The 72089-nt window shown below is 28.9% G+C and overlaps 3 protein-coding genes and 1 long non-coding RNA gene across 26 annotated transcripts; all 4 read left to right on the forward strand.

The window, feature by feature from the left end:
* The first annotated feature begins 20156 nt into the window (after nucleotides 1–20156).
* LOC111290919 (glutamate decarboxylase-like) lies at nucleotides 20157–33636 on the forward strand. 2 transcript variants are annotated; one of them, XM_022882435.2, is made up of 6 exons: nucleotides 20157–20269; nucleotides 22737–22941; nucleotides 28024–28224; nucleotides 28643–29111; nucleotides 30518–30570; nucleotides 32943–33636. In XM_022882435.2, the coding sequence occupies exons 1-6, from the start codon at nucleotides 20181–20183 to the stop codon at nucleotides 33435–33437; spliced, it is 1512 nt and encodes a 503-aa protein (XP_022738170.1). In that variant the 5' UTR covers nucleotides 20157–20180; the 3' UTR covers nucleotides 33438–33636. The 2 variants fall into 2 exon arrangements, with proteins under 2 accessions (XP_022738170.1, XP_089624382.1); XM_089768256.1 differs by lacking the exon at nucleotides 22737–22941.
* A 6810-nt stretch (nucleotides 33637–40446) lies between these two features.
* On the forward strand, nucleotides 40447–48742 carry LOC111289496 (Pentatricopeptide repeat (PPR) superfamily protein). Of its 19 annotated transcripts, none has more exons than XM_089768269.1 (5): nucleotides 40447–42552; nucleotides 42661–42816; nucleotides 42971–44119; nucleotides 48121–48189; nucleotides 48372–48742. In XM_089768269.1, exon 1 carries the CDS (start codon nucleotides 40653–40655, stop codon nucleotides 42252–42254), a length of 1602 nt encoding a protein of 533 aa, XP_089624395.1. In that variant the 5' UTR covers nucleotides 40447–40652; the 3' UTR covers nucleotides 42255–42552; nucleotides 42661–42816; nucleotides 42971–44119; nucleotides 48121–48189; nucleotides 48372–48742. The 19 variants fall into 19 exon arrangements, with proteins under 19 accessions (XP_089624395.1, XP_089624387.1, XP_089624383.1 ...); XM_089768261.1 differs by having other exon boundaries at nucleotides 42664–42816; nucleotides 42971–44124; XM_089768257.1 differs by having other exon boundaries at nucleotides 42664–42816.
* Nucleotides 47839–55652, forward strand: LOC111289498 (glutamate decarboxylase 5-like). 4 transcript variants are annotated; one of them, XM_022880599.2, is made up of 7 exons: nucleotides 47839–47855; nucleotides 50614–50697; nucleotides 50840–51044; nucleotides 51784–51984; nucleotides 53180–53648; nucleotides 54149–54201; nucleotides 54602–55652. In XM_022880599.2, exons 2-7 carry the CDS (start codon nucleotides 50615–50617, stop codon nucleotides 55073–55075), a joined length of 1485 nt encoding a protein of 494 aa, XP_022736334.1. In that variant the 5' UTR covers nucleotides 47839–47855; nucleotide 50614; the 3' UTR covers nucleotides 55076–55652. The 4 variants fall into 4 exon arrangements, with proteins under 4 accessions (XP_022736334.1, XP_089624403.1, XP_089624404.1 ...); XM_089768278.1 differs by lacking the exon at nucleotides 47839–47855 and having other exon boundaries at nucleotides 50615–50697; nucleotides 54602–54932; nucleotides 54975–55652; XM_089768277.1 differs by lacking the exon at nucleotides 47839–47855 and having other exon boundaries at nucleotides 50570–50697.
* Nucleotides 55653–60127: 4475 nt separating this feature from the next.
* On the forward strand, nucleotides 60128–64961 carry LOC111291388 (uncharacterized). Its single transcript, XR_002690359.2, has 7 exons — nucleotides 60128–60565; nucleotides 60725–60871; nucleotides 61319–61386; nucleotides 62976–63109; nucleotides 63776–63835; nucleotides 63914–64002; nucleotides 64597–64961. It is a non-coding gene; the product is annotated as an uncharacterized LOC111291388 (long non-coding RNA).
* Nucleotides 64962–72089: the final 7128 nt, after the last annotated feature.

Raw genomic sequence — 72089 nt, forward strand, 5'->3', positions numbered from 1 at the left:
AAAAAAAAAGGAAAAAAATTTGACACATGGCATATCCTTAGTATTAAATTGGTAGACAAAAAAGAATTTAAAATCTAAAAACTATTTATAAAATATATAAAAATGAAAAAATAATAGAAAAAAATAAATACGTAATATACCTTTAATATCAAGTAAGTTCCATAAAAAAATATAAAATCTTGAAAAAAAAGTAAAAAAAAAAAAAGTTATAATATGGGGTCTATCTTTAAAAAATATATATTTAAAAATATAAAAAATAACAAAAAATAGAAAATGTAAAAGAAAAACTAAAAAACTAAAAATCTAAAAGGTAAAAAAAAACTATACCATGTTGCTCACTCATTAATAAATAATGTTCATTTGTACATTAGTAAATTAATGCATGGATTGTAAAAAATTACAAACTCAATCCCACATCTACATGGATTTTTTTTTTTTTTTTTGCCTACCTTTCCACCTTTCACCTAACTCAATCATTCTCTCCACCACAGTCATCATCTATTATCTTTTCTAGTCTTGACTTTCAAGTTTTTCCCTGTAATCCCACATCTTCCATTATTTATTTATTTATTTTGTTTTAAGTTTTTTCTTAAACATCTTTTCTCTATTTGTTTTCCTTTTTGTTTCTTGTTTTCCTTTTATCATCACGAAAGGCAAAGAAAGAAACTAAAAAATAGGATAAAATAATTAATATTTGTATTAATCAAAATCAATTTGTCATAACATGGAAGTCTAAGAACTAATCCATTAAACACAAATTATGAAGTCGATACTAATTTTTTTTATCTAGATATGATTAGTCACTTAAGTGAATTTACCATTTTCCTAAGCTTGACTAAAGCTCTATAAAAAAATAGGTTCTGGTCTTTTAAATAAAATAGTGTTTAGGATTTTAGTTACATATAGGAAAGATTGCAGCATCTTACAATGCCTACAAATTGATACCAATTAATCTTAAATTATCTTTTTAGCCTTAATTAACATGATCATAACTTATTCTCATTATTTATTATTTTTGCTAATATTACGATTTAAATATTACAAATATTTTTAAGTTTTCTCCATCACCTTGATTGATTCCCTAAAAATATTCATCTTCATAAGAGTATTCAAGTAATATACTTGTTTCCTTGAAGAAGTTTCGTTATTAGATTTACTAAGTATTTTATAAAAGAAAATTAATTATATATACATGACCAAATACATGATCAAATACAAATTTTACATTATATAATCACAAATAATTAATCACTAAAAATCACAATTTGTTTTAATTTCAATTTTTATCTCAAAATAGAAATAAATAAAATTCTTATATTGAACCCAATTTCTAAATCCTCCATTGCCTTTATCTAATTGAGAAAAAGTTCTCACTTATAAATTTCCAAGAAAATTACATCTTATAACTTTCTTAGAATTTTATCATGAATCAAATTTTTGCTTACTTTTAATTTTTAATAAAAATTACATGATGAAAACACAAAAGGGAATGTAAGAAAATTTAATTTATCAATTAATATCTAATCTGTATCTTTTTTTTTATGTTAAAATATATCTTAATTTAAGAATTTAAATAAACACGTGAATAAATCAAATAATAAAACGTTAAATTTATCAAACAGAACATTAAAAATTAAAAATATCAAATTGGTTAGCACCTTACTCAAATTGGCTTTCAAGAAAAGAAAACTCTTTATTCAAGCATAGCACCTTATAGAGTTTTAGCACACATTAAGAATTGGGGATTAGGAAGTTGTTTTGAACGCAGCTAAAGTGACATGGATCAGATAATACATTAACTATAATTATGATAGCCTAATAGATTATGAATTGATCTAACAATTATAAATATAAATTAAATTAAATTAAAATAAAATAGTTCTATTTTCTTTACAGCAAGGACATGCCAAATGGTTAAGAATTCCTCCAAGTATGTAAGTTAGCTTCAATGTGGCATATTATGCTAAAGACAATGAAAAATTTGTTTCTCTTGCTTTAAAGAAGCAAGAAAGTGTATGGATAAAAAGAAGTAAGGAATTTGAAATTTAATGAAAATAACGATGACAACAAATAAATTTTAAGAGCTTACCAACATATAGTAAGAACCTTTATGATGATGGGAAATTTGTTCAAATCGATTATAATTAGCAGCCTGTCAAAACCATAAAGATAGCCAACCTGATTTTTTTTTTTTTTTTTGGCTAGCCTAATGTCCTATTGATTATTAATTTTTATCAATTCTTCCTTCCTCTTTATTATGGCTATACATGGTTCTTTAAATAGGGATTTAATCCTAACCTAAATAGAACAAAACTATTAAACCCCAAATCCCACTAAGATTATCTTAGATTTTTAATCCACTTCCTCTTTTATCCTTACAAAAAATACATTTAGTGTTTTAATCCTAACCAAAAGTGTAATTGAAATAACAAAAGTTTTAATCTTAGCACAATTCCAAGAATCCTTTTTCCAATTTGGTTATCCCTTGGTAGTTTCAGTCAAACTCTTATCTTTTTTAATGAAAAATAAAAATAGGAATAAAATTAAAATAATCTTAAACTACATAAAATAAAAATCTCAAAACTTAATCCCAAAATGTGAATTGAATCCTGAAGTAAATAGAGTGTTTATAGTTGCTTTTGTTTATGCATTTTTTGTGAAATAAAAATTATGCAAAGACATAGACGGTCATTACATCCAAGTTTGACTTAAAATAAAAATTCAGAGATTCTTATATGAAGTGTCGAAATTTAAAAATTCACAATTTGAAATTTCAAGATTAGCAATTTGAACTTCAAAGATTCACAATCTTGAAAGTCAAAGGTTTGTAATTGGAATTTAGAGATTTCCATATAGAAATCCAAAGATTCGCATGTGAAAAAAAATTTAGATATTCACATCTAAAATTCAAAGATTCATCTAAATTCAAAAGTTTACATTTGAAAATTTTAAAGACTCACATATAAATTCAAAGATTTTCATTTGAAAATTGTAGAGATTTACACTTAGATTTCAAAATTTTTCATTTAAACAAATTTAAAGATTTACATCTAAAATTCAAATATTCCCATTTGAAAAATTTGAAGACTCACATCTAAAATTAAAAAAATTCTTATTTACAAAGTTTTAGAGATTTACATCTAAAATTTAAATATTAGCTTTTGAATTTTTTTTAAAAGATTCACATTTGAAGCTCAAAAATTCGCATTCAAAATTCAAAGTTTTGCATTTGAAAGGTTCAAAGGTTTTTATCTAAAAAGATTTTCTTAATAGTTTTAAAATCTCATTTTAATAAAACTCCCATAAACAAAGGCTTAACAACTTCAAAATCATTTTCAAAAGATCTTTAAAGATCAACAATCTCATTTTAAAAAATTTTATTCGAGGCTTAAAAATCTCATTTTAACAAATTTACCTCATTTAAATCATAGAAATTTTATCTTAATAAATTTGTCTAAATTTGCCTCATTCAAGGCTTAGAAACATCAAAATTTCTTATTATAAAAAATTCTCAACCTTTTCAAGTCCAAAATCCGATGTCAAAACTTCTTATTTGCAACGTATGTAATGAATGTCATGAATATAATGCATAAGATGCAATGTTATGAAAGCAATGATATGAATGTACCTATAATTATAACTTTAGAATTGACTTTCAAGTTCCTCGAGAATGCAATGCATAAGGTCCTCGAGACTTTTTCCATCTCTTATTTTTTCTTTTCTAGATTTCAGTCATTTTCGTTCACACTTTTAAGCAATTGTAACTTTAGAACTAACTTTCAAGTTTCTAAAAAAGTACCCTTGTCAATTTCATCTTCTGATTGCAACATTTAGAATATTTCAAAATGTTTATTCTTTCATTTAAAAGCCTTTGATAATCAACATCTTCTTAAGCCTTTTCATCATGCTTATTTCATTCACATTTTACCCTTATCACACTTAATTTTCTTTTCAAAATAATGTAAGGATCTTTTATAAAAATTATCATTTATTTATTCATCATCATTTTAATTTCATGACAAATGTAATGCAATCATAAATTTCTTTTATTTAATATGGGAAAGTAAGAGTGGTCAAGAACCAAGTAAATTGAAGAAAAATGGCAATTAATGTAAGAACAAGTTTCGTAAAGAAAAAATAGGCAAATGAACAATTTCAAAACATATCATTGGGATAAATGGAAAGGATATCAACATCCAAAATAATAAATATTTAGATAATTTTTTACACAAATTTAAAATTCTTTTTCAAAAAATCATTCAATTGATAATTTTGATCTCTTTTAAGTTCATCAAACCAAGATTTGCCACTATCAAGGGATTTTCAAATGATATTGGTAACTTTTTATTCCTAAATTGTCTTTTCATATCTTTAGCCTAGATATCCTCCTTTACTTAAATTATCCTTTTGGGTTTTCAATTTAAGTCTCATTTTTCCTTTTTTTTTTTCATTTTTTCACATCCTTTTCATTTTTTATTTTTTATTTTTGCTTTTTTTACCATAGACATTCTCACTGGGCTCCAAATTAACCCCAAAATTAAGAAATGATCATAATCTAATTTTTTTTTACTACACCACAAGCATGCCATAGTTCGATGTATGGTTCATCAATTCAAGTATTAATAGTTAATCAAAATAGGTATAAGAAAAGGTAAGGAGAGATAAAAGCATAGAATGGTGATTTACATGAAAAAGAAAATAATGAAAATGCATCATACTTACCACTTTTAGTAAAATGATAAAGAATAAAATGAAATCCTAATAAATAAAAGATATCCTAACATTACTTTAAAGGGCATTGGTTCATGAAATCTTAGATTTTGAGAGGGTAAATGATCCTCGAGAAAGTGTGAATTCTTAGCAAAGGGTATTTTTTCTGGTATGAGAATGTTAGATTCTTATTTTCGGTTTGAAAGAAACCTAGATTACTTAATAGTCTTTTTACTATAATATAATGTCTTTCATTACATAACAAATGCATCGTTTTTGTTAAATATAAATGTAATTTTTAACCAAAATATTATGAAGTCAAATATAGTCAAAAACTAAATTTATTTATTAAAAAAATAAAAAGTAAAATATATCAAAGACTACATTATTCTTATATAAAACACATTATTTATATCAAACACTAGGTTTACATGACCTTAAACATATTGTTTAATACGTGTAAATGAAGTAGTTTCATTTAAGTAAACAATATTATTTAGTTAAAGATGACGTTTCGTATGATAGAAACATAGTCTTTGACTTGAAAATATACAAATGTAGTATTTAATAAAAAAAATATGTTTATAAATTTACAAACAAAGTCTTTAATATAAAAACGACATTTTCTCATTGAAAAACATCATCTTTGAGATGAAAAAAAAAATCACAAAGAATATGCTTATCATCCTAAAAATTCAGTTTTTAACTTAAAAGTATACAAATGCAATGTTTAATCAAATACAATGTTTAAACATATACAAACGTAGTCTTTGATATAAAGATGACATTTTCTCATTACAAAACATTGTTTTTGAAATGATAAAATTTTTTCTCAAAAACTATGTTTATAATCCTAGAAACATAGGTTTTGTGCTTTATTTATTAACTTCACAGAGCCATTCATAAACCTAAAATTGATTTTAAGGTAGCAAATGATAAACCTTAAACACCAAAACCTTAGGCTAAAGATTCTTGCTGCATTTGTAACCGTCGTTGTAGCCATCATCACCATCATCATTGTCATTATTCCCCTCACCATCATTTGAGATAACAAATGCATCTCCTTTACAAATGTTTTTGTTATGCCTTTTTTCTATTAGACTTGTTATTTCTTTTTAACATTAGTAGATTTAAAATGATATAGCCATTGAATTGTGTATAATCACTTGACAACTAAGATGAGATTTTTTATATAAGTTACCTTACTTTTTTGCATTACAAACCAGTTCATACTTTACAACATAAATATCCACATATGTTAATGTGACATATAGTAGCTCTGCCTTTAGTTTGATCATTTTGACCTTAAACATCCTATTAAACTGTATAACATAGCCATTTTAAGCTATTTAATTATGTTTGGTTGTTCACTTAGACTACTTTGGCTAGCTGTGTATAATATACATACAACATGTGTAATTAATTAAACTCTATATGCAGTAGTGTACAATCACTTGGACTACTTTAGCTAGTTATTCAACTATGTCTGACATTAATAGATGAAAGTCTGTGTCATTCTTCTTCTTTAAAAATTGTTTCTTAATCAATCATAATTAGATCTTCTTATATTTTCATGCATGATAATTAGACTAATTATCCAATTTTATATTTATTTGTATAGATTAGTTGATATAATGACTTTTGAAGATTGCATGTCTACCTCAATGAACATGAAAAAAAACATTTACTCGACACATCATGTTAAAAAAAAAAGCTATGAGACGTTCTAAGTAACTTCATGCAATAAAAAAAAATACATATTGAATTCAATGCTGATAGCCAACCTGTTTTAAGTGATGCATCAAAAATGACTAGTCATATAAGATATCTTACCTAAGAGACAATATCAATTAACTAAAATAGTTAAAAAAATTTTCTAACATATTTAAAAGATCATATATGAGATTTGGTTGTGGTAAATTATATTAATCAAATTGAAACTTATTGATCATTTATGTCTATTGTTTATGAAATACAATTATGTTGCTTTGTTCAAATGTTTTAATCTATTCTTTATAGGAATGCTTTAATATCCTAACTAAGTATAAGAAGATTGTGTTGCAATATGCTGATCTAAAATTCAAAGTCTTTATAGGCTAATTGACACAAAAATATATTTTTCTTAATGCTAACAATGTTAACTGATGGCTCATCCCTTAATCATATATTTAGAAGTATTCAATTATATAAAATAGTTAAAGTTTGTTTTAGCTTGTCTATCAAAATAAATTCAATGTATGCATAGCAATCTTTTTTTGCTTTTGTAATATATTATTAAAGTCGATATGTTTATTTTATGTGTTATTAAAATTGTTTATTCATGTGTTATTGATTTTTTTTTGTAGAAAATAAGAAAAGCCCAACAAAAAATAAAAGCCCGAAAAAAATATAACCAGACTCGATCATGAAAATGGTATATAAATGTCAAGCATGAACTTGTAAATATTTTTGACCAATTACTGTATATATGGTTTAGGAATTTGAAATTCAATTACTTTGAAGTTGCCAACTTATATTTTCATATGATTTTAGGAAACACCCAACTCAAACAACAAAATATCAAAATAAGATATTTCAAAAAAAGCATATACATAAAAAATTGAAGAGTATTATGATAAAATAATTGAACAAATGGCTAAGAAGATTGTAAATTTATATCATATTTATATTTCATTTGCTATTTTATCATTTATGCATGTTAATATATCGTATTTATTTATGTTTGCATGTTATGTTTTAAGACGATATAATTATGATATTCACATTTGATGAATTTAAAACTAGTGATAGTGAAGATATGATGAGTTTAACTTTTTGTTCAAAAGATAAACCTAATCGTGTTAGGGGATTAGAAGTTTTGTTTGTCCAATAAATTATTTCAAAACTCAACCTAAATCTTGCATCTTCAAAACTGCTAAATATTTATCCATAATAGCTCAACAAAATTAATGAATTGATGAATTAGAAGCACAATTGGTAGTAATACAAATTAACATGATGGGTTAATCATTTATTGATAATGTTACAAATGACTTCATGGTTAAAGCTTTTGGCTAATCTTCTTTTTTGGTAATATATGTTTTGAAATTTTGTCATTTGATTATTGGATTTTTATGATTTGATTTTATATGAAAATGGTTAAATTTTGTATATAATAGGTTTTGAGATTGAAATGAACATAAAATCCACCTGCGAAATCTAGTATCATGCGTTATCCAAATTATGTGCGTAAACATTTACTAGGTGGATTGATCATAATTATCAAACTTAAGGATGAACTGTTTGATTATCCTTCGATGACGTTGATTGGTCAAAAAAAGATTCTTAGATTTTGTTCAATGATGGAGGTTTTAGGGACAGAAATATTGACGTACATGACGTTAGCTTATATATACATTTAAATATATATAATGAATATTTATTAATATATTATGTATACCAGTATTATGATTTATTGGTATTTATCATGTAAGCTCTTTTAATAGATTTGAATGAGAGACAAATAACTGATACCCACAAATTTATTAACCTAAATTGTTTATGTAGTGGTATGGGTTTTGTACCTACTCATGCAAATCTTTTAGCCTGTGCAATGGAAAAAGAGTTCCAATAGTTTTAGCACCTTATAATCCTATATATATATATTTATTTTTGCTTTGTTAATTACTTAATTATGTTTAGTATATGGATTTCATAATTATTACAAGCATTACATTCTAACATTAGAATCAATATTATGATTTTCAGAGGTCAATAGTAGCTGTTTGTTTTTAAGTATAAACTTTTATGGTTTACTTTTTTAACTTAAGAAAAAAAGGGTTAAAGTCATCATAAGAACCTGCCAATATAATAATGAGGTATTCATCTTTGTTATGTCAAATAATTTTTGTTCTATTTATGTTTAGGGTTAAGTATAATTTATGTTTATGAGTTTTTTTGTGTTGTTTCATGATAAAAAAAAATTAAAGTGGGTTACATTTCCAATAAATGTATTTATTTTTTTTAATTATTTAGAATTTAAAAGCATTTTGACCTCCCAACAATAATTTGTATGTTTCTTGTCAACTAAGAATGACTGAATATAGGTATTATTTCCTTCATTTCATGAAGGAGATTGTTATTAATTATATTATGAGTATACCAACATAATTTTAACATATAGATACCTGTTTTTATATATTGTAATTATGAAATATATATTGATTGACATTCATTCAAATTTTTTTTTACAATAGGCTCAAAAATAACAATTCACATAAAAAGAAATTGATGCAGTCCGTCATGATTGGTGTGACTACATATCCAAATTTATACAATAAGGACTAAGGACATAGAGTAATTTCCTTATTTTGGTTTATGTAAATTTGTATATTAATGTAAATTCAACATATAATTTGTATAGAACTCCAATTTGTTTGTACTTCATTTGATTCCATATTTTTTTTCATTAATACAAGTCAAAATTGTTTCATTTACACAAGTGAAAATTTGTTTATATATACAAATCCAAAATTTTTTATTTGTACAAGATAAACTTTTGTCATTTATATATGGTTTATATCCAAATTCAATATGTGTTTAATATGAATAGATAACATTTTGTTATTAAAGAAACACAGTTTTTAACAACAAAGACAATGTTTTTTACTAAAAACATAGTTTTTGATAATAAAGACAACATTTTTTGCCTAAAAATTTAGTATTTGACAATTTATTAAAGACAATGTTTTTATATACAAAAATGCAGTCTATAATTGTCAAAGACTTCATTTTTAGGTTACAAATGCAACTTTTGTCATTTATTAGATTTTAAATTAACATTCGTTAGTTTTAATACAAAGTACAAAGACAACATTTTTTATGTTCAAAACACAGTGATTGTTAACAAAGATAAGGTTTTTGCATTAAAAATGCAATCTTTGTTTATATAAAGAATTTCAAATTGAGTAACTCTGTCAATTTTACATTAAATTGACTATCATGAACTATATAATTTATGTAAGTTTAATTATAGAATGCCAATGTAATTATAATATTGAAACAATAGAAAATATTATGAATGTAGTTATAATATTGAAACAATATAAAGCATTATGAATGTAATTACAAAATGCCAATGTAATTATAATTACAAAACTGATATAATCCACTATAATTTGTAATTATAATATTTAAATTGTAAACCATATCCAATATTGAAAAAAATGTAACTCAACAATATAAAACGTTATGAATGTTGTTAAGAATACAAATCAGTTACATGTGTCTTAAAAGGTTGATAAGCATTACATTAATGCAATTGCTTTCAAATATAACCCTTTCTAAATTCAAGTGACAGTGCAAAAAAAAAAAAATCAACTTTGAAAATATCCCTCAAGATGTATTCACTAGTAGAAAGCATTTCATCTTAAAAGAAACTGTTGAGTTGCATGATTTTAGTAAAATACAACATTCGTCTATCAATGCTCTCAACTTCTTTCTTGAAGAAAGATGAACTACTCTTGATTTCTTATGCTATCTCACAATATGTAGCACCAATATTGCCTATTTTCTCAACCAAATCAGCTAATCCATTATCAATTCTAGTACGCTTCTTGCTTGGTAATGTTCTAATTGTGGTCGGAGTTACCGCACAAGCTGAACTTTTATCTTTTTCGTCCTTTAATCTCTCATCCTCATGGTTAGTGTCAGGCTTATTTTCATGACAGCCAAAGTTAGCATCCTCATCAATATTAAATGATTCAACTGCATCAGCTGTTATTTCAGCTTTTTGACTAGTTTTTTTATTGGATCCAAATATTGTGACAAAGTCATCAAAATAGGAAAAATGTTTGTTACTTAACTCTTTAGTCATGAAAATGAGCTTACACAAAGTTAAATTAAATACATATAAATATTTTGATAAGAAATACACATCATTTAATAACTTGAGGCTTTCAAAACTAATTTATAATCTTAAACAATTAAGGATCTTGCTAAATATGTAATTGATTTCGAAGCACATCAGAATTAATATTAATAACAAAAAAGTAAAAACTCACAAGATATCTTGACACTGATGTGACCAAAAAAAGCAACTATCTCCTTCATTTGCCCTTCATAGCATTTACTTGAATCTTCTTGTCAGTGTCACCATTTGCACTTAAATCTTCACACGAGATTAAGGGCTAAATAAAGGTCGACTGTGTCGAGAGAGGTTAACTAATTGATGGCTTAGGCTTGAACTATACTTGATTCATAAGGGAATAAGAGTTGAGATAAGTGGGAGTGGACAATCTATATCCATGTCGAGGGAAATAGGTAGAAGTAGAATGGAATGAAATAAGGTTAGGTAAAGATAAATTTGGGATGTAGGGTAGAAATGAAACAATGTTTTTCACTATATAATATTTCGATTAATTATTTGGTTAATTAGGTTAATTCAATTTTTGAATCGAATTAATTAAAAATTAAAATTATTTCAAAATCATTTTTGGTAATCAACCAAATTAATTTAGTGGCGAATAGATTAACCAAAATAATTTGATTCAATTGATTAATTATGTTTTAACTGAATAATGAACAATCCCATCATCACTGTAGCAAAAAAATTGAATCATACAATAGCCTAAACCAAAAATATGAAAAATCATATTTAAATTCAAATTCAACTAAAAACAACACTCTACAAAAAAAAAAAAAGTTGAAACTTTTGGGGTTTGATTTCTTATATGCTTAAAAAAAAAAAGAACAGAAACTTTGCCAAAATCTCGTTACTTGAACCACCATTGGTCCTCACCACCCTTAACCACCATTATACTCACTTAAAAAATCAATTTAAAATCCAATCACCACAAAAAAAAAAAACCAAAACCTATCACTTAGCCAAAAAAAAATAAAACAAAAAGAAGAAAAAAAACAACCAGCATCATTCCTTCAATAAAGGAAGCCACATAAGTAAGAAAAAAAAAGCAAAAATAACTATAAGTAAAAGAGTTTAAAATGGATAGGGGGAGTTTAGGTTTTATGGATATTTAAAAGGTCTCAAAACTTGAAAATTAAAAGGAAATAAGGTAAAGGAATAGGGATAAACATAATAGGATATGTGGCTATTTGGAACGCAGAGGCATGTGTTTTAAGTTGTGACTTAGATTGCATATCTAAGCTTTTAAGGATTTTAGAAAATTTGAGTTTGCAATGGTGATGAAGAAGTTGAAAAGGGTTTGTGATGAAATTTTTAAGTGGAATGAACTTCAGTGCCAACAACGAATAGTGATTAGTGATCGACATGTTAGTTTTCAACAATAAAAAAATTTTCAAAAAAGAGAAGCTTCTGCTTTAGTGAGAGAAAAGAAGAGGGAAGGTGAAAGTAAAAAAGATTGACTTTTAAAAGAGTACCAAACAATGTGTTTAGGAAGATGGAAAGAAAAAAGAATAAAAAAAAAAAGAAAAAAGGCATAAAAAAAGTTACAAACCCGATTGGTTGACTTATGGTTGACTCGACCTAATGTCATAACATCCAAGATTGAGATCCTGACTATTAGAGATAAAAATATGGAGTCAACAATATTTCTTTTTAATCTAGGTGTGATTGCCACATAAATAAGTATCTTTTTTAAGGTTAACTAAACTTAACTAAAGATTTCTAAAAGAATCAGTTCTGGTCTATATCTTCAGAACTAGGTTTAGAAGTCAATTACATGTAAAAAAGGTTTTAACACCCTTAAAACACTCATAATTTGGTATCAAATTAATCTTATGTTATTTTATTTAAGCTGTAACTAAAATGGTCTTTATTCCTTATTTTTATTAATTTTCATATTTAAATATTATAAAAAGTCTTTTAAGTTTTCACCATAAAGATGTTTTCTTCAGCTCTAAAATATTTATGAAAACATACATCTCCTCAAATAGGCTTTGTATCGAATTTATTAAATATTTTATAGCAAAAAAATTATTTACATTCATTTTTATTTATTTAAAAAATAATCATACAAAAATATTATACAAAAATATTTACAATTAAGATTTTATAATATAATTTTTTCTTTTTCCTTATCTTATTTTTTTTAAAAAAAATAGATCACGTACTAATCAAATAAATAAAATTAAAAACATAATAAAGATAAAAATAAAATAAAAATAGTAAAAAAAAACAAAAAAAAAAAACTTACCAAAAGTCAAACGGGTCAAACAATAAGGTCAAACAGGTCTTAAGTTTTCATTCATATCCTAGTGTAGGTGTCGTAATGTATCAGTTTGGAGACTCGATCACTAGATGTAAGAATTTAAAAGTTATAAACAATACGAAGAGTTGCTACCAATATTTTTTAAGGGTGTGATTAATCACCCAAAAATTTTATCTTTTTAATAAAATAATAAATCAGGTTTAAAGCTTTATTAAAAAGATGATTTTAGTTTACGAAAATAAGATCAAGTTCAGGAGTTGATTATGTGTGGAGAATGATTAGTATCCCTACAACGCCCATAAAATTGGTACCAATTAATTATGTGCTATTTATAATTATAATTCCCTTAGTTTGTAAGAAATAAAATTAGTTAAAAAAATCTTTTATTGAAGAATATTAAGAAAATCTTTAAATTAAAGAAATATCTTCAAAGTCTTCGACATAAAGACAGAATTCGAAGATAGTCTTTCCATTTAAGATTTATTGTAACATTCATTCTTTAAAAATAATAACATTTTTTGTAAATGATAATTATTGATGACTCTCCAACATCTAGACAGAGTACCAATAAATTATATTTCATAGAATGCTATTTTAATTTTATTTGTTCAAAATTAAAATTTTAATAAAACTTTTGTGTGGTAAAAAACAGAACATAATAATAAAATTAATATTAATTAATCATAACTAAAGCAGACATATATATATGTATTATAAATGAAGACATCAATTTTATAAAAAAAAAATGAAACATATGCAAATGATGATTAAATGGATTTAAGAATCAGGTTTAAATATAAAGAGACCACTTGAATTATCCAACATCTAGGTAGAATTTGGGTGCGATTTTTCATATTTAAAAATAATCCTGTTCGATTATTTTTGTTGTATTTTTATAATCAAGATTTTAACAAAACAAATTTATTTTTTTAACCGTGGAAAAATCCTTAGTGAAATAAAATTTCCTAAATACCCCAACATCTAGGTAGCATTCAGGAACAGATTATTTCATAAAAGGTTTTCATGCAAATTCTTATAAATTTAAAAGGAGTTTGGGGTTTTAAGTAAGTTCGAGTTTAAAATTTAAAAACTTACGAGCCTTTTTAAAAGTCTCCAACATCTAAGCAGACTTTCGGAGCAAACTTGTTATCATTAAAAATTAATTAAAACTCTTTATGTAACTAATTATATATTTTAGCATAAAATTATTATTACCATTAGTAAAAACTTCAAAATGCAAATAGTAATCAAGATACATAAAATGTGTTCAAAAAACATAAACAAATCAATTTAAAAGCTAATACATGTACAAAAGAATAAACATTCAAAACCTAACATAATCAAAAAAATAAACATGATTATCAAGCTAAAATAACTATGCAAAAAGATGCTTAAATATTTTATACCCTAATTAAAATTTATTATGTTTTCTCTTTTCCTTCTCACCCACCTTAGCCTTATTACATTTATTATTATATTTCTTAGACCATCTAGTAACCATTATACTAAAAATTGATCCACCTTTACAACCATCGTGCCGAAGAGAATCACAAAAAAGTTAAAGAACAAGATAATGGTGGGACGATGTAGTATGTGTAATATTTTTCTTCATCCATAAATGACTCATACACCAGTTAAGGGGATAAAAGCATACCAAAAAGTCAAGCAAAATAAACATGAAGATGGAGTAACCTAGATCATGTGGGGCTTGCTCTACTTATGGCCTATTTTTAGCTTTCTTTTCTTTATGTAATCTCTAACAATGACAACCAACATAGACTCTATATAAAAGAAACAAGAACTGAAAAAAAAATAAAAAGATTGAAGCTCTAAAACTTATACAAGAACCCCACATAAAGATAAAAAAACTAAACAATAGGAAGGACTCCATTCCACATTGAAAAGTAAAGTTGTGAGTCTACCCAAAGATGTCTTATGTAGCTCAAATAGACCATGCCTAAAAACCACCAACTTCAGACTTTTGGCTTTCTCCATTTTTACTTTTCAAAACAAAACAGCACCATGGCAAAAGAAACTTTCATTATGAGCTCTTTTGACTTTACTAGTACATTTAAGTTTTATATAAGGAAAAGAAACAAAAAGGATGTTAAAATCTCTTAGGTAGCAAATGAAACACATTTAAAATTTGGGTGAAAAAAGTAACCAAACTGTGACTGCCTATGGGGGTACAAGTAACATGATTTTGTTACTCTAAGCTGATTTTCATATCTTTATTTGTCTTAGCTAAGGCAAACAAAAAAACTACTCATGCAGGATAGAAAAGTAAAGGTGGAAGAGTTTGTGGCATGGACCGAACTACTGCTGTAAAAAAAAAAAACAGAAACTGTTTAACAATTCCAACTAGTTCATAGGTCTTCATTTACTTTGAGTATACTGACTAGAAGCTAGCCATAAAAGATGAAAGAGCAAGGATTTTGAAAACTTTGTGGAATGAGGTTGATTGCTGCTACCATTAGAGGGGGTAGAAGTTGATTGACAACACAAAAAAATAAAATAAAATGAAGTTCCAACCATTTTGTAAAAAAACTAAAACCAGAAACATAGAACAAATAGAGCCTTAGACTTCATCAATAATCATGACAAAGCTAAAGCATGCAAGGAGCAAACAAAAACATTGTGTAGAAAAAATCATGGCAAGTGTAAAAATGGTGTAGCGAATAGATAATACAAAGGCCAACATATATCTTTTTTATTCTTAGCTTCTTTTTTTTTTTAAAGCCTTTCTCTTCCTTTTTTTTAGCCAGCCTCTATCTCTATTTTTATCCAATTGGTAGACCTTCCTCTCAAGAGAAAGATCTCAATTTCGATCAATGAGGGCTTTTGGATGAAATTTCATCCAAGGGTCAAAGTTTCTCTTTTTCTATTTTTTCAAGGAGCCACCTTTGGCCATTGGATCAAAAGTCAGCACAAGATCCAATAGCCCACATTAAACACTATAAAAGTTAAATTTTTATACCCCTCAAACCCATAAAAGACTAGTTTGCATCTAGTGTAAAGTTTTGATATTTATGGTCATTTTTTTAGAAATCAATGTTACCATGATCATTTTTTGAATTTTAAAACACAAAAAATCATGAAATATTATGAAATTAAGATCTGAAAAGTTTCCTAAAAATTTGAGTTCGAGAAGGTTAAATTACAAAAATACTCTTATAAAGATATTTTTATAATTTCATACTTTTTAAGGTACTGCTATAATTTTAGATGTATCAAAAATCATGAAATATTATAAAATTAAGATAAAAAAAATTTCATAAAATTTTGAGCTCGAGAAGGTTAAATTATGAAAATATCTCTTAAAAGATATTTTAGTAATTTTACATTTTTTGGGATATTGCTGTTGTTTCAAATGTACCAAAAATTATGAAATATTATAAAATTAAGATTCTAAAAAATTTCATGAAAATTCAAGCTTGAAAAGATCAAATTACAAGAATATCCTTTATAAAAGTATTTTAATAATTTTGCCTTTCTTGGGACATAATAAAAATTTTAGTGTTTGAAAAAATTCAAAATTCGATTTTAAACCACATTAATTTTAATTAAGTTTTGAATTTTTAGAATTGGCCTAGGCTCTTATCTATTTTAATTAAGTTTTATGTAATTTTAATTTTGTTGATCGGATTTGACTCGAGTTGACTTTATATTTCTGAACAAGTAAATCTGAGAACCCTTTATGGATTGTAAACGATCATTCTAAATGATCTCGGCTCATATTCACAAATGAGTTTTGGATAAATCATGTTAAAAAATGCTTTAAATAAAATTTAATGTCTACAATAAGTTACAAGTCCAAATTAAGTAGGTAAGCAACTTAGTTTTTCCTTTCATATCTTTTTTTTTTCGTTTTTCTCAAAACAAGCTTATTCCTTCATTCTTCCATTTTCTTTGTCTATAATTTATCTCTCTAAATCCAATATGTAATATCAAAATAAAACTTGAGATCTACTAACATCGAAAAGATTTCAAACAAAAAGAAGTGTCTACAATTATAACAAAAGATTTAAATATTTTAAATATAAAATTTTAAGTGATTTTGAGGAGATTTAAGGTTTTTTAAATGGATAAAAATCCGACGGAAAAAAATAGAAAAAGAATAGAAGAGGTCTTAGCTCTAAATAGTTTATATTAATGGTGACAACAAATTTTTAAGTTGGAGGTTTGAATTTTAAAATTTAGATCCTGACATTTGGGAGGAGATTTGAAAAAAATGAATCGAGAAAGAGCAAAAGGAGGATAAAAGAATTCGAAAAAAACCCTTTTTTTGGGGTATTTTGACAATATGAACACTGGCGAGCATCGTCATCAGTGACGCAAGTGGTTGTTTTTTCAAAGAGAAAATTGATGGTTGGTGATGAAATTAGGGAAAGAGGAAAAGATGAAAATGGGAAAAAATCTTTAGTATCCAAGGCTTACGAAAAGCTAAATAAAGGAATATGGACCATCAACATTTGGAGTATTCGAAAAGCCAAAAAAAAAAAAAAAAAAGAAATAACCCAGGTGAACTGACCCGTAATTTTGGGCCATTAAATTTTAAAACTTTTTGTTATAAATAGTTTATAAATTTATTTTTAATAAAATATATAATAAAAAATAATTTACATATATATTATTTTATACTATAAAAAAATAAATAAAAGCATAAAGCTAATATGCTTAATTAAGATTAAATAATGCATTTGAAATAAATTTTTTTAATTTTAAACATAATATATTACTGTACAAGAAATTACATAATGCATGAAAATTATATTCATGCTTAAAATTTTTTTAGTTTAATCTTTAAAACATGGAGATTGAAAACTTACTTTTTTGATAGACACATACAACAGTGTAGTCACATGGAGGATAGTAGGGTTAACCGACTCCATTGGCATTTGAAAATTTATATAATATATATTAATATATCATAATCATAAATATGATTCAGCTGAAAATAAAATTAGAAAATAAGTTGACTCCACTAAAAAGAAATTTATCTTCTTGAAAAGAAAATTTGAAGATTAAGGTAGAGTAAAATATAGTAAAAGAATGTGGGGTAAGTATATAATTAGTGAAAAACAGAGTTTACAGATTTAATTTTTTATTCAAAATAATTAGTAAAAAATAAGAGGTAAAACAAGGAATATATTATTATTTACTCACTAATTTTTTAATAATAAAACTATTTTTTATTTTTCCAATTACAATGGTAAGTATGCAAAGAAAAATTTTCAATAATGAACAAAATGAGTATGTAAATAATTATTTGATTATTTGGGTATATTAATGATGAGACAATTGTACAACAATTTTTAAAATATGAAAGCTTTTCATGATAATTGAGAAAGAATATCTCTACATTGAATTTTTTTGGATTATTTTATTTTTTAATCTGTAATATCTATAAAAGAGGTTTTAAATTTTATAAATGAAAAAATTTATATTCATATAGTTTATGTATTTTAAAAAATAATATTCTTTCCATCACTTTTTGTATGCTTCTTTTTGGCTTAAAGGTATAAAAACTATAATTAAAACATCATCAAAGTCTTTATTTTTTTAAGTAATCAATCAATCTTTTACTATTTATTTATATTCAATTAAATTTTTATCTGGAGAAAAGAATTCTACTAACATAAATTTCATATAATATCAATAAAATATATGAAAATTTGCTATATGATGTTATTAATAAATGTGAAAATTAAATAATTAAAATTTTTTTCTTTTTTTTTCTATTTTCTTCCCTCTTTAAGATTTTTCTAAGAGTTCAATTGATTGTAATTTATGGATTGATTAATTAAATTTTATCACATTACTAGATTTCATCCATTTAGGGGTTCGATTTAGTCAAAATAAAAGATTAAATATTTGATTAATTACAATAAAATGTAAAAGATTTGAATGATCATTAAATTGTAATTTAAATGTATTTTTTACCTTTAAGCCTTCCTTTTTTTTACTTCAAATTAAAAAAGTAGTATATTCTAAAATTTTTAACAAAATTGATAGTGTTTCGTAATAGGTTAAAATACTAAAAAAGTCCTTAATCTATTTCACTTCTCTAAATTCCTTAATCTATTTCACTTTTTTTAAGCCGTTATACTTTTGTTATACTTAAATAAATTTTTATTCTTTGATTTGTATTCAAATAAGCATTCAAATAATTAAAAATTAAGAATTTATTTAAATACAACTTAAAATTAAAGAACTTATTTGAATAGAGTAAAAGTATAAAATTTTATATAAATAAAGATGTGAAATTTAAGGATTTTTTTATTATTTTAGCCTCCATAATTTTTAACATAAGAAGTAAATAATAATCTTGAAAAATTAATATTAAATATAGAAAAAAAAGAAGCAAAAAAGATAAAAAAATGTTAGGGTTTAAAAAATGAAAAAAAAATTAAGAGATTTTTCAAAAAAATCAAATAAATAAAGAAAATGTAACTCCATAAATGTAGTGGCATTTTGATCCCACTGAAAAAAATTGTCAACATCATTGGGCATATACATACGTTGATCATTATATAAAATATTTAAATATTTATTTTATTTTTAATTATATTTATTAAAATTTTTTGAAAAATTTAATTAAATATATTAATTAAAATATACAAAATATAAGCATTTTTAAAAATTAAAAATATTTAAATAAAAAATTTATCTACGAAATGTAGACAAAATTCTTAGTATAATTATAAAATCGTTACACGTGTATTGTAAAACATGTTTTAATGAGTAAGAAATTCAAGCTAGCTATGATAAAATAAAAAAATATTCTCAAAACATTAACTTTATTTATTTTATGGGTTAATGTTATAAATAATTTTAAAATTATAATAAAATATTTAATAAAATATTTAAATTTTAAAAAATTTTAATATATTATTTGAATTATGATTATATTAATATAATTAATTTTAAATAATGATATATGATAAATAAATAATTTTAAATATTATATTAATTAATTAATTTTTAATTTAAATATGATGTAAATTTAAAAAAAAATAATATCATATTAAATATTTAATTATAATTTAAAAGTTTTTGATAATAATTTTTTTATTGATAAGGCAAGTGCGGAGAAGGCACGCTACTCTTTTCTTTATGCTAATTTTTTCTGACAGTAGATGATTGAAGTTAAAGTTGAAAGCGATGTGAAGTGCACTATTGCTCCCTATCTTTCTTCTTCTCTCTTCCTCTCTTTGCTGAAAGGCTTATCCTCGATCACATGTTATATATATGTGCTAAAAACCTCAGAAGCATCTCAAAAGGAAATAATATTAAAAGAAAATGGTGATATCGACCACCTATCCCGCGGCGGAGCAGCAGGTTCAATCCAGTACTTTTGCTTCCAGATATGTCCGCGAACCCCTTCCTAGGTATATACTATATGCCTTTCCATCTCATAATTAAACTTATTATCTTATTTCTTTTTCTTTTTTTGTTGCCATCTTCTTCCTTCTGTATGCAGCTAAAACAGTTTTAATGACTGCTAAAACGAAGATAGAAGCTGACAGAATGCTAAAAGAAAAAAAAAAAGATATTATTATAAAAATATACTGAAAATATATTATTGTACATTATTTGCTGAGAAATTTGCAAAGCGGGGATTTTATTTTCTTTTATGAAGGACGAGGGAATTAATGCAAAGGGTAATTGAAAGTAATGACAAATGATTTTATTTGTTGAATTGTGAATAAAGGATCACAATTACTTATTCACCCTTAATTGCAATATTAGATTTTCTTTCTTTCACCAAAAGGAAGAGAGAGACTAGGTAAGGTTGATCTAGCCACGATCCAACCGGATGTACCCAGTAGAGTGGAGGCGTTGTCCGACGGCCTGGCTGGATGGCTTGATTGGGCAGTGGCATGATCAGATCTGGCCCACGAATGCCATTTTCAGCCTCATCTAGCTGGATGCAGTGTCGGGTGATATAGATCCACCGATCCATCATGCTGATCCGGCCCGATAACGGTTGGAATTGTCCTTAGCATGCTATATCTAATGACCAAATACATTGTAGTCCACTGCTGTCGATGATCGTCTCCTTTCTTCCCTTCCTGAAATCCAAGATAGAAAATAGAAGAGGTGGCGATTGGCGGGCCGGGTTTATGTCGGGTCATTTTCTATTGAGTCGTTTTGAGCGGCTTATTGGATTCGAATAATTTCAGTCCAATTTCTTTTTGTTATTTTTTTAAAATTTTGGGTAATCTTTTGTTCAGTTGTTTTGGATTTGGATTGGACAAATTCAAATTATCGACTTTTCTTTATCAGAATTAAGTTGTTTTCAAATTCCAACGGAGCTAATGGATTTTTTTTGGATTTTATCGGCTTGTGAAGTCTAAAAATTATTATAAATTATCAAACATAAGGATAAAATAGTAAATACAATTTCTTAATATCAGGATAAATTAATATAAAATAAAATAAAAGAGTAGTTGGAGCTTTGAAAGACGAGTGATCCCACTTCTGTTTCCCGTTGCCATTTTAGGCTTTTGTTTTCTTTATGCTTCATCTTTCTTCTTTTTTGATTTTTTTTTTTTGATTTTTTCTTTAATGGATGGAGAAGCTTTTTACCTTTTAAATGCTCGCTTCGTCTTTGTTGTTTGGTTTTTGAATGATCCAAAATTATGCAAATTAAATAAAGAAAATGGGTTTGTGATGGAGGAATTTTTTTTAATTTAATTTTTTGCTTTCCGGGGGTGAGGAGGTGGTGGGACACAATCCAAAGCTCCATATTGAAATTAAAAATATTGAATATTTAAATAAAAATCTGAATATGTCAAAATGAATAATATAAGGTTTATAAATGCTTTTCATTGATAATGGACTCACCGCTAAACAACAAAAGGTTTAAAATATTTAAACTGTAAAATGTTTTCTTCAACTCCACATGTCTACTTTCAACACATGAATAACATAATGAAAATGAAGATTTTTCATTTTATAGAATATTGTATGATATATCTGTGTTTTATAGAATATATGAATGAAGATTTTTTTTTTATTTTTTGAAAATGCATGAAATAATTTAATTCTTTGAAGTTCATTGGAAAAATTTTATCTTGCTTGTGGAATTTAAAAACTCCACCTTTGATGTATAAAATAAAAATCTTACGTATAAATTAAGATATCTATATATTTTTATTTTATATAAATGCAATAAATATTGTAGTCATATTAGCATAATAATAGTATAAATTTAATTTTATATAATAAAGATAATTTTGTCTAATAATTAATGTGAAAAGGTGATATAATATAGGTAATGTGATCTCACCTCTTCAAGAAGTGATACCATTTGAAGGGGTGATGGAGGATCATTCCTTGGTATGATCACTTAGACAACCAAACCACATGATCGAATCACCATTAGATGTATCACTCCTATTACTTGCTCATGGAATATGGCCAATGCAATTTATAGAGAGGAGACAAAGCAGTGGCTGCAATGAACTACAATGGTTTGCATATAATTATCCCTAGTTTTGTTTGTTTTATTTTAGTGGGATTGATTAAAATTTTGAACTGAACTAGGCATTAGTCAATATGATTTAGATGGAAGGAGGGAAGGTGTTAGCCAATATGATTTAGATGGAAGGAGAGAAGGAGGGAGAGCAGGAGAGAGATACGAAGTTAAGAGAAAAGATTTTTAAAATTTTAAAAAAATGAAATTCACTTAGAACATCACTCTTGAAATTTACTTAGAACATAACTCTTTTATATTAAAGTTGTTTTATATAATTTTAGATAAAAACAATAATAGTTATTGATGATAAAGGTTTTTTTTTTTTTTTAATCCAAGGTTATGTAGTCTAATTTTGAAGTCATGAATGGATGCAGGTTCAAGATGCCAAAAAATTCAATGCCCAAAGAAGCAGCATATCAAATAATAAATGATGAATTGATGCTTGACGGAAATCCAAGGTTGAACTTGGCATCTTTTGTGACCACATGGATGGAGCCTGAGTGTAATAAACTCATGATGGCTTCAATAAATAAGAACTATGTTGACATGGATGAATACCCTGTTACAACTGAGCTCCAGGTATTTTTCTTATTTGCAAATGAAAAGCAAAATAGGTTACTGTTAAAGCTTAATGTTTTAGAAAATGTATAATAATTGATTTCAATTCATCCTGTTAACTCAAGTGTAAATAACAATCTTAGAGGGGTGAATTGGATTATGTTCAAATTTTTACCAAAAATAAATTTCAAGTAAATGTAAAATGAAAAATTAAAAATATAAGAAAATTATGAAATTAATGTACGAATAAATAACTTGAAAGATTAAAAGAGAAGGGATAAAAAAGATCAAACACAAAGATGTATAGAGGTCTGGTCTTTCTCCAACAAGATGCTTATGTCACGGACCTAAGGAGGAGTCATGAATCTCACATCGGACATAAAAGAAGGGTCACTGGGGTATAAAAAGGTTCACATCATCTTTTTCTTGTGAGGCGCCTTTTGTAAGACAAAACTGTGAGGCCAAGGGGATCAGAGCGGACAATACCTCACAAGGGTGTGAATTGTGACGGTTAGACTGATCTAGGACATCGAATGAGTGGATGTCTGGGTCTTGGAGTCGTGGGGGTTGGAGCTTAAGTCTTGGTCTGTGACAAGTGGTATCAGAGCTAGTCCTAAACCGTTCGATCCACATCAAGTGCCTCGAGGGAGGTAGGTAGGGTGGCCAGCCTCCGTGAGGAGGGCGTCATGAGGTTGGGTGAGGGAGAATGTCACGGACCTAAGGAGGAGTCATGAATCCCACGTCGGACATAAAAGAAGGGTCACTGAGGTATAAAAAGGTTCACATCATCTTTTCCTTATGAGGCGTCTTTTGTAGGACAAAACCGTGAGGCCAAGGGGGCTAGAGCGGATAATACCTTACAAGGGTGTGAACCGTGAGGGTTAGGCTAATCTGGGACGTCAGCTTACAAAGGTGTGAACCATGATGGTTAGGCTAATGGGACGCCAGAGAAGTGGATGCCTGGGTCCTGGAGCCTCGTGGGTCAGAGCTTAAGTCTCAGCCCGTGACACTTACACCTTCTTCCTTAGCTTTCTTAGTCAAGCTCTAAACGCATTAGTAGAAGGTTATTTTACAAATTACAATCTCTAAGGTCAAGATAGTAACCTTTGGTCCTTTACGCTTTGTAGGATTCTATTCAATCCTTATTACAAAGCTCTTAAGAGGATATATCACCTTTTACTCACTAATCCTCTTTGAATGATAAAGGAATTTGCAAACAAAAAAAAGCTCTAATAAGTGGGTGTTTGTAAGTTTTTAGCTCAAAGATGATGAGATGATATAATAAAAAATGAGCGTGAATTAATACAAGAATATGATTTAACACTTGAAATGCTTTAGAAATGAAGAATATTGAGTTTTTATGCTTTTGAGTGTAATCTCTTACTCTCCAATGGATTTGAAGCTTTCTTTTATGTTAGATTATGATTTCTAGTTGTTGTGACTCATTTTGATATACAAAATTTAAGGATAATTTGCTTGATGAAATTCTCCCCTAAATTTATGAACATTTTTGAAAAATAATATTTATGAAAAAGCTCTCCCTCAACTAAAGCATATTTAAATGGTTTTTCAACATTTTCAATTCAATCAACACTACAAATTAATAATTATATCATATAATCTTTTCAAGCACAAATTATCATCCAACATATCATTTAGATTTTTTAAGTGCAACTTATTATCATAATTCCAACTCTTTAAGCATATTTAACCATAAAACACATTTTAACCATATAGCCATCTAGACAAATTTCATTAAAAAATCTCCCTTTTTTTTTGTAATAGCAAAATGAGTACAAGCCATAAGTATAGCAACAACATACAAATGATGCATGAAGCACATAGTTAACAAAACATAAGGGATCGATTGGTTTTTTAACATAAAGCTTTTCCCTTTATTTCAAGCAAAAGGATTGATTCCATTCATAACAAGATTGATCCTTTTGTCTTTAACGGCTATATTTTATTTTCTAAGCATGATGATCAATCCCATATGGTAAAGGATCGGTCCTTTCACACATACAAGTTTGAATAAAGAAAAAATCGAAGGAAGTGATGGTTATTTTTTAAATTCAATGAGTCACAATGGCTAGAAATCATAATCCAACATAAAAGGGAGCTTCAAATATGTTGGAAAGCAAGAGATTACACTCAAAATCATCCAAAGTCAACAATTTTCATTTCTAGCGCATTTCAAGTGTTAAAACCTATTCTTGTATTCATTTAAGCTCATTTTTGTTCGTATCATCACTTCAGCTTTGTACTAAAACCTTTTAAACATCCACCTATTAGAAGTTTTCTTTGGTTTGCAAATTCTTTTGTCATTAACAAGGATTAGTGAATAAAAGATGAGGTATTCTCTTAAGAGCTTTGTAGTGAGTATTAGATAGAATCCTACAAAAGAGGTTGCAATTTTGACCTTGAAAAGATAAGATGTTGTAATTTGTAAAAGAAATTTTTATTAGTAGATTTGGAGCTTGGTTAGGAAGCTAAGGAGAAGATGTAGGCACCATGTTGCAAAAAGGTCAAACCTTTATGCATTGTTCTCCAACAAGGTGCCTACGTTTTTTTCCTTAGTTTTCTTAGTTGAGCTCCAAATCCACTAGTAAAAAGTTGTTTTACAAATTACAATCTCTATCTTTTTTTGGTCAAGATAGCAATCTTTTATCCTTTGTAGGATTTTGCCTGATCCTCTCTCAAGAGGATAATTAATCTCTTGCTCACTAATCCCTTTTGAAAGAAAAAAGAATTTGCAAACCAAAGAAAACCTATAATAGGTGGCTGTTTGCAAGGTTTTAGTAAAAAGGTGAAGAGATGATACAATAAAAAATGAGTTTGAATGAATATAAGAATAGACTTTTAACACTTCAAATGCTCTAGAAATGAAAAAAGTTAACTTTTGATGCTTTTGAGTGTAATCTCTTACTCTCCTTTGTGTTTCTAGCTCCTTTTAATGTTGGATTATGGTTTCTAGTTGTTGTGGTTATTGAATTTGAAAAATAACCATTATTTTCTTCAATTTCTTTTCTTTATTCGGACTTGCTTGTGCGAAGGGATCGATCTTTTACCATATGGGATTGATCCTTATGCCTAGAAAATAAAAAATATAGTCCTTAAAGATAAAGGGATTGATCTTGTTTTGAAGGGGATTGACCCCTTGCTTGAAGAACAAGGGAAAGCTTTCAGTTAAAAAACTGATCGATCCCTTTTCTTGGGCATTGATCCATTATGTGTTCCGAACAAGAATTGATTCTGTTTAAGGCTAGGGAATTTATTGTGTTTCAAAAGAAATCGATCCCGTCCTTGTTTTTCAGTAAAATTCATTTTAGTCATAAAAGAAAGGTTGATTTTGGTTCCAAAACATTTTCTAACAATAGCTATCTTGAAAAATTTATTCTTTTGTGATTAAAGTATATAAAATTAATTTTCCAAGATATTTTTCAAATATTACCAATTATAAACCATTTTTTTATTTAGTACCAAAATGTTTATCAAATTAATAACAATAACTAAATAAATTAAGTTAATTAACCTTAATGTTTCCTTATTTAAAAATAAGGATCAAATCAAGTCAAACACAACCCTTTTTTGTTTATCTAAAAGATAAGAAATTTATTTGATACCACCATATCTAAAAAATGTAAACTCCTATGACAGAGAGATCGTAGCACTCCAGCATAGCAGTTTTACAGCTTTGTGACAGGCTGTTGCAAGATATTGTCTTTGGTAATGAAATTTATGATTATTCTATGAAAATTGTAAAAGTCATCACAACAGCAAAACAAGTGTCTAAGTCCCCAAGCTAGTCAAGGGAAATAGTGAAGAATATACACTTCCAGAAATTGGTGGTTTTAGTTTGGTTTTAGTTGTTTCCATAATGGGTAAAAACAATGAAAGGAAAATAGAACCAAAGAACAATGCTAATTCCATTAGGAGTTATTTTCCCTAAAAATTGTAAATAATAGTGAATTGAGTGACAACTTTTTTGGGTCGTTTGTTTGAATAAAATCAGAAATATATGTTGAAGTTCTATCAAAATTCAAAGGCCTTCACTATTACTCTAGTAGCACATTGTTTGAAACCTAGTCAATTGAGTCCTAAAGTTAAAAACCATTGTAGACTAATGATACTTTCGAAATCTTTAGAAGGGAAAAGAAGCAAATGTAAGGATACAAATGTACAACTGCCATATATAATTGATATCTAAGCTAATGTAATTTTGTATACTAAGTTTTTAAAGTTCTAAACATACTATTGATGAGGACTGCATAATAGGAGGTAGTTCAATCCAAAAACCAGCTGGCAATAGATAAGAGGCACTTGTTATACTCTTTCTATCCCATTTTCTTTATTTATATTTCCTTTTGGGATATCCCAAAAATATGTTTTTTTTTTTTATAGCATATAAAGCTCTTTTTTTTATATTTTAAAATTATTTTTATGAGTTTTTTAAAACTTTTTGACATTAAAATTCATGAAACTTTAATTTTATAAATTTTTTTTTAATTTTAATATTAAATACATTAAAATAGAAGCTTTTTTCTTAAAATCCGTAAAAGTCAATACCACCCAAACAATTTGAGGCGGTTGGAGTATCTAAAAAATGCGCAAGCTATACTAAATTTAATCATTGTGGGATTCATCACCACTTTAATAGAAACCTTTGTTGTTTTTTTGGAGTTATTCGATATATTGAAATCTTATCCATCTCGGTGACAAAATTTCTCTTTTCTTGGTTAATCTCTTTGTAAAAATCTTTATTTTATTTAAGAACCATCTTTTCCATCCTCTCTTCTATAATCTCTTTGTAAAAATCTTTGTGTTCATTTGGGGCTTGCCCTCATGAGAGTTATGATTACTGATTAAATCGTTTCCAAGGTTGAGTAAAGATGTCCGGTAAGAATGAAACAACTTCATTCAAAATTGTAGGTGATATGAATTCCTAGAAGACATTTATTTTTTATCGTTCATTGGTTATATGATCATTTGATATCTAATTGATTTTGTTAGATGAGAAGAATTTCATTGTTTGTTGTACCCTTTAAATTACCTTAACTTGGCTCACTATCTATTATTGAATCAATATTTGCTTTGGTCCTACAGAATCGATGTGTAAACATGATTGCAAACTTATACCATGCTCCAATCGGGGATGGTGAGACAGCAGTTGGAGTTGGGACTGTTGGTTCCTCTGAGGCAATAATGCTGGCAGGATTAGCTTTTAAAAGAAAGTGGCAGCAAAAGAGAAAATCACAGGGCAAACCCTATGACAAGCCCAACATAGTCACAGGAGCAAATGTGCAGGTGCATTTTTGCATATTTACCATTGAAGATACTTGAATTCAGTGTCTTGCACGATTATTTTTACTTCTCTAATGATAGGTATAAAGTACTTTTAACAAAAATAGCAGGAGGATGTGTACAGGGAAATTTGTTTACCGGAAAATGAAAATACAAAATACAAGGTATAGCCTAGAGGTTATGAACAGGTTATATTACATTTATGATCCATTGGGATCGCTGAAGCATGGCTCCAGAATAAGTTGGTGGTTACTTTGGTTCAAAACATCAATAGTGATGTTACTTTTGTCCAAAATAATCAGTTACTAAGCATGCTCTTATCCATAATTTGATGTTTCTATAAGAAGCTCAAAATTTTACCTGAATCACTAATTAGGTAATCGTGAAATGGTGTGAAATGTTCTTGTTATATGCTACACAGGTTTGCTGGGAGAAGTTTGCTAGGTACTTTGAGGTTGAGCTGAAGGAGGTGAAGCTGAAAGAGGGATATTATGTGATGGACCCTGCGAAAGCAGTGGAAATGGTTGATGAGAATACCATATGTGTTGCAGCCATTCTGGGATCTACCCTGACTGGGGAGTTTGAGAATGTCAAGCTCCTTAATGAACTTCTCACCAACAAGAATAAGGAGACTGGTTGGGACACCCCAATACATGTTGATGCTGCCAGTGGAGGGTTCATTGCTCCTTTTGTTTATCCGGATCTTGAGTGGGATTTCCGCCTGCCATTAGTAAAAAGCATCAATGTAAGTGGGCACAAGTATGGCCTTGTATATGCTGGTGTTGGTTGGGTTGTGTGGCGATCCAAGGAGGAGTTGCCTGAGGATCTTGTCTTTCATATCAACTACCTTGGATCTGATCAGCCCACTTTCACCTTAAACTTCTCTAAAGGTAGCATATTCATGCATTTATTGACATGTATTCATTTATCCTTGTACATGACATGGGCATGTGTGTATGAATTAATTTAACTCTAATGCTTAGGCGTATCTCTATGAACTGTGAGTTTACAATTGATATTAGTGCATATAGTATTTTTGTTTCCAGTACAGAGACAAGTTCTTTAGATTGATCCCTGCAATCTTGTTTGTTCAAAGACTGAAACTATATCAAATCTAATTCATCTCATAAATGGTTTCAACGCATGTGAGCCCTAAAAGTTCATAGAAAGCAGGACCTAGCGCAGTATTAAAACAAATGGACCTTGAGGGTGGTTTCTTTTTTTTTGTTGGGGGTGGGGGGTGGAATCTTTAGAATAGCTTCTGGAGTGAAATGGACATTTAGTAGAGTACTACTATGTCTTATTTTATCTATTGATGTTACTCAAGTTCTACAGATTGTATATCTTGAGTTGGCTTTGTGGTAAGATAGGTAGCATAGGCATTGTTTTCATTAGGCAATTTGTTGCAGTATTGACTTCATAATTTATTGAGCTAAAAAACAGGATACTCATGAAATTTTCGCTGTAGTTTTTCATTTCATCAACGTTTTTATTTTTTATTGGTTTTGTTAGTAGGTTGCAGTTGAAACGTAAAAAGTTGTTTTCCGGTCGAAGTTATATACAGAAACTCACCAGAGTAGTGGGAATTGAATCCACATTCATAATTTCACCAATTCGATTTATGTTTACTTTGACTATTAGAAAAATTGTTTGAATGTAATAAAAAACATTGCAGTAAAATTTATTTCTATTGATTTCATCTTTTCTGTATCAACAAAGATACAGGGAAAGCTTTTATCTTTTTCTTATCTTTTTTTTTTTTCTTTTCATCTGGGAAACATGTGAATGGATTGCCATATCTCAATATCAGTTCTCAAAAATATTAAGTAGCAAAAAATTGCTATAATTTGCATGCTTTAAGAATAATGTTGAGAACAGCAAAATGCCTGGATATGCTCTATCCAACTGTGTGTTGGTTAAAAACTTTCAGTTAACAATCTTTTGTAGTTTTGCACTTTGTTGACCTATGTTTTATCTTTGATGCAACAAGGAAACTTTAAATTGCATTCTGTCCTCTTTATTGATAGTTTAACTAAAAAGTATAGCTAAAGTATTTCATCATAGCATCTATAAATCATAAGCATATGTAACAAGTATTAAGTTAACCTTGTTAGATATTGGTTATTTCTTCATGGACTAATTTATTTTTAACATTTTAGAATTACTCACTCCAGAATTTGCGTCTTCCATTTAGAATTTTACTATTAGCTACTTTTGAAACAAATCTGTCAAAACTTTCTATATTGGCACTGATGCTTATGTGTTTATATTTGTCTCTCCTTTACCATTGTGGCAGGGTCTAGTCAAATTATAGCTCAATATTATCAGCTTATTCGGCTTGGCTTTGAGGTAATTTCTGCTAAAATTTTCTATCATAGTTGTGGATACGATATTATCAATTTAATTGTGACCTGGTTTCCCCCTTGATTCCCTTTAGTCTCATTTCTCTTTTAAGAACCATTTTCGTAGTTCTGTAGAATTAAAAAATTGCTTAGACTTGCCAAACATGGAAACTGATTTATTGTATTTTATAGCTCAGCAAATGTTTTCTTTTCTCTTTGTTGTTCCAAATAAATGTGAAATCCCTTTAGGATTTGGGCTACAGAAGTTGGGGTAGCTCTCTCCCATCCCATAAGTCTCATCTTCCCTTCCTCAAGATTTGAACCTATAACCTATAATCTCATCCTCTTAGGGACATAATTCTGCAAGTGTTGACTATTTGCTCAAAAAGGAATCTTTCAGGGCAGTTTGAACTTTTGGATTGTGCTCTTACATAATTGTATTTTGAATTTTATCCTTTAATGTTAACTCCTAAAAGAAACTAGAGCTAAGGGTTATAACATAGCGATTTGGAAATTCCAATTAGCTTCCTTAGATCGCAAAGTTTCCTTTATACCATCTTTCCTGCATGTTGATCTAAAGCCTCTAAACAGTAATTTGGCATGTGTATGAGGAAAGAAAAGGAACTAAAGAAGTAAACAAGAAGGGAAAGGGAGAGAATATGGGAGAAAAATAGAGGAACAATTATCAATAATTCACTTCATGTTGTCACCATAAGCTACTATGCTGTAAATAACGTTTGTATTGGTAGACTACTTCTAACTGTAGTATTTTGTAACAAGTAAAACTAATTAATGTAGAATAACTTAGATAACCTAAAATACTCTTAAATTAATACGTCTTCCTAAGGGAACATTCAAACAGTTAGAATCTCAGGTTTGATCTTGAGGGCGGAATGGTGGGGCCTTTTGCAATGGGTGAGAGCTAACTCCCTTTGTGTAGCTCAAGTCTAATGGGCTTTCATATTTACCTCCAAAAAGATATTATAAATATTTGAAATTACAATAGAGATCTAAAATACACAATCAATATAATTCTTTGGTAATCATCATCATTTTTTGCATCAATCTCTTCTTCTTGGAGAAAGATCAAACCTTGAGCTTCGAAGCATTGAAATGAATCCATAAAGAACTCTCTTACCAGTAGAATTCTTTTGCCGCATCAACACTATTGATGGCACTTATACATTTTAAAAGAATCAAGTCAAAAGCTAAAATTTACTAAATAGCTTATTAACCAAACTCCTTTACTTTGATAGCCTTGAATTTTCTCTGAGACCTTTTTACAAGGTAGCTCATCACTAGCATTGTCTGTTGCTTTCATGATCTCAACCTTCTCAAGTTGAACTTGCATATCCTTAACCTCTTCCACTTAGAAACTTTGGATTTTGGGTATTCAATTCTTTAGGTTGATTGTCATGGTCTACACAAACTTATAAGGTATTGTCTACTTTGGCAAATTAGACATCTCGATTTGTTCCACAAAAGGCACCTTACAAGTTGAAAATGGTGTGAACCTTGAGTCAAACTCTAGTGCACAGCTAATGTGGGATTCATGGCTCCTTTCTAGGATCAGCTTTAGTCCAACAATGACTCACCGTCATTGGTGGCATATCGCTAGTACCCACGGCTGGCTTTGATACCAAATGTTACTGTCTATATCAATCTTTAAGGTATTGTCCACCTCGTCTTATTAGGTCTCATGGTTTTATTCTAAAATAGGTGCCTCACAAGTTGAAGATGGTGTGAATACTTATATCCTAAGTCGAACTTGAGTACATAGCTGATATGGAATTCATGGCTTCTTTCTAGGACCATGACACTGATAACAGTGCACCTATTCATCAGTTTTTATGTAATGCTTCTCAACTTAAGATTCTTCAAAGCTTTTAATTTCTTTGATTTAGAAGCAACTGCTTTGAAGATGTCCACAACTGTTGGAAAGCTATTTTTAGTGTCTTGAACCTTGTGAGCTTCTTCCTCAACTATGATATAAACTCTCTCATCTTGACTCTTGTTTTCAAGCATATTTGAGCAACTATATTGAGAACTGACTATTACACATAAGTCTACAGTTTGTTTTTTCCATTTCGGTAATGAGAATTCCATTAGACCTTTATATTTATCACTTGAGATGTGAAACTAATAAATTGTTGAATGATGAAGATTGTGAGGACCATGTCTATTCTGTCCTCAATTTTTCAAGACAGATACGTAGTAAATTGTGGTCACTAAATATTGAAATCAAATATTTAAGAGCCGATGTCCGGATCCTTTTCAAAAGACTATGTACAGATGATTTGCACAATTGACTAAATTTTTGTTGAGATCTTAAGTGATGGTTATCTCTTTCTAAGTTTGTGTTACTTTTGTTGATAAAAGGGGTACCAGAATATCATTGAAAACTGCATAGAGAATGCAACAGTTCTGAAGGAAGGGATAGAGAAAACAGGACGATTTGACATTGTCTCCAAAGATGTGGGTGTTCCCCTTGTGGCTTTTGCTCTAAAGGACAGTAGTAAATACACTGTGTTTCAGATATCTGAGGGTTTGAGAAAGTTCGGGTGGATTGTTCCAGCTTATACAATGCCTGCAGATGCCCAACATATTGCTGTGCTCCGAGTGGTTATTAGGGAGGACTTCAGTCGCAGCCTGGCAGAGAGACTTGCGTCACATATTGAGGAGGTTGTGAAGGAACTAGACTCACTTGCAAGTGTTGTGGCCATTGGAGCTTCCCATGTTGATTCTGTTGTTGATGCAGTTCAAGAAGGGAATAAGGGTGGGACAGCTGCTAGAAAGACTGAGAGAGATATTCAAGCAGAGGTCATCACGTCCTGGAGGCGTTTCGTGGAAAATAAGAGAACAGGGGTCTGTTAAGACCCTACAATATCTGTTCTACTGTATTATTTGTAACCATATTGTGAATTAATGGATTGTTGTGGCAATGTTTACTTTTTCCGAAGTGCAGCATTACTTTTTATAAGGCAATTTCGTTGTATTATGCAATTATAACAGTGATATATGTTGTGTTTGTGGAATATTATATTCAAATAAAGTAATTATGGATGTTTTTATTTGTCTTGCCTGCTTGATTTTTAGGTGGACAGCATGATTTAGAAAGGAGATTCATAGCAGTCATTTTGGAGGCAAGAACTGGCATGTTGAATACTTTTTATATTTTTAAATCAACGCAAATGGTTGTGTTTGTAGAAAGTGTATTCTCATTGTATTCATTAATTTTCTTTAAATTACAAAATTTTAATCAGATAAACATTTATAGAAAATCACAAATCATCGTCAACATGTTATGGATGGATTGTTTTAGATTTCATTAATCTAGTAAGCAATTATAGAAAATGACAAATCATCCTCAATATCATCCTATGCTTTGTTTTGAATTTCAAGATGGGATGTTTAGATTTTTTTTTTTTTTAAGTTTTAAATTTTTGTATTTTAAGTTCCAATTATTCTAAGCTGAGTCTTACCAGTTTGGATAAGTTTAGGTTTAGGTCTAAGTTAGCGTGGATTGAGTTTAATCAAATTTAGCTAAAACTAATTTAAAAAACCTTGTAATATTCCAAACCAAGCTGTGATCCATGTGATGTCGGGTTGATGAACACAATGAAAAATATTCACTCAAACTCACACAAACAAATAAAGAATAGTCATCATCTTAAGGATAAATAGTTAATTCAGAAACTTGAGGGGTTAGGTTTGCGGAATCTTACATTACCTTTGCTAGTAAGAACTCGTACAAGATTATCAAGGCATACCTTCACAACATTAAGACAAGTAAGATCCACTTTTTTTTTCCTAATTTCTTTTTTTGTTTTATTTTTTTTCCCTTTTCTTCTTATTTCTTCCTTTTTCCTTCTTCAGCCCTTTACCTAGTTTCCTGTAATTGTTCCATAGCTATCTTCCGTCACCTATTGCCATTCACTTATGTTAGAATTCATCTAATAAACATAAAAAGAAACTTCTTTCAACCTCTTTTTTCTTCCTATTTGGTTAGATTATCCAAAAAAAAAAAAAAAACACAAAAGCGTAGATCTACAAAAAAAAATAAAAAAAAATCTTTGGATTCCATCATTTTTTGGCACCAAATTATGTCTAAATGTATCTTGACCTAGTCCAACTTGGCTTTTAGATTTTTACTATCGCAATGTGTCCCATACATATTCCTATGTGTCGATAGTTTGTGTCTGATAGTGGTACGACACCAATATAGAGAGGTTGCTTTTGTGTCATTGCTTCCAAGTGTCTGGTCTAATATACATTATAATTTACATTAATGAACGAACTGAATTGACATAAGGAACTTTAGTCATTCATTTTTTTTTCTTTTTTTGTTTTAGGGCATTGGTCAATACAAATAGTTTAACCTTTTAACAATAGGATGTTTGCGAGTTTTGGCATTCTCTAATCAAAAGCATTCCAGGATTCTCTAAATATATGCCTATTCCACTTACTTACATCTCTCTTGAAAAGATTATTTAGATATTTACTTTCAAAATACAATCAGCCTGACCCATGTCTTTCATTTTAAAAGTTGAAAACAACCACTTTTAAGAGGCAACTATTAATTTCATCATCTTTAGACACACACAATAACCCTCTTCCATCATCTCAAATCCTTTGAAAGTAATAACTTGATGGAAATAAAAATACCATTATATAGAATATTGTTTTAGGCTATATATAGAGCGTATCAAATGACACACTTGGCATTCTTGTCCTTTAACTTCAAAGCCCTCTAGTTGATCCATGTAGATCTCTTAATCTAGTTTTCCATTGAAACATGCAGTCTTCACTTTCATTTGGAATAATTCCAAATCTAAATTTTAAGCAATTGCGAGGATAATATGATACAAACAAACTTTACCTCTTTACAACTAGATGAAAGATCAATTAAGTCACATGCTTTATTATTAGCCATTGAACATATCTTTTCCTTCATTGCATTCATCTATTTTTTAGAAATTGGTGAAGTTATAGCTTCTTTAAAGGAAATAGGTTCATCACAATCCACATATGCAAATAAGAAAGTTTCCCCTTTAATCTCAAAATGATATTTAAAAGGATTGCTCCATACTTGCTCTTTTATGGATGTTGAGATCCTTCTTGACAAGAACTCTCCCACTAACTTTAATATTACTCCCACTTACTAAAAAGTAAATCAAATTATTACATGTATTCATTTGATGAATTTCTAAATTTTCACCCTTATCTTGATGTAATAGAGTAATTCCCTCAACCATTAGTTATTCATGTTCTTGCAACTCGTATAGTTCAAGATCTTTTTTAACTTTAACAAGACTAGGGAAATTTTCTTTTAAGAAATTCACATCTTGAGACTCTATTTCAATCATTCCCCAATTAAGATATTTATCATAAACACATAACCCTAAAGCAATCAGGGTATCTTATAAAGATATGCTTAGTTGCTTTAAGACCCAATTTCTCATGTTTTTGATAATAATTATGAACTTACCCAACCAAACCCTAAGGTTTCAAACCTTTTGAATTAAACTTTTCACCTTTTCATAATTCATAGGTTGTTGAAGGAACAAGCTTTGAAAGCACTCGATTTTAAATATAAATTGCAATTCAAATAATATCTCCGTAAAAACTAATTAGGAGATTAACTTGTCTCATCATAGATCTTACCATATCTAAAAGTGTATGATTTTTTCTTTTCGCCATACCATTTTGTTGCAGATTACCAAAAATAGTTAATTACCTACTTATTCCTTTTTTATCCTATAATGCTTTCAACTAATTTGATAAATATTCTTGACTTCTATCAATTTGGAGAATCTTAGCTATCATCTCATGTTGATTCTCAACATCTACCAGAAAGAGTTTAAAATAATTTAAAACTTATAATCTATGATACAACAAATATAGTTATCCATACTATGAATAATCATCAATCAAAGTAAAGAAATAAAAAATATAACTATTATTATATTTTTAATCCAATTTAAAGAAATTATTGTTCAAACGACCATAACCATAAAACTTATTTCCTAAATAAATATCCAACTGATTTCTCTTAAAACAAAAAGAAAATCTTAATTTTAGCAAAACTAAAATTGAAAGTAAATTATATTGAATTGATGATGCACATAACACATCATGTAAAAGTAAGGTGTGCTCGTTACACAACTTAAGTTGGTAGGTTCTAACACCAAAAACCTTCACTTCGTCTCCATTACCTATGTTAACATAATGGTTGCATGTCAAAACTTGATTGTTATGTGCAAATCTTATTCTGTCTCGACTTATATGTTTTACTGCTCGAGTCTACAATCCAACCAAGGAAAGAATAAACAATAAGAACATGTGAACAAATATAAAAACTAGTAGAGCTAGGCTTGGGTTGAACCTTCTTTTGCTTCGTGTAATCATAGACAAAGTGATCCAAATTTACATAATCGTTGCATTTAACTTTATTGATGTTTTCTTTTCCAAGCTTGGCCATATTGCCATCTTTTGAAGCTAAATTTTGAGCATTTTTTTGCTTAGCTCTATTTTGCTGATTGTACTTTGGCTGTCTTCCTTTGCATTAACTAGCACAAGCTACGTTAGTAGTAACACGGATCATGTCTTTGTATTTTCACTCAAGCTCAGGATAATAAGAGATGTTATCAAAAGTCTTTATATTATCATTATATTTTAGCATCAATTTCACTTGGCTCGAAAAAATTTCTAAAAAGGACCTTACAATTGATTGAATAGGTTGTTCATCACTAAGTTAAGTTATGGTTGTTCTTAACTTTCATATCATTACAAAAATCTCAGTTAAGTGCTATATCATAGATGAAGAATTCATAACATGTTAGTGAAAGTTAAGTTTCAAGGCATAAAGCCTAGTTGTAATTGTTAAACTAAATTTCAATTTTAGTTGATCCCACATTTGTCATTTATTTTAGCATAGTAAAGCATGCACTACGACCGTTTTTTGTCCAACTTTGATATAACTTTAAGTCTTTCCTATGTTGGGTTATATTCTCTTACTCAAGTGGATTCATACTATTGGTTGTAATTTCAAGAATTTCATTTTTATTTTAAAAGATACTGAATTTTCCTATGTCATATATCATAACTAATCCCATTAAACTTTTATTTTTTCATAAAATCCATTATTGTAGCTTTTGTTTTCATTGTCTAAATCATTACGCAAAACTCTAATTAGTTACTTTATCTTAGTATTTTATTCTAAAAATTAATTAAACCATAAAATATCTTCTTATATTTAAGATAAAAAATTTTACTTGTTAGAGCCATAATTATTTTAAGTTTATAAGTTGAAATAAAATGTCTAATTATTTAGAATAAACTATAGGGCTTATTCCCTTTTATCCACATTATGTAATTTTTTTTTTTATCTCATACATAAAATAAAATAATTATGGCATGTGATATAATGACATGGATAAAAAATATATCTATATTTTAAATTTTAATATCATAATTATTAATTATTGGACTTAAACAAATTTATTTATTTATTAAAACTAATTAATTTCTAACTAATTAATTATAGATATACAGCCGTAGAGTAGTTGGCATTCACAAGAAGCAAAAACTATCTCTCACTCACCAAAATTACTCATACACGTTCTAAAATGTGTTAGTGAATTTTAAACTCCAAAATTATATGATTTTTCATAAGAAAATATAAAAACATATGTTTACAATTTTTAAAAATTCCAGAAAATATATGAAAAATCATAAATCAATTTTGAAAAATGTTCTTAAAACGTGACGGAAATGATGCCACACGTATCCTCATACAGTACTTGCACAACTAGAAAGAAAACAACTTTTTTATGATAAATTTTTTATTATTTAATTTATTAATCCCCGAAAATTTAAATTCTTAATTCTTATTAACCACACATTAAAAATTTAATAATATATGCATGGAAAGCTTACGGGACAAGAATTCTAAGCATATAAATTTCATGCCTTAAATTTGAAACATGTAAGAGGAACTTAGAGTAAAAATTTTGATTTTTCTGGTTTGTCTATGACTTTTCACCCAAACCATAAGTCCTTTCAATACCAAAATTTAATCACTAATTCATAGTATTTTAGGGTACATATTTTTTTTAAAATTTCAGTCTAAAGGCATTTGTTCAAAATTTCACCTTTAAAGATCATTCTTAGTTATTAAAAATATTATGGGTAAATTTCATATACATCCTTGTGGTATTTGACTTTCTTACTTACATCTCTTGAGAAAAAATTTCATTTATAACTCTGAAGTTGATTAGCATTATCCAAAAAGAGTAATAATGTCAAAATTGATGTAGATTTTTAATAAATTCCAAAAATACTCTTAAGCTTTTATTTTGTAACAATTAAAGGCGGCAATTGTTCTAGTCTTGTTTTCCTATGTCATTTCGAGTTTATTAAATTTGGACTCATTTCGAATTTAATTTACTTTAAGTTTAAATCATTTTGATTTTAATTTTTAGGAAATAATATTTTCATTAGAGTTTGTTTTTATATATGGAAAGTATAATTTTTTAATTAAATAAATGAAATTAAGAGATTATTAAGTATATTTGTTTTTTAATTAATTATTTTTAAATTTTAAAATATATTTTTAAAAATAATTACTCACTCAACTAGCCCTATTTAAATTTAACAACTTCATAAAAATGGACTAAATAATTTCTATTTGATTATTTAAATTTGTATATAGATTATTATATTCTAAAATCAAATAATTTAAATTAAATTGATCTTTTAAGCCATTTAAATTTGAATTATTTTAAAGGGTTGAACCGATTATAATGATTGATTTTTTAATTAAATATTAAATGGGTTGAGAAGGTTACTAAAAGTCTAAAACCATTGAAAATACTGCTATACTTGAAGGCATTAGGCGCTGGACCCATTTAGCTTCTTTTAGTACCCTGTTTTTCCCTTTATCCTTTAGTTTATCCGAGGAATTCTATTTGTACATTTATTTTTATTTTATATATTTTACTATTAAATACATATTTAATTTAATTTTTTTATTTTTACTAAATACATCCTCTGCCCTATTTTTTTTTATTTATTTTGCCTTCTTATTGTTTCACTCTTTCATTCTCTTTTTTTTCTCTATTAATTTTTAATCTAAAAAAATTTAAATTCATCAAACTTACCTTAAATAATTAGTGTTTTTAAGTTTTACAATGATTAAAAATAAGATTTTTAACTTATTTTTGATTGATTTGATTAAAATGCATGTAAATATAAGTTAGAATTTATGATAAAATTTAGTTCAAAATGAGTTTCTTGAAAATAAAATTTTGAAAAATTTAAAGGTTTTGCAAAAATAAATTTCTAAGAAGTTTTAAAATTTTTTTAAAATCTAAAAATTTAAAGACTTTTAAAAAATTTTTTTTTCGAAAAGCTCTCAAAAAAAAATTTATTTTCGAGAAATCCTAAAATTTATCAAAAATCTATTTTTGATGAGGTTTAAATTTTTTACAAAAACCAAAAATTTAAAGATTTTTTACAAAATTTATTTTCAAGAAATTTTAAAATCTTTCAAAAATCTAAAAGTTTAAAAGATTTTTTTGAAAATTTATTTTTATAAACCTTTGAGTTTCTTGAAAATCTCTTTTTGAGAAACCCTAAAGTTTTTTGAAAATTTATTTTCAAAAAATCTTAAAATTTCTTAAAATTTTATTTTCAAAAAATTTGATTTTAAAATTTTAATTTTAATTTTAAAGATTTAGAATTTAGTATATGAAAAAAATGATGAAAGAGGAAAAAAAAAGGAAAAAAAAAAAGAATGAGGTATGAAATATATGAGAGTGAGAGGGTATTTTCGTCATTTAATAAAAATTAAATTTGATATATGGGGTGTGGTTACTTTACTTTTAAAAGAAAACTTGGGGGATATATGTAGATGTTTTTAGGGTGCATTTAAAAGCCCCCTACTAGCAGCCTGTACATTTCCTGATTTTGTTTTGCTTTGTGAGGACTCTGCTTGATTAGAGGCGTCTCCGCTGCACCTTCATAGCCGTTCCATCTGGTAAATCCCTTATTCCCCTTATGTTTTTTTATGCCATTTGAACCCACAAAATGAGAAGAATTCCTTTTGCATATCTCTCTGCTCTTAAAGCCCCAAACTCCTTTCTCTGCAAACATAGAGCCATTCCTGGGAATTTCTTTACTGTTGCCCCAATTACCATTCATCCACGCTTTACGTTTCCCTCATTTTGCTCCAATGCAACAGCATTTGATTCCGGTTTTACTGATGTGGCTAAGTTATATGCGACTATCATGGATAACTCTAATGTATATGACAACATGGAGACATCGCTTGACCAACTGGGTCTCCAATTAACTACCCCTTTGGTTATGGATGTTCTCCAAAGGCTTTCTCTTGAGGAGAAAATTGCATTCAGGTTTTTTACATGGGCTGCTAATCAACAAAACTATGCCCATCAGCCTCAAGCTTATAATCAGATGATTGACATTTTGTCGAGTACAAAGTACAAAATTAAACAATTCCGAATCGTCTGTGATATGCTTGATTATATGAAGAGGAGTAACAAGAAAGCCGTCCCTGTCGAAGATTTGCTACTCATTTTGAGACAATATACTGAAAAGCATTTGACACATCTTCAGAAATTTTCTAAGAAGAAGAGGATAAGGGTGAAGACGCAGCCAGAGATCAATGCCTTTAACTTGCTGTTGGATGCTTTGTGTAAGTGTAGTCTGGTTGAGGATGCTGATGTTCTCTTTAACAGGATGAAGAGGAGGGTTACATCGGATGCCAATTCATACAATATATTGTTTTTTGGTTGGTGTAGAGTTAGGAATCCGAAAAGAGGTATGAGGGTTCTGGAAGAAATGATCCAGTTGGGTCATACTCCTGATAATTTTACTTACAATACTGCTATCGATGCCTTTTGCAAAGCAGGATTGGTGACTGAGGCAGCTGAACTTTTTGAGTTCATGAGAACGAAAGGGTCAACCTTGTCTTCTCCCACTGCAAAAACTTATGCGATCATGGCTGCAGCTTTAATGCATAGCAACAGAATCAAGGAATGCTTTGAGCTTATAGGGAACATGATAAATAGCGGTTGCCTGCCTGATGTTTTGACATACAAAGAATTGATTGAAGGGATGTGCTCAGTGGGGAAGATTGAAGAAGCGTACAAGTTCTTGGAAGAGATGGGAAACAAAGGTTACCCTCCGGATATAGTTACTTACAACTGTTTCCTCAAGGTCCTTTGTGACAATAAGAAGAGTGATGAAGCCTTGAGGCTATATCAAAGAATGATTGATGTCGGTTGTATGCCCAGTGTGCAAACCTATAATATGTTGATTTCAATGTTCTTTCATATGGGTGATCTTGATGGGGTGTTTGAGACTTGGCAAGAGATGGATAAGAGGGGCTGTGCACAAGACATTGAGACTTATTGCATCATGATTGATGGGCTTTTCAGCCACAATAAAGTGGAAGATGCTTGTTTTCTTTTGGAAGATGTTGTAAACAAGGGATTGAAATTGCCATACCCGAAGTTTGACTCCTTTTTGATGCAGCTTTCTGCAATTGGTAATCTCCAAGCCATCCATAAACTTTCTGAACATATGAGGAAGTTTTACAATCCTGCTATGGCAAGACGTTTTGCGCTGAATCAGAAGAGGCAGAGTATGAGATTAAGAGGGAAGTAAGAATGTACAAAAGCATTTTTGGAAGATTTTCTTTCATCGTACAAAGGTGCCAAGTAGGATCTGTACTTGAGCTCTGGTTTACTCTTTGGAAAGTTTTGATTGAGAAACAGCTGGGAGTTCACAAGACCAAATAGTACAAGGACGACTTGGCTACAAATGCAGCATGGATATGACAAAGAGTTTGAAGCAAGCTATAAACTTGGGCCACAATGTGATTCCACATACTTGTTCTCATGAATCATGATCTCTGACAAAGCTATATAATCCACAAATACTGTTGTCATCAGTTATACAACTGGTAATGCCCCCAAAAATTTCTACTGTGAGTTGGATTGGCTGCATGGAGTGAACTTCTGTATTTAATCCTCTTTCTTTTTTTCTTTTTTTCTTTTTTTTTTTTCCCAAGCAGTTAAGGCACAACACTTCAGAGAAGAAGTTCAACTTGAAAATTATGTAATGGCCTAAATTTATTTCCTGTAAAAGTTTCATGATTGAGTCAACATCTTGATATCTTCTGGAGCCACTGCTTATGCTGTCAGAGCAGGAGACTGCTTTTTATAGTGTAAGTCAAAATGCATACCTTTTTTCTCTTTCATGTGTCTGATGCAACCCTTTGTGTGTTTAGATATAGTTAATCTCAGTGCACTATCACCTAACAAGCGTGTTGTATTGTTTTTGCATTATTGTAATAAATTTTTGTTGACTTATGCATGCAGAAGCGCAGCAGCAGTTTCAACTTTTAGGCTGAAAGTCCTTAATCCTGCATTTTGTTTTTCTTTGTTCCTCTAGTGATGACTAACGACTTGAACTAATCCAATTAGTGCCATTATTGGGCCATAGAAGTTGTGTTGAAATTGAAACTAGCATCCTCTTGACTGGTACTGATTCAGAATGGCAAGAAGCTAATTGAGGGATTAAAGTACTTGGGATTTTAGTTTGTTACTTTTGTTTATTTTAGAATCTTCTTTTCTGCATCTCATTCTACTTCACATGGTGGCTGCTTTGGTTCTTCCTCTCTCTCTTTCTTGATCATATTTGAGTGTAATTTTATGTTCAATTTGTGTAGGATTTATTGAATCTAAAGATTTTTGGTTTGATCGAAATGCAAATCCTAAAGTAGGACCTCTGTTACATGGGCTCAACAGTTTAAGGCACCATGCCCATGTTGGCACAACATGATACAGATATGGGTGCAGAATATGAGTCCAATGCTGTCTTGAACATATGGTCATATGAGTCAATTGAAAACCAAAAGAAGAAAGTGGAGACCTAAGATGACATTGGATTGCTAGCTTAAGAGAGATTGTTGTCTTACTTGAGGAGTTGCATTCAGATCAAACCAAAAGTTCCTACACCCAAATTGGACCTAAAATTACACTTAGTTACGATCAAGAAAGAGAGATTGAGGGGAAGACTCAAAGCAAGCATTGTATGAAAGTAGAGATAGAGCGAGGAAAGAGGATAAAGAAGAGCAAAAAGATAAAAAATAATATTAAAAGAAGCGATTAAAATGTTTCAGTGGTCAAAAAAGAAAGGAATAGGTAAAAAATTAAATAAGAGGAAGAAAATTGGGGAAATTTGAAAAAGGTGCTTTCTAATACAGATTTTTATTAATTGGTCTAATAGGAAGAAATAATTAATATAAAGGAAATGACAAGCTGAGAAATTGATGAAAAGAAAATTGATTTTACTTTTTTACCCTTATCACTAATGCATTTCTATCTTTCTTTCACCATAAAGCCAAAGGCCATGCCCACACCTCTTTTATCTCTTTGCTATAGTAAATATCGGAGAAGCTCTTCACTCTCGATCCAATCACTGGAACTGCCATTAATGAAACTGTCAATGGGCCCTGCATCAGTAAGGTAAGGTTTTGATTCCTTTATTCCTCAAGATTTTCTTATACCTTTTTGCTAAGTTGTCCAAGAAATCAGAAGCAAATTCTCAGTGAAATTAGCGTAGAATTCCTTCAATCCTTCAGAATTCTCTCCATTTGACCATTGCATTTAAAATTTTATTTCATTTGGGCCAAAGAATCTAAGCTTCCTCTCCATGGATGCATCTGAAATTTTGTTCAATTTTGTTTTTATTTCTATTGATTTTACTTTGTTGTTGTTTGGTAATAATTTTAGTTTTTGTTTCCTGGAAAAGTGCTCTTCTTTCTTCATTGGTTCAAAAAGCACTAGTGAATTAAGTAATATGGATAAGTTTTGGATGTTGAGTTATGGAGTTTGCTCACTTCTTTATGACAAGTATGTAGGAATATATGCTTCATGGCATTATAATGAGAAACATCATGTTGCATTTGACAAAAATTGAATTATAAATTAAGATGATTTCAGCATGAATTTTAAGGCATTTCGCCATTGTAATGACTTTGGCCATGAATTTGAATATTTTTTGAATTGGTCATTTTTATTTCATTTATTTGCTTCTTCATCTTGTAATAAGTTCATGGCAATGTTTATGGTGTACTATTCTGTTTGTACTGAAATGTCTTAATTATTATCTTCAGTTATTAAAAAAAAATGCCAAAGCAAATCAACTAACACCAATGGGAGGCTGGGAACGGGAATTAAAGGTTTAAGAGGTAGGGGGAATAAAAGGGAAATAGTTATTGTAAATTAAGGTTTATTTGAGTTGAGTGCATGCTGCTGAAGCTTAAGTGCTAGGTTTGTCACAAGGCTAAAGCCTAAACATAATGGGGCTCGTAAACAGTGCATTTATAAATGGACATTATATAGTGGTGTGTCCTGAATGGTCCTTCAACATCCATGCTCATATTTGTTACTTGATTCAAGTGTCTCAATGAGCTTTGTTTCTTGATTCAAGTGTCTCAATGAGCTTTGTTTCTTGATTCAAGTGTCTCAACAAACAATCATCAATTCTTCCATTGCAAAATTTTTGTTGTTGGCACTTTTTACATGGAAGTATGACCACATATTCTCATGTTTGTTGAATCTACTACCTATTAAATGAGTTAGACCTAGCACCTGAAAAAGGGCTACACTTTTCCCATGAATAAAACTGATTTTGTACAAGTAGGAATGGATGTAGACAAATATTTGCCCCAGTTAAAACTTGAACAAACCAGATTTAACTGGCATCATTTATACTTGTTTTCACTTGGCCCCTTTGTGGAATGTGTCCTTTCAGATTTGTATAAAATAAGCACAAGTACTTATACTAGCTTCTTACCTTGGGATTAAATTCTGAAAATATCAGAGTTAACATCTTAGTGTTAGTAAGTTATGTAGAGTTGAAAAATTATGATCATATTTATCAAGTTTGAACCAACATTGCAAATGGACATGATTTATGGTACCATTTATGGATAGTTTTATGTACATAAGATCTATAATATTAATGTTGTTTTGCAAGTTATGTTTATATGCAACCACTGCTCATTTGTTAAGCACCTTAAGAACATATATTTTGCTCAATATATATATATATATATATATATATTTATGAGAGATGTACGTATGTTGCAGTTTTATGTACATCACTACAAGTTTCTTTGTGCATCAACCCTCAAAAGTACTTTGATAGAATACCTTTAATGTTTTAATGTTGCATTAAGGGTATTGAGTTATGGTTTAGGCTAAGAGTTTTTAGTTTAATGTTTTATGATAAAAATCTTAGGCATAAATGAGTGTGTTTTACTATTGAAATTTCTCCACTTATTGTTCGGATATTTTATAATTGTGTTTAATTTGTTTTTTCCCTTGATTTTAGGATGAAGTTGGAGGGAGTGATTAAGGAAAGCTTAATAGAACGAATAGGGGGATAACATCGATAAGTTTAGCATTTTTTATCACAAAAGTATTTTAGGTTATTACAGTGTATTTAGTACACAAGATTGTGGATAGAAGTGGATGATATAAGATTATAGATAAAATTAGATTAAATGATGTCATCTTATATCATATTTGGTATGTGTAATGATTAATTTTTATCTTTTATCATGTTTGTTATATGTGAGATTAAAAGCTAGATAAAATGATTTTTTAGTCAAAATTAAGATTTTTTAATTCAAAATTAAGATTTTTTAAAGTAATAATAATTTAAATTATAATTTTTATATAAATGTAAATCCAAAAATTTTTAACTAAAAGATAAATATTTTATGATATTTTTTATAGATAAGAGTTAATTTTTTTTAAAATTTATATTTTAATAAAGTAATTAATAATTTTAAAAAATAAAATATTTTTGAAAAAGCTATTTTTAAATTTAATTTTTATGAAAATCTTTTAACTAGTTTCCTTTCATTTTTATTTTGTTTCTTTATATAATTTTAATTTAAAAGAATTTATATAATTGAGATCTAAAATTTAGTTTTTAAAATGATTTTTCCAAAAAAATAGTTGAGTTAAAATATTGTAAATATAATTATTTACTCTCTTTTTTTTATTTTTTCTTCCATTTTCTTTTATTGTACCGGCTAAAAGGAAAAGAAAAAATAGGAAAAATAAAACAAAAAGAAAAAGAAAAAAGAAGAGAAAAGATGAAAAAAGAGAAGAATGAAGACAAAAACGGAAAAATTGAAGAAAGGAGATAAGAAGAAAAAAAATACTATTCAAATTTAATAATTAAAAATTTATTAACTAAATGTTATTTAATTTAGAAAAGTTTTATGTTTAAGAGTTAAATTTTTTTAAAAAAAGTAAATTAATTTTTCAAAAAATTGTAAAATAGTTTTTATCAAAACTATAATTTTTTATTTATTCAAAAACTGAAAAAAGTGAAAAAAAAAAAAAGAAAAAGAAAAAATAAAGAAAAAAAGAAAGGAGGAAAAAATGAAAAATTAAAAGAGAAAATAAAGGAAAATGAAAAATAATTTGGGTTAAAGAATTAAATAATGACACTTATCAATTTATTAACTATTTAAGTCAAATTTTAAATGTAAACTTTAGAAGTAAAATAAGTTATTTATAAGAATTTATGATTTAATATTATAGATTAGAAATAATCATCTTTTTTTTTTTTTTTTTTTGAGAAGGATTGATTTATCTATACTAATAAGATGACTAATTCTCCTTATAATTTCATCTGCCGCCTAATGTATGCATCAAATATAAAATATGATGATAATCATTTTATTCTATTATTAATCCTATACACCAAATATACTCTTACTGTACACAATAGCTAATTGATGTATACATTTTATTGGAACTATGTACATTCCTCTTTTATTATATGTACATATTTCTTTTATTATATGTACATTTGCTAAATCTCAAAATAGGTATGAATATTTGTAGAAAGATTTGAATTTAATTTAATTTGAGTTCTAAATAGAATTTTCATCAATATATAAAAAATAACATAACAAATATAGCATTTTCACTTGCAAAAAGTTTCCTACCTAGGTTATTAATGTAAAAAATACTAAGTAAATGTTTGCATCATATTGAAACTATATTAATCCCATAAAAACTTGTATACAGTAGATTAATATTGTGCACATAATACTTGGGATATATATACAGATAAATATACCTATATGCACATTTTATAAAAAATAGAAAATCTATAATTTTCAAGTAAAAAGTGAGAAAGAGTGATAAGTTGTTCTCCTAGATTGACCTTCATATTCAAGTTGTCCTCTTTGCTATGATTTTAGTCTGTCCAAGACTAAGACATTGTTTGGTAGGAAAAATAAAAAGAGATGAGGATGGAAAACTTATGAATTTAATAGTTAAAAATCATAATTACTGTCTTATTTTGTAGCTTGACCTAATATAAACAAAAATTTCATCCTCATCATTTTCTATCATTTCTACATGGTAAAGCCTAAATTTTCAAAAAATTTTGCCCTGTTAGTGACATTGATTAGTCCATATATCTTGCATTGTAGGATTCTTCAAAGCTTTTGGTGTCTATTCCATGCTGTTTTAGTTTTGACGTTGGAAGCAAGTGGTGCTTGGTAACTTCAAAAATCATGCTTCATTCTTTTCCTTTATTTATTTATTTATTTATTTTTGCTTTACAAAAAGGAAACAATGCTTGGCATAATCACTATCAATGAACTGTGATATAACATTTATCCCAGAATTCAAGAATAATTTCTCCTATGTTTCTTCTAAACTCAAAATCTTGTCATTGCAGATATGTCAAGTGCTAGCTGTGTTCATATTGTGAGCAGAGACTCTATTATCATTTGAACAGCAACTCAAAAATTTATGCAGGCAGCAATATGTCAAAGCTCTCAATATATAGATTCACCACTATGCGCTCAGTCTGTTCAATTAGCCTTTCAAGAGGAAGCAATTTCTTTATCAGGAGTTTATTACTTTTGGATATTGGTGCTACGGAACCACATGACTCTTTTTCACCTTTTTTTATTTTTGTTTCTCTGTTCCTATAATAATTGTGTAAGGAGACGGTCAATATCACTGGCAGTTTCTACAGTAAACCATTTTCCATGAGCTGATATATGGTGGGGCATCATGCCTCTCGTAGTAACTATCATTTGGCCACCGCATCTCCCAGGCTGTTATAGCCATCAACTATACTAAAATTGATATCTTCACAGTAGCAAACTTTGAATAGCTCCTCTTATCAAAATCTTAAAATAGGGGAAGGGACTCGGGAGGATGCCCGAGTCCTAAAACTTCCTTGCCGTTCCTATCAGTTGTGTTGGTTTCTGTACGTGTATTTAACACTGTTTCTTGAAATGCTGACTCGAAGAAACAAGTAGTAATAAAGTAACGATTGACGGTAACTTTGCTATTTACAGCTCCCAGGTGAACTAATCTCCTTGCCAGCAGCTGTGGCAGATTTTCTACTCCCACCATCTTCTAATAGAGACGGCAATAGTTGTGACAGTTGTGGCTGATCTCTCTCTCATCTACCTACATAATTTTAATTCATTTTTTTATGTTGTTGTTATCATTTTTTCAACTCGCCATGATGGCAGGTAAAACCTCTTTTTTCCAGATTTGCGCTTCCACTATTGCTAGCTAGCATGATGCCATATGCAACGTAGATCCGTACCCTATTTTTTAAACAATGGAAGAACTTATTGTAATGAATTTTCTCTATTAATGAAATTTCCATTACTCTCTAAGAGAAAAAATTTAAACAATTAAAATGAGATTTAAATGGGATTTCATTAGGTTTAATAAGTGGAGGTAGAGGGTTCAGGATTCTCTCTAAGTGTATAAATCGTAATCGAAACTTCAGAATTAATATGGATCCAAATGAAAATTTTCTCATGCTACAAACACCAAAATGGCTGAACATAGACTTCGTCCAGTGGTTGTTATCCTCTTGACTTGAGAAGGATTGGGTTCAAGGTTAGAATTCCAAGAGGATTGGGTTCAAGGAGCAATAAAGGTTTGGAGATGAAATAATAGGAAAGAAAAAAGAATAACTAAAAAAAAAAAAAAGAACATAAGAAAGAAAAGAACCCAGAATTCCTATGCAAAAGAAAAGAAAAGGAAAATAATTTAAATAGATAATAGAAAACCATTTTGGTATTTATTAGTTGATATTTGTCTCACATGTTCATTTTCCATGGAAGGGCAATGTTGTATCCTTCTTAACTAATATTTCCTTAATGTTAACAGAGTTAACAGTTCGATGTTAACGGGCTAACAATTTCAAGGTTGTTCTTAATTATGAGCTTAAAGCACATTTGCACATGATTTTCATGATACTGTCAAATTTTGTATTTCTTGAATTTTTATTTAGTGATGAATTTAAAATTTGCTTAAAATTAAAAGAAGAGAAAAGTGAAAAGATGAAAATTATATATATATATATATATAAATTAAAATGCAGCTATGATTCCAAGCCTTCCAATAAATTATATATAAAATTTGAAAAATTAGGATATTTGTTTCTTTTAAGGGTATTTAATATATTTTATATAATTTTCTTTTTCTCACAATTTAAAGTTTCGCATGGAATAAAATATTGCACTTGAATAACATGTGGATGATGATGTCCCAATGGCATGTAAATTCCTTTAATTTTAACAAATTAAATCAATGAAAAGGACTAAAATGATACCATTTTAGTAACGTCAAGAACTCATTTGAGACGATTCATCAAAGGTTTAGGAATGGAAAGGACACTTGGTTAAAAGGATTGCGTAAAAAAAAGACAGGTGTGATCATACATCCTAGTAGCACGCAATAAGAACTGGTAAACATCTAGCTGAGCTCTACTGGTTTTCCTACAACGTCGCCGAAGAAAAAGGTTCATTTACTCGTTCAGTGAAAAAAGGATCCATTTGCCATTTCCCTCCTACCTCTCTTCCTTTACATCAATACTCCTATGATACATATAAATACTATCATATGTTCCTTTTCTCCTACACATTCAACTCTACTACTGCAAAAACAATGTTGACAGCTACAATCCCTGACACAGAAGCGCATGTGCACTCAACTTTTGCTTCTAGATATGTACGTACTCCTGTTCCCAGGTAATCCACGAATTTGCTTTAACACTTGATTCTATCTAGTATCATCATATATATATATATATATCTATATATATATATATATGTCATAAGAGGCAGACATAATTTCGAACTTTTCAAACAAATTACAAATTAATGGATGCAGATTCAAGATGCCAGACAAGTCAATGCCAAAGGATGCGGCATATCAAGTAATACATGATGAGCTGATGCTAGATGGAAATCCCAGGTTGAACTTGGCATCATTTGTTACAACTTGGATGGAACCTGAGTGTGATAAGCTCATGATGGCTTCCATCAATAAGAACTATGTTGACATGGATGAATACCCTGTCACCACTGAACTCCAGGTACCTGTCTTCACTTTGCTTAGAAAAAAACAAGTTTTCTGTTCTTCTCACCATGATTTCTAAATAAACTGACATTGTTCTGTTCGCGTCTTTATCTTTTTGCTGATAGATATAATTTATCGTTTTGCTCCTGCATGTTTTCTCCGAAATTATCTTTTTCCATTTTCCCATGAACAATTATTGAAGCTAAATGTATTCCCTGGTGGGTTTAACAGGCATCTATTAATTTTCCTAATTTTTAAACTCTTCAAATGTTTTCCATAATAATTTAGGTCATAATCATTCGTAATCACAATGTAGATCATAATCATATACAACACGTACAATATATTTGCCAACCTGTTGAATTAGGCATAGTGAAATATGATATTTTGACTCGTAAAAATGTAACATTAAAGTGTCATTGTTACTAAAAATGGAATGTTATGGCGCCTAGGAACAAAGAAACTGTTTGTTTCAAATTGTTTGGCAAAATGAAAGCATTCTAGGTGAGTTCTTCATCGAATTAAAAATCAATTGATTGCATATTATATATGAATTATAATATGTATTATCTGAAGTATCCCTTTCATAATCAGTATCTTCTGCATTCTAGGTGAGTTCATCGAATTAAAAATCAATTGATTGCATGTTAAATATGAATTACAATATGTATTATCCGTAGTATCCCCTTCATAATCAGTATCTTCTGCATTCATTAATTATTTAAATTAATTAGTTATCATATTTATTAAAACAGAATCGGTGTGTAAACATGATTTCTCATCTATTCCATGCTCCGGTTGGGGATGAAGAGACAGCAGTCGGTGTGGGGACTGTTGGTTCCTCTGAGGCTATAATGCTAGCTGGATTAGCTTTTAAAAGGAAGTGGCAACATAAGAGGAAATTGGAGGGAAAACCCTATGATAATCCCAACATAGTCACCGGCGCTAATGTGCAGGTGAGATTAATTTTGCTTTTTAATTGTAAATTGTCATCTTTGCTCTATCTTATTTTTTTCTTTATTGTTTTGAATAATGTCTCTCTAATGTTTTTAAATACATTGCAATTCCTGATCATCATGCACCTATTGTTACTCATTTCTTACAAACTGAAGGATATGTATTAGAAATAAGAATTTGGAAAAAACTTAATGAAGGATATGTCTAAAAAAAACTTTGGTTTATGGATTGACTGTGTTTGTGTTACCGTGCTTTCTGCCTTCATAACATGTTAAAACTAGCCACTCCAAGCGAAATGGCAGCAAAAGAATTTATCTACTTGATTGGTGTTTTTATTTTTTGCTTTTTGTTTTTTTAATAGAAAGTAAAAAAGAAAAAAATATAAAAAATGAACTGAAAACAAGGGATAAATAACCAAAAAAAAAAAAAAAAAAAACAAAAAAGAAAAAGAAAAAGAAAAAGCACCAAGCAATTGGAGCCTAAATATTTTACAGCCCAGGCAAACACAGTTGTCCATTCTCCAGTAATTCGATGAATATTAGAAGTATGCAAAATCTTACTCATTTTCTCAGAAGTAAAAATGATATGGTTAGAGATCCTTCTTTATCACCAGAAAGATAAAAGACAATAATCTGCGCAGCAGCACCCCCTGCCTCTATCCCTTTTCCAGTGCTTAATTAGTCTATCAAGCATGGCTTGGCAGCCAACAAATGAGTGATTAGAAATGTTGTGCTAGAACCAAGTTAACTTGTGCCAATAAACTTTATGCTTTTTATCCCTCATTTCCAAGCATTTGTAAATATCTTTAACATTGTTGTTTAAGCTTCCGGCCTCGATTGGTCTACCCTATAGTAATGATAATTGATTGGTTGACATCTGAGCAGAATAAAGAAGGACCCAGATTTTTTTTTGTTGTTGTTTTTTAACAAAGGAGGCATAGTTTGGGATAGATGAAAAGAATACAGATGTTAGAAATTTGAATCTTAAACTTGTTAGATGTTATCTCTTAAAAGGATTGTATAAACCAACTAAGCTAAAATTCGAGTTTGATTTGCCTTTCTTTTTAAATATAGCTGCATTATCATTTACCATTTTGAGACTATATTCTTCAGTTTTTAATCTAGGCATTTCAAAAATAAAATGTGTTAGTTGGAGAAATAATATTAAATGTTCATTAACGAATTGTATGCACAGGTTTGCTGGGAGAAGTTTGCAAGGTACTTTGAGGTTCAGCTGAAGGAAGTAAAGCTGCAAGAGGGATATTACATAATGGACCCTGAAAAAGCAGTTGAGCTAGTGGATGAGAACACCATCTGTGTAGCAGCTATTCTGGGATCAACGCTGACTGGAGAGTTCGAGGATGTCAAGCTCCTCAACGACCTCCTTATGAAAAAAAATGAGCAGACTGGTTGGGACACCCCAATCCATGTAGATGCTGCTAGTGGAGGATTTATTGCTCCTTTTCTTTACCCGGATCTCGAGTGGGATTTTCGCCTTCCATTAGTGAAGAGCATCAATGTTAGCGGGCACAAATACGGCCTCGTATATGCTGGTGTTGGTTGGGTTGTATGGAGGGACAAAGAGGATTTGCCTGATGATCTTGTCTTTCACATCAACTACCTTGGATCTGATCAACCAACTTTCACCCTCAATTTCTCCAAAGGTAACACATTGCTTTCATTATGTTTGGGTAATTCTGCGGAAGTCTTTAATTCTAGTATTTAGGCTAACCATTCAGCTTATGAACAATAAGTCTAGAATTAGTTTTCTTTTGAATAAATTTTATTAATTATTTTTATCGTAACAATCTATTAATCAATTCTGTACAAGTTTGGCCACAGGTTTCATTTGTTTCTGCAAAATAATAATAATAATAATAAAAAAAAGATGAAGCAAATGTTAAATTCATAAGTCACTGAGTTGTGGACCTTTAAAATATAAGTCACAGAGTAGTGGACCTTTAAAATTTCTATAAATCAAGTCTACAGCTTGGTTGTGTAGCATAAGCCCTAAGAGTTGTGGACCTTTAAAATTTCTAAAGAATAATTTATAATTATAAATTCAGGTCCTATACGTGTTACTTCCAATATTAATGTGGAGGTTTTTGCTTTTCTTACACTGATGATAATTTATTTATATTTTTTCTGCTGCCAATTCTCTCAGGCTCTAGTCAAATAATTGCTCAATATTATCAGTTTCTGCGCCTTGGTTTTGAGGTAATTGCATTTAACTTCGAACAAACTATGGTAGTCATGAAAATAAGAGAAATATATATTCTTATTAATTTAGTTATGCAACTGCTTTTTTATTCTTTTATGTTGTTGAATTTAGAAAATAGTAGATGCCAATAAGATGTTCCTACAAAACGTTAGAAAAAAAAAAAAGAATTTTCCAGCATAAAAAAAATTCTCTTCACATGATGACGGATGTTATGCTCTCACAAAACTGATGTCCGTTATTGCTCATTCAAAGAGAATGAATATTATTTGATTATGTATGGTCATCATCTAATTTTCAAATGAAGATTAAAGGTGGTGACATTTCTAAGGTTTAATTATATAGGATTTTATTTGTATTTTCTATTTTGAAGTTTGCATGATTTTGTGGATGCAATAGGGCTACAAGAACATTATTGAGAACTGCATGGAGAATACAAGAGTGCTTAAAGAAGGAATAGAGAAAACGGGGCGGTTTGACATAGTGTCTAAGGATGTAGGAGTGCCGCTGGTGGCCTTTACTCTAAAAGATAGCAGCAAACATACAGTGTTTGAGATATCTGAGAGCTTGAGAAGGTTCGGGTGGATCCTTCCAGCTTATACAATGCCTGCAGATGCACAGCACATTGCTGTTCTCCGAGCTGTGATCAGGGAGGATTTCAGCCATGGCCTGGCTAAAAGACTTGTCTCACACATTGAGCAAGTTCTAAAGGAAATGGACTCGCTTCCCAGTCGGCTCTCAACCATTAGAGCTGTAGCTGATGATGGATCAGGTGCGAAGCAGCACCATAAAAAGAGCGAAAGAGAAACTCAAGAAGAGATCTTTAGGTACTGGAAGCGGCTCGTAGATCGCAAGAGACTTGGAGTCTGTTAGACCATTGAAGAAAGGCCCCCAACAATTAATATTTGCTTTCCGTAACAAGTTATATATTGTGTTTACTTTGAAATGATTTTCTTGCCTATTTATTCTCTGCTACACTTTTTCTTATCATGAATATTTTTTGTTTGAGTTTTCTTGTTCTTCACCATTTATTCCTTTCCCACAATGAATTAAGTGACCGTGATAAATTACATTTATCATTGAATTGAAATGATGATGAATGAACAAATGACTCTTGCATTATTTCAAAAAAATTGAAAATTACAAGGGCAAATCGAAAATGAAATGAAAAGGATGAAAGAAGTTCAAAAGGATGATCCTTGTGGCTTACAAATGGAAAGAAATGTTCCAAATGTTGAGATCAAATGATGAAACTAGAGAATTTTGTGTCACAAATTGACTGATACATTTGCTAGCTAAACAAGCTAAAGATGACCATAATAGAAAGCTAAAAGGGAGAAAAAATATGAAAAATATTCTTGAGAACCATTTATCACAATTAGAGATCTATGACATTAACCTTTGCATTTCATGCATTGCATTCATTGCATCCATTAAAAGAATTGCATTCATCATCATTCATTGCATTCATTGAAAATAAGAAAAAAAATCAAACTTTGAATTTTGAAATTGAATTTAGAATTTTGAAAAATCATTTCATTCATTGTATGCACTCATTGAATATGCTTGGAACGTCAAAGGGAGAAAGTAGATATTGTGGTGATTTTGAGAAGAGACATTAATGAAAGAAATCATTGTAAGGTAAGATTTTTTTTTTTTTTTTTTAAGTTTCAATATCTATGTTAAGGATAAACTTTTTTGAAGTTAAAAATAATTTATAAGATTTCAATGCATGATCTTGAAAATCCTATATATCTCTTTTAAAGTTTCAATACTTCAACCGTGGGAGAACATTTAATTAAAAATTTCAATGTCTTAATTATGAGAGAACATTTTATTTAAAGTTTCAAGCTACAGTTGTAAAAGTATATTTTATTTAAAATTTCGATGTCTAAGTTGTGAAAGAACATTTTATTTAAAGTTTTAAACTTTAACGGTGGAGAGCATTTTATTTCGAAAAGTTTTAAAGTCACTATTGAGCATTTACGATTTTCTTTTTTGAATTTTTAAACAAAATGAATATATTTTATCTTTAAACAATTCCTCCATCACCAAAAATGCACAAAGAGGAACAATTATACACATCCTATTTTATGAGAGAATATTTTCAAAATTCATTAAGTTTCAAATTTTAATTTGATTGTAAAATCGTAAATTAGCCTTAATACAAAATTTTGAGTCCAAAGATTAAAAGCTCAAAAATTTTAGTTTTAGTTTAATTTTAATTTTGATTTTAATTTTAATGTTATTTTTAATTTTATTTTTAGAGTCAAAGTTAAAAAAAAAAGTCAGAAAACAGAAAAGAAACGTTGCGTTATTTTTGCAAAAAGAAAATTTTAGATTCGATGCTTGGATTTTGGTTGAAAATTAGAATTTAGTTATTGATTGCTTAAGGAAATACTAGGAAGTTAATCCATTGAAGAAGGAAAGACTGCATAAAAATAAAATCTTGGGGATTTTTCCTAAATCTGGTCGAATTAAAGTTTTCCTAATTAAAGTGGGATTTTATCCCTATAAAAGGTTCTCAGTTTGTGATCGAAAAGGGGGAGTAACACAAGAAACAAGCAAGAGGCAATCTCGAGCAAACTCTTTGAATCAAGCAATCCCGGTGCGATTGAAAGAGCAAGCATCAAGTACTAAAAAAAATAGGCATAAGCAATTATCACGTGAGAAGCAATAAGCATCAATCAAATTCATAAGCAATAAAGAAGCAATCAAGCACAGACAATAAGCACTAAACAAACACAGAAAGCAATTCAGCAATAAGCCAATAAGCAATTCGACAGGGCAAGAAACAATCAGTAAGAAGCAGGAATTTAGCACAGAGACAACCAACAATTCCAAGCTGCAAACAATCCAAGCATATGCAGATAGAGAAGTAGTTTTCCTAATCCTACACAAAAGTACATAGTCCTACATTGACCCAGAAAACCCAATATCCAGCATTTTGCAATGAAAAACCCAAACTCATACTTACAAAATCAAGCCACCCAGAAACATCAATCAAGCAATCCAGTAAGCAAATTTACCACCACAGTCGTAACCATCAACAGCAGACATTATACAGAAAAAATAAAGATTGTAGCACAAGCTTTCAGTAGCCAACACAAACCCCAACTACAATAAAAAAACAGAGAATCAAGAACAAAAGAGTAATAAAACTCGACAACCCATAAAAACCAATTTTTGCAGCGAAACCAAATCCATCCAAAGACCTTCAATCGACAACCACAGTCCATAAAACACAATCATCCATCAGTTTCTGGGCTTTCAAAGAAGAGCACAAGAGAAAGAAAAAAAGGGGGAAAGAACAAGTGCAGTGGCCAGTGGTGGCGACGATCAACGAAAGTTGCCGCAAGCTTCGTCTGCAACTAGGTTGTTTGGCTGGGTTGTTAATCTGGTTAGAAAAAAGGCAAAAGCTTAAACTTGTAGAGAGAGAAGTAGCTGATGGAGAATGAAGGAAATAAGCTGAGTTTCTAGGTTCTATTCAAGACTTCAAACGGTAATGTTTTGAGTTTAAAGATAACCGGACCCGCATGTGACCCTAGACCTGAACTGTTTCTTAGTATAGGTTTTATTTTATTTTATTTTCTATTTTTATTTTGTTTTGTGTTGTTATTTTATTTTATGTTTTTATTAATTGTGTATGATGAGAAAAAAAAAAAAGAAAAAGAAAAAAAATTTAGTGAGATATTTATAATTTACATGTTTTATTTATGATTTTATTTGCATACTTTTATATGATTTTTTTGTATGAATAGTTATAATATTTACTTACATGATTTTGCATGAATTTAATTTACTTGCATGGACAAAACCAGGTTTTTTACTTTGGAAGGGTCAATTTAAAAGTAAGATTAATCGATAAAAAATCTAATAAAAAATTAACTTTAAATAAAATATAATATAATTAAATAAAAAATATAAATTTCTTTTCACGATTAAAAGAAATTTGTTAGATATTTAATAACAATTAAAATTTAATTAATAATTTTTTGAAAAATAAAAGCTAAAAGAAATACATTAAAAGATTGAGTTTTAGAAATGAAAAGTTAGATAAAAATAAAAAAAAAATTATAATGTACAATTAAATTTATCATTTTATGTGCACAATATATAAATAGGTAGTTAAATTTTTTTAATTGTATATTTTTCAGCCTATATAAAATTATATTTGGACATATAATTAATGTCAACATGCTTGTTTAATTAATTGAAAAAAAATTTAATTTTAAGGAATAAAAATTTTAATAGAATAATAATGATTACCTTAAAAATGATAAATTTTTTATTAAAAAAAGGGAAAGAATCAAATTATTTATTACACCTACAAGTAAAAATTTTAGTAACTCATTAAATTTACCATAAAAAGATCAAATTATTAATTTTTTGGGGGTAAAACATGATTTTTACATTTTTACTTGAAAATATACTTCTGCTGAAGTAATTATAAGGAACCAAGGAGGGCAAGGCAAGGCTCTTGCCAACCCCCCTCTAGATTCGCCTCTGTTTGCTTGTATTACTTGCATGATTTTATTTACATAATTTATTTATTTGCATGCTATGATTTTTTTTTTTTGTTTGGCATTAATAATTATTAATATGTTTGCATGATTATTAATATATTTGAATGATTATTAATTAATTATATGATTATTAATATATTTATTTGTGTAATTTATTAATTAATTGAGTTATTATTATATTTATTTGTGTAATTTATTAATTAATTACATGATTATTAATATATTTATTTGTGTAATTTATTAATTAATTGATTGTTAATATTTTTATTAGTATCTATTTACATGATATTTTTACATAATATTTTATTATTGCATGATGTTTGCATGATTTATTACATGATAAATTTACAATTACTGCATGATATCCTTGCATGATTGTTGATATGATTTATAATATATTTGCTTGATACTTGCATGTTTTATTGTAATATGATTGCATGATTTTTTTATATAATTTTTGTATGACAATGTTATGTAGATAAATAAAAGGATTGGAATTGATTTTTGTATGATTTATTTACATGATAAAAAAGAATATTTATTAAGATTTAGATAAAATAATATATAATTAATGTGGTACAAATTTTAAGCGTAACGGGATGATAAAATTTTTTTTGCATGTAACTAATTTTTGAATATAGTTTTATTAATATAGATCAGAATTTATTTTTTTTTAAATCTTTAACTTAAGTTTTTAATTTTCTTAAAAAAAAAATATTCATATAAGTGATCAATCATACTTAAATAAAAAAAATTGATAATAACCCTATTAATTTGTTTTTAATGCATAGTTTTCGGACCTAAATGTTTTGACAATTAGTATTTATAAAAGTAGTTTTTTTACCTTTTTAATTTTTTTATTCTTTTGATATTTTCTATTTAAGTGTTGTTTTATCTTTGAAAAATCATCTAAAAAATCTTAAAGAAAAACAAGGTATATTGCTAATTTTTCTTTTAGCCTCTTTTCATTCAACACTGACCATGAAATGGGCAACCTCTTTTTTTTTATTTGACCCATCATTCTGAATATAAAGAGAATGTTAACTAATCAATACTTTTATAATTTGATTATGAGGACGAAATTGATAAAATATGGAAGAAACAATGTTAACAAAATTCTTTAATTTTGGTTGGATTCACCCTAAATTCTTATAATAACATTAGGAATGCCAACTAATTAATACTTTACAACTTTGGCCAAAAAAATTAATACTTTATAATGTAAAAAATTTAATAAAATTAAACAGAATAAATTGATATTGTTAGTATTTTTAGAAAAAAATTAATTATTTTTATTTAATTATTAGTGTTATCCTTACTTTGAATTCGAAATAAAATGTTTTTTTCTTAATCTATTACATTTATAAAAGTTATTCCCTGACAGTCTTGAAAATAAAGATAAACAATGTAAAAAAAAATAAAAAATAAAAAGGTAATTGTGGAAAGAAGGCTTCTCCAGAAGCTTATCCAAAAGCTTGAAGGGAGAAGTATTTGCAAAACTCTTAACGTCTCCTCGAACTCCAAAAACAAAAAGAAAGTTCCAGTAACTCAATCTATCCTCGACAAGAAATCCAATTCAAAACAAACCTTAAAAACCCTACAATCTCATGCCACTCCAGCTGCCTTACTTTTCTCTTCAGTATTGTTGAAATAAATTGAAACTATCCAGAAGCTTCTCTCTCGATTCCCCTTCTTTGTTGCCGCCCTTTTTGCGATTTTTATTGTTGTTGAAAATAGAGAGAGGTTCAATTGAAAATTCTCGAACTTCCCAGAGATGGAGTTAGTCGCCAGATGAAGCGAGAAGATTTAACGAGGAAGAGGAAGGGTTTTCGATTGGGTAATTTTCCTTTCACTGCATACAATTCTTATACTAAAAAGAAACAGTTTTCCCAGATTGTGAACCTTTTGGGTTTAATAAGAATAATAAATACTGAGATTTTATTTTGCATAAATAAGAAACTGTCAAAACCTGAATCTTTTGTTTCTCTTACTACAGTTGTAAGAGGAGGGAAAGCCAGGAAAGAATTTGCTGTCTTACTGCGAAGGTGTAGAGCTGCTATTGTTATACAAAAGTAGATTAAAGGCAGGAATGCTAGGAAAACATTCAAGAACATTAATGAAGCTTCACTTTTGATAAAATCAGGTAAGTATTTATTTATTTTTCGTTGAGTTTTGATAGTTAACATGCAAAGCAATATAATGCCTCTTAGTGTTTTCTTGAAACTTAAGTTTAGAAGAATTGAAAATGGCTTGGGTTTCTAGCTACCATGGTCAGGTCAATTTGAGGATAGAGATGTTCTGCATTTCAACAACTGGGTTCTTTATGTTAAAGATATTTATATACATCAAAGTGCATTTCTAATATAAGTTCTAGGAATTTAAAAAAGATGATTGAAAAGCATTTAAGTCTGTATGAAATTGAATACCCTCTGTAAGTAAATGTGATAAATTTGGTTTTGGCTGCCAAAATTTAGAAAGATAACAAAGTAGGTTTAGGTTAGATATTTTCTTATGTAAAGTCATAGTAATTGAAAATCATGTCACTGAAAGTTGTACATATAATTTCACGATTGTGTGCTCTATGCTGCAGTAATTCATGGCTGGTTGGTCAGAAGATGCTCTGGAGATATAGGATTAGTCAAATCTGGGGCCTCTAAGGTACAACTGTGTGCTCTATACTGCAGTTATGTAATTCTTTATTAGTATTTATCTTCATGTAAGTTCTCAGATTCATGTTGCATGTATTTGTAAATTGCAATGTTTCGATTTTTATTGGATTGTTGAATCTATCCCAAGTCTAAAGGAGCATTGGATCATGTACTGCTCTTACTTTCTTAGTATTATTGATAAAATAAAGATAAACATTGATAATTAATTGTAAGTTAATTCCTATCTCTTTCAAAAGATCTCAAATTCCATTTTCTGAAATTGGATCAACACTTGTTTTGATCCTAAACCAAAGGCAAAGAACAATATTCTCTGTATATATCGTTATTAAAGACAAAAAATATATATATATATAAATGTACACGAACCAACATTTCTTTGGAATCCTTGCTTAGCTAATCACCTTTTCTTTTCTTTCTAATTTCCTGTCCCATTCCTTTTTTTTTTTAATTGTATCAATGATTTTTCAAAGAGATTTTGCTTTTATATAACCATCACCATTTATGCATTTTAAACGAGTTGATAAAATTGTAGAAAGTAATAACATACTCTTGGGTATTTTCTATCTTTTGGAGATTAGATATTGTGATGATTTACTTTAATCTATAAAACATGAAGGTCAAAACTACAGAGCTGCTATCAAGAAAAGACAGAAGGGAGTTAGGATTAATTCTTTCCTGATTCAAAGATCTCTGCTTCTTAATTGTTGCAATAGTTTTCTATACAAGGAAGTCGACGAAGTCTTAAATATGCCCCATGAGATACAGATTATTTACATTTATTCATAGCTTAAAAGCGCCTAATTACTCATATAATAACTTACGGAGCATGTTTTATTAATACAAGAAAGTTGTAGTAATTCTCAAGGGCCTTTGACTTTGAACAAAAATATAGTAGTTCAGGTTTAGCTGCCACCACCTCCTGCTGATGTTCCAGGTTTTCCTCTGTGTGGTGGTTCATGATTAGGATTTGGAGTAATAGGAGAATAGTCCAGCATTGAGACAATTTGTCTTCTCCTAGCATACAAAATCAAATACAAAGAGAGCTTTTTTTCTTCTTAGAGGCAACCATGAATGCGCATCAATCAACCTTGTATATGGGTACTATGATGAGTGCAAGAGAAGATTTAGTATTCATGTCTGGAAGATATTTACTGATTGCTTTAATTGGCTTCCTATTGCTCCTCTAATTGATGAGAAGATCCTTTGCATGCATGCTGGATTATCTCCTCATTTGAAAAAATTGGATCAGATCTGGAAGAAAATTCTGTTTAATATATCTACAATAAACGTGCAGTCAACTTTATACTGAAAAATTTTACTTAGTGATCAGAAAAGATTGAAAATTTATAATCAGCCCTTTATGCATAATTTCTATTTTTTTGGTTCCTTTAGTTTGGCGATATTTGCATGGCTTATTCTTCCATATCCACTGATTGTATGAATTTTACAATGAAATCAAAGTTTGTTTGAGTTACTAAAATGTGATTCCTAGAATTCTGTTCTAGCGTTTGATGGCCTTAGAAACTAAACAGACCTTTTTAATATCTCTCAAGTTCTACTTTGTGCTATTCCATGTAGGCATGGTGATGCTAAAGTTGCAGCAAAAGGTGGAAAAAGTTTTTCAGCTGTTGAAGATGACATGGCAGATGTGTATCCATTGCAGCTAAGACTTTCTATTCCACAGGAAGTTGGGAGTAAAAATTAGCAAAAAGGTAAGTTCATTCAGTTAACCCATTATTCCACTTTTGGTTTGTGAACATGTATTGTACTAGGCTGACTATAGATTTTATAATGTCTAACTAGCTAGACTAGAATGCCTAGACATTCTCACATTTTGATGTGTTTTTAAATTTTTATATTACTGTTTGCAACAATCAATATGTTATCTGTAAAATGGAAATAGAGCATGATAGCATAATATTAAAGGTGTATACATTCATTTTTCACTCTGGAAAGCGGCTAAGCATATTTGTTCCATTTTTGTTATAAAGGCATAGTTTCAAAAATAATTAGTTCATTTGAACCAGTGCTATTTTTATCATCTATCCATTAACTGGACTAAATGTAATTTCTAATTTGAGTCCTCTATTGTAAAAAAATGGCTCAGTATAAAACTATATGAATTGACTCTCTATAAATAGAATGCATGGTTCTTAAGATTTTGCTTCTGTCTTGGAATTTTGGATGATATTACAATTAGAGCAGTATTAGGGTGATGCTATAGTTTGTAGTTTTCTCTCCTGTACTCACGAGATGCATTTTGCATTAATTTTTTGTTTGGTTAAATTTCTCAAGCTCATACATTTTTGAATCATTAACCCTCCATATTATCGATGCCTTTGGTTCGGTGTGCCTATATTATGTTTCACTTTTTACAGGACAATGCAGTGGAACTTTTCAGAAGAGCCTACAAAATTTTTAGTGCAGACTCTGAGCACGTAATTTTCCATATCGTTAGGAAGGATTTTTTTTATTTACTGAAATGGGATTGCCATTTAAGTTTCTCTATTTCACAGTTTTGCCGGGCTGACAACTCTATATTTTGTGAATGAGAGAAATAGATTTCTCAAAGACTGTCAACGCCAATCAAATTGGGAAGTAGGAGGTAATTTTTCTTTTAAATGAGATATTGGTTTGCATCGATTCATTTGTTTGATTCTGTCCGGTCTCCCTCCAAGATGTCATTCTTAGATTTTTAAAACCCACTGTTTTAACTATTGGGTTTGTCTGCATGCCTTGCTTCTAAAAATGAAGTTCAACATTTAAGAAATTGGTTGTGCTAGCCTAACCACTCAAGCTTATAGAATCTTTGACTAAATACACTATCTTCATGTTTTACCTATTATAATTATTCTTCAGTAGAATATTTTAGTGAAATTCACCTCTCATATGATTGTTACAAATAGAACCAATTCACAAACATTGCTTTCCATCGTATCTTTTAAACTCTGATGTTCAGCTAAACCACTTGGTTTCTATCATATGGGATATATCCAAAAAAGAATATTGTAAGAATCCTTTATTCAGATGATTAAGATTACACAAAATGAATTTTGGTTTTGAGACAAGATCTTGACATTTGAGTTTCCTCCTAGAGAGTTCCACGTTTCTTTATGCTTATAAGGGATGTTCTAGCTCCAACATTTGTTCTGCACTCCTTTTCCCATTTGATTGATTCTTTTTTATGGTACAATTTAAGGTCATGAAAGAGAAGAGGCCTTTCACACATGTGAACACATTTCTTTCGGGGACAGAGGTTGCAGCTGAAACTGCTGCTACTGTGGCTTCAGTATCTTTGGTGTTTAAGACAGCTGGCTCCACATATTCAAGCACGCATCTTAAGCATGCCAAGCAACTTTTTAATTTTGCATACAAATATAGGGCTCTTCAATGTGCATGCAGCAATTTTGATATGGAAGATTGATAAATTGGATTTTGTTGCATGCCTGGGAGCCTTTCTTGGCGTAGTCTATTCATCAGTTGAGATAGACCTCCTTTCCGAATTGCTATCCGCTACCTAAAATTCCTGAAGATGAATTACATTCTACTATATGTTTTACTTAATTCTTTTGTCACTTAACTCCAGGGCTGGTCTCTATATTTTTTGCTAAAATCCTCTTACAAGTTACTAGGCCTCGAACTGCTATTCTTGGGAACCTACCTAGGACTATCTCGCTGCGAAGTGCAGATTTTTTTATCTAATAAAAATTAAAGAATTAATTAAAAATTTTAAAAGAATATTCTTTGTCTAGATAAAATATTCTAATTTCATTCATAGATAACTAGAATTGCATCAAAAAATGTGGTAAGATGATAAATATTTAGCCCCAAATGTAATACAACAAGTGTTTTAACCTATGGGATTCATAGATTGTTATTATATTTTTTATAATTTTTATATTATCTTAATCAAAGACTATATATTTTAATTTTTTATTTGTAAAAAAATAATTTATCACTAATTGATCTTAAAGTTTTTATTTTAAAAATGCATATATATATATTTATAATCTATTTGATTCATGATAAAAAATGAAAAAAAAATAAAAGTATTTGATTCATGAATTATAAATTATCTAAAGTGGTTAAAGAAATACGTAGAGTATAAAAATGTTTTGACATGATCAAAAAAGAAAAAAAAACCTAAAGTGGTTCAGAAAACCGTTTGATTTATGAATTATCTTACAATATTCTTTAAAATATTGAAAGTATATAATTATAAATTCTAAACCAATGGTGATGATATATGATACAATCAAGTTGAGCATCTCTTGAGTATTTATCTTAAGATAGGAGTACAAAATATAATATTTTTATCATTGGTACCTCTTCAATTTACCAAAAACAATTATTCACGAATTAAAACGAACAATGAGATGAATATTTTTCCTCTTATTTATTTTTATTAAAATCAAATTGTATAATTTCAAGAACTAATTGATAACAAAGCAAACTGTTTCTGAAATGTATGAAAAGTGTGAAAAGTAAAAAATAACATTTCTTGATAATTAGAAAAACAATATGAAGAATCAAAAATACAATTTTAAGAAAAATATTCTAGTAAGTCATATTTTAATATAACTTTCCTAAAAAACCAAAAGAATTTTAATAAACATCTATGATCATACCATCATTTTGTGATAAATGATCAAAACTCTTGAAAAAAAAAAATATATATATATATATGTATATGAAAGAAAAAGTTAGTAAATGAGTGTTGAAAGAAAATTGCATTGAAATAAATATTATTTTTTGTAAGTATAAAATTATAAAAGTAACAATATATCTTTTAAAAATGGTTATAAATTGAAAAGTAATAATGGTGTAACACATACCATTTATAGGTTTATTGCAATTAAGTGTATAGATAATTTTCAATTTGATAATTTTAATTGGAATTTAAAAGATATAATAAATGATATATATCTCTATAAATTTTAAAATATTTTAAAAAATAAATGAATATAAAAAATTTATGAAGGTAAAAATATCCAATTTTGAGATTTTAAAATTTAGAAAAGAGATATATCTACATAATTAATGAAATCTAATTAAATAAAATTAACTTTTAAAATTTTAATTTTATATTATAATTTATTTTTTATTTTAAATGGATAATTTTATCTATTTAATTATTTTAAATTTAAATTGACTAAAAGAAATGTTAATAATGTGAACCAATAATTAAAAATTTAAAATAAAGACTTCATGTAACAAGATATAGCTAAAATTGGAACAACACTTGTAGTAAAAAGTAATAGAGAGTTAATTATAGATAATATGATAAATTTTTATTATATATATATTTATATGAATTTTTTTTTCATTTAAATTTTGAAAGTTTTGGATAACTAAATAATTTTTCAAATATTTTTATAAATAGTCTAAAATTAAAAAAAATATCTTATGTATAATTATAAAAAGAAATTTGAAAAATTTTCTTACGTATCGTAAAAAAAAGCTATCCACATAAATATTTACATCAACAAGTTTTATCTAATAACTATGCATCATATAATATAATATTATATATGATATAATTGTAAATTTGATCATTTTTTCCTATTATCTATAAAAAGTTATATAAAGTTGCTTAGACAAAAAATACTCTATAGAATGGGCTAAGAGATATTGCCCATAAAATAAATAATTAGGTCCAACAAAATTTGAGTAACTAATGAGTGTTGGATTGAAAATCTATTATTTAGTGATTAGCTAATTAATTAAAGCTCAAACCGGATAAGGGCTAATATCTTTAGATTGTTGTTAACCTAGTGAAATTGATTAAATTAATTGGGTTGAGATTGGTTTAGTTAAAAGATCATGAATACAGGCTCAACCCGTTGAAAGCCTAATAGTCTTTATTTAATTGATGAAAAAGAGTGCATGATCAAAAAGGAGTCTAACAGGCTCAACCCGTTGAAAGCCTAATAGTCTTTATTTAATTGATGAAAAAGAGTCCATGATCAAAAAAGGAGTCTAAGGAGTCCAAATCAAGTTGGATCTCTATGGTAGCTGGCTTTGCTAAAGAAAATCTAGCTTAGTGAGTAAGTACCAGAGGCTCCAAATTCGTGCTAGGAGGGGTTTAGCACTCCGATTAAGGTAAAACAAGAGATTTAAGAGGTTTAACGTGATTGAACTCTTAACACATTGGAATATAGCAGAGTGGAATTAATGCAGGCGAAAATTCAGGAAGTAGTAGAGATATATATTCTAGCCTTCATCTGGGACGATTGTCAGTTTTTAAGCAGGGAGTATTTTAACTTTAAGGCAAAGGATTCAAAAGCGATTAAAGCTAAAATTCAACTAGCAGTTACATGGACTAGAGAATAGCACATGGAGAAGTTTTCACTAATGATAGACAAGTGAAGGGCACAAAGAAGGAGGTGGCAGCAGTTATAGCTAGGGAGTAGTTGGAATTTCTATAACTACTTTAATTTGACTTGTATAAACACAAGTTAGAATGATGTAAAGGGTCTCAGAAACCACAAACACTATACAACTAGACTTATCTTAATTTCAAGCACTTTTGCTTTGTCTTTTAACATTTTTATCTTACCTTTTAGTATTACTATCTTTAACTTTTTGCGTGTAGGAGTAGTCTGAACTTAGCTGACTATCAAAGCTTTCTTCTTTGTGTTGCGTATTCTCGCTATTGTTGGAGGAATTAAGGGTAAGAACCCTTAGATCGCCTGTGTAGTCAAACCGCCATAAATTCTTCCTAAACAAAATCAACCAATAGAATTGACAAGCCTGGTGGGATGATTTGGAAGATATTGCAGCGAAGAAGGAATCAATTTGTCGATGAAGAGACACAACTGGAAAGCTAGGCAGAAGGTAGAATTTCATAAAACCTTCCCGAGGATGTTCAACAAGCTGGAGGAAACGAGCAACTTGTCACGGTAAGTCAGGCGATACTAACTACTGTTTTTCGGGTTGCACTTGAGAATGTAGGTTTTAGTGTGAACCATAACATCAATAGTTCCATGGAAACTGTGTTCGAGAGGCAAAGTCGCACTCTAGTTGATGACATGAACATTTTCAACCAGAATATAACTCATTTGTCAAACACCCTTTCAGTATCCTCTTACTTACATCAACCTCAACGGCTTAAAGAAAACGATGTTCACCAACCTGCTGCTATAGACAAGGCAAATTGACAAAGGAATGAGCTTTTAGGACCGGAGTGAACTACGTTAACTTTAACTTTCTATGGTAAATCATGCCATTGTACACCAACTATTCGCTATAGATAGATCAGATGGACAAAAGGATGAACCTATAAGACAAGACGGTATGTCTAAGACATTGCTATAGATAGGGTAGGCGGACAAAAAGATGAACCTATAAGACAACAGGGTATGCCTAAGACATTGGAGTTGAAGGAGAAGAGGAACCTAACTCAAGCTAATGATATCTCGAGTTCAAGCCAGAATCCAAACTTCCAAGGCTTAGGAGGTAATGCTGGAGTGTATCAGGTAAGAGTCCAAGCTTACAAAGTCTAAGGGTTAGCAACTTAGAAACCAAGTCAGAACCTGTTACATCAATACCGATGCCCAGTGGTACGACATGAAATATTTTTGCCAACCCCATAACCAATTGTTCCACAATCATTGTATAGACATCCCAAGGTTACTTAAGTTCCGAACTTTATTTGGGTTTAAATTCTGTTTGATGTTTTTTGGACCTTAATTTATTGTTTAGGCCATGGCACTCAAACTAAGGATCCATTTTATTTAATTATTTATATTTTAGTATTTTATTTTCGTCTATTGTTTTTTTTTAATAATTGAAAAACAAAAGGACACAATTTGAAAAAAGTGGGAAAGTTTGAAGTTGGTTTGGACTGTAATTCCATGGAAGACAAATTTCTCTTTCGATTTGAATCAAAGACTAAGATTGAAATCTTTTGGAATAAAACTCTTTTAATTAAGAGTTCGATGGGAACCAAGATTGAAGCCTCTATATATCAACACATGGAAAAAGGAAAATTTAAAAGTATCTTCTGCCATTGAGTTATTTGCGTTTCGGGTCTGTTTGATTTGAGTTTTTTGGATTCCTAGGTTCTTAAAGGGGGAGATTCGCAAAAGGATTCTAGCGGTGTAGAAATTGTTGAATTTTTTATTTTTTTTTTGGGTTTTCTAGACAAAAAGGGGGAAACAGTGGAACACAAGTAATAATTAATCAAAATAAGCAGCAACAGAATCCAACATTAAGTACAAACACAACCCAAAATCAACCCTGAATCAGCAACCAAGTTCACAAACCCAAATTCAACAGAAACAACATAAAAACCACGACACATCGTAAGAGATTGTAGCAAAAAGATTGTAGTATAAACAACATAATTTTTTTTTATTTACGATTTTATCTCATAAAATATATCTTATAAATTTAAGTTTAAATTTTCTTTGAACGTGAGATTAAGGTATCATAAATATCCTAAGTTTGACATCCCAACAAACTCAACATAAAGCAAAAATCATGCAGACATAATCACATCATTCTAGAAATGGCTCCTACATGTGTTCGAAAGATTTCGGTTGAGATTAGAGTTTTGAAGGGTAATAGTTTTGGGGGCTCAAGATTTGGAGAACAGAAAGATACCGAGGTGAGGAGGTCCGTAGTGAAAGACGGAAAGGTTTCGATTGTCGAAACACAGCAAAGTCAAGGTTGGAGAGTCTCGGTTAAGACTAGATCTATAATGATTTATAAGGATTTTTTTAAAGAAAAGGTCAAAACAGTATTGAAGGCATTGAGAGGAATTATTGGGTTCTCTTTTAGGCTATTTTTGATGATGGAGTACGACGACCGACAACTGCATATGATGGCGATGACGATGATACATGCCTATTCTATTTATTTAAGTTTGGGCTTAAGTACTGAAGTAGTTCTTTTATAAGTTGAATTGTATTTCATTCTTGCATGTAAGGCCTATTACATATAAAGGCCCTCATTGTAAATATTGATTTTTAATCGATAGGAAGAGGGTGAAAGAGCTGCCAGCATTCCAAGATTCTCGAAATGTAGCTGTTAGGGGAGAATCAAAACAAAAAGGGGAGCAAGGGTTTTGTATCATTCATTCTGTTATGAGAAATACAATTTTCTTTCTCTCTAAAAAAATTCTTTATTTCTTCCCTTTATATTGTTCTCAGCTTCTTCTTCTTCCTCCTTTGTAATTTTTTCCTTGTTCTTTCTCAGTGAATTCCATTTTTGTTAAGTAAAGTATTGGTTTATAACAGTCGGCTGAGATTTGGGAATCACATTGGCATCTGGAAAAAGCTTGAATTTTCCTGTCAAGTTCTTGTAAAGAAAGGGAGCAGAAAGTGCAGAGAGTGTGGAAAAGGAAACATGAATGAGAAAGAAAATCTTTTGGCTTTAATAGAAAAGCAATACGGTGCCGTTTGACTGAAGTAAAGGGACCACGGTCCGCATGTCGTCTTGATCAGTATTGCGGTTTGACCCATAGTGCTGAGCCGACTTAGAAAAGTGGAGTCGACCCTAGCCGAGTTTAAGCCGTTGACTATTCCAATGCGTTGACTGGTTTTTTGATCAGATTTTTTTTGTATTTTGTATTTTATTTTTGATATCATATTTTTGTGTGTAAATTATTAATTTTTTTTATTGATTTGAAATTTCATTTTTTAAAAATTAATTTTGAAATTCATCTTATTAAACTATTAGAGAATCTTATAAAAAATTAATAAAAAAATATTTTAAATTAATCTAATTAAATTATTAGAAGATATATCTTGAAATAAAATTTTATTAAACTATTGAAAAATTTTAATGATTTTAAGAAAACAAAATTTTTTGAAAATCTTACTGAATCCAATAACATAGATATTCAGATAGTGACAGGAGTATATTTGAATACTCTTAAAGTGAAAAAATATTCTTAAATCGCTACTAAACTTTTAGAATAATTTTAAGAATAGTTTTTAATATTAAATTATTTAATAAAATTTTTGAAAGATGTTTTAAGACTTTGGATAACCTAAAAACTAGCTTATAACTTCCCTACATGAAATAATACTCCTGAACCTACATTACCAGAATTATAGCTAATATCATGAAATTTTATCGATGGAATATTGACAGAATGTTAAAAAAAAACTTTTACCAACAGAATTAATTCCATCAATAATCCGTAGGTGATACTTTGATGCAAATTGCCACAAATTTTACCAACAAAATTTTTTGTTGGTAAAAGTTTCTTATGGAATTGCCAACAGAAAACTCCGTAGGTAAAATAATTTGCAAAAAAAAAAAAATTATATGTTACCAACAGAAATTCCATCACTAAATCTATCATAAAATTTTTTTTTTCAACTCCAATCTTGAACAATTAGGCAACTTATTTTCCCCCAAATTAAACCTCAAATCCCTAATCCTTCTCCCCTCTCCCACTCTCCCCCTCCTTATCTCCCCACTAGTGACATCAACCCCTCCCTATCGTGCACTTGCACCGGTCGATTGGTAAAGTGCCCCCCTCTGTCTGGTAAATTTTATTTATTAAATTTTTCTTTTATCATATATTTTGTATAGTACATTTGTCGAGTTTAGGGTTTAATTTTTTGTTATAAATTTGTTGAAATTTGTTTAGGTTTTAATTATATATTTGTTGAGTTTTTGTTCGTTATATATTTATTTAACTTTGTTTAGATTTTGGTTATATATTTGTTGAAATTT

Source organism: Durio zibethinus, chromosome 11 (assembly GCF_047325235.1).
Source record: "Durio zibethinus cultivar Kanyao isolate XHJ-2024 chromosome 11, ASM4732523v1, whole genome shotgun sequence".
Taxonomy (NCBI): Eukaryota; Viridiplantae; Streptophyta; class Magnoliopsida; order Malvales; family Malvaceae; genus Durio; species Durio zibethinus.

What these genes read in the sequence shown, in the direction of transcription:
- LOC111289498 (XM_089768276.1), top strand. Translation starts at nt 50,615, where the DNA reads ATGTTGACAGCTACAATCCCTGACACAGAAGCGCATGTGCACTCAACT. An exon ending in TCACCGGCGCTAATGTGCAG is followed by an intron (nt 51,985 to 53,179) that starts GTGAGATTAATT and finishes TTGTATGCACAG; the next exon opens with GTTTGCTGGGAGAAGTTTGC. An exon ending in CAAAGGTAACACATTGCTTT is followed by an intron (nt 53,664 to 54,109) that starts CATTATGTTTGG and finishes CTTACACTGATG; the next exon opens with ATAATTTATTTATATTTTTT.
- LOC111289496 (XM_089768269.1), top strand. Translation starts at nt 40,653, where the DNA reads ATGAGAAGAATTCCTTTTGCATATCTCTCTGCTCTTAAAGCCCCAAAC.
- LOC111290919 (XM_022882435.2), top strand. Translation starts at nt 20,181, where the DNA reads ATGGTGATATCGACCACCTATCCCGCGGCGGAGCAGCAGGTTCAATCC. An exon ending in TCACAGGAGCAAATGTGCAG is followed by an intron (nt 28,225 to 28,642) that starts GTGCATTTTTGC and finishes TATGCTACACAG; the next exon opens with GTTTGCTGGGAGAAGTTTGC. An exon ending in CACCTTAAACTTCTCTAAAG is followed by an intron (nt 29,112 to 30,517) that starts GTAGCATATTCA and finishes CCATTGTGGCAG; the next exon opens with GGTCTAGTCAAATTATAGCT.